This window comes from Trematomus bernacchii, unplaced genomic scaffold (genome assembly GCF_902827165.1).
Source record: "Trematomus bernacchii unplaced genomic scaffold, fTreBer1.1, whole genome shotgun sequence".
Lineage (NCBI taxonomy): Eukaryota > Metazoa > Chordata > Actinopteri > Perciformes > Nototheniidae > Trematomus > Trematomus bernacchii.
Window position 1 is genome coordinate 4,795,668 of NW_022987593.1, and position 72,089 is coordinate 4,867,756.

At 39.6% G+C, this 72,089-nt stretch overlaps 3 protein-coding genes and 1 pseudogene across 4 annotated transcripts in view; 2 read left to right on the forward strand and 2 right to left on the reverse strand.

Moving 5' to 3' along the window:
• The window catches only part of LOC117482293, a 6,915-nt pseudogene extending 2,160 nt beyond the window's left edge, over positions 1-4,755 (reverse strand).
• A 21,573-nt stretch (positions 4,756-26,328) lies between these two features.
• Positions 26,329-34,973, forward strand: LOC117482289 (arachidonate 8S-lipoxygenase-like). 2 transcript variants are annotated; one of them, XM_034130357.1, is made up of 15 exons: positions 26,329-26,430; positions 27,753-27,903; positions 28,328-28,526; positions 28,668-28,755; positions 29,007-29,129; positions 29,320-29,420; positions 29,590-29,756; positions 29,883-30,026; positions 30,758-30,961; positions 31,064-31,150; positions 31,230-31,399; positions 33,197-33,318; positions 33,438-33,538; positions 34,068-34,238; positions 34,333-34,972. In XM_034130357.1, the coding sequence occupies exons 2-15, from the start codon at positions 27,760-27,762 to the stop codon at positions 34,510-34,512; spliced, it is 2,001 nt and encodes a 666-aa protein (XP_033986248.1). In that variant the 5' UTR covers positions 26,329-26,430; positions 27,753-27,759; the 3' UTR covers positions 34,513-34,972. The 2 variants fall into 2 exon arrangements, with proteins under 2 accessions (XP_033986248.1, XP_033986249.1); XM_034130358.1 differs by lacking the exon at positions 26,329-26,430 and having other exon boundaries at positions 34,333-34,973.
• Positions 34,974-40,497: 5,524 nt separating this feature from the next.
• LOC117481940 (arachidonate 15-lipoxygenase-like) lies at positions 40,498-49,191 on the forward strand. The gene is given in 14 exon segments (XM_034129881.1): positions 40,498-40,581; positions 40,852-41,029; positions 41,245-41,446; positions 45,420-45,495; positions 45,706-45,828; positions 45,925-46,028; positions 46,253-46,302; positions 46,390-46,647; positions 46,866-46,952; positions 47,069-47,238; positions 47,561-47,682; positions 47,807-47,907; positions 48,494-48,664; positions 48,861-49,191. Coding segments are annotated over 14 exon segments (1,857 nt in total). The 5' UTR covers positions 40,498-40,546; the 3' UTR covers positions 49,041-49,191.
• Positions 49,192-71,243: 22,052 nt separating this feature from the next.
• Positions 71,244-72,089, reverse strand: part of LOC117481941 — a 1,397-nt gene continuing 551 nt past the window's right edge. Inside the window, exon 3 of the mRNA XM_034129882.1 lies at positions 71,244-72,089. This exon is cut by the window's right edge and continues 80 nt beyond it. Within this exon, the coding sequence (XP_033985773.1) occupies positions 71,375-72,089 (715 nt within the window). The 3' untranslated portion in view covers positions 71,244-71,374.

A 72,089-nucleotide genomic window follows, 5' to 3' on the forward strand; every position in this document is an offset into this window, starting at 1 on the left:
CGCCTGCAAACTAGGAAACAATGTAAAAAAATGTAAGGAATATAGTAAGAGACAAATACTGTACATTTAAAAAGTAAAACATTGCTTAGGTAATGGTTTACTGATGGTGTGATTTTTCTTTCATACCTCGGTGTAAGTTCCATTCTTAGATATTAGTTGATTTCGAGCTAAGTAGTTGATTTCCAAGGTGTCCCATGTGTGAGCCAACAGCAGCTGAAGGACAGAGTGAACTGTCTTTAGTGAAATTATAATTATTTCAAATTAAGAAACGTTGTTGCTACTATACCATTTAGCTGTGTGTAATGCTTGAAATATATAGACACTACATCAATGTAATGAATTAAATTAGGAAGACACAAAAGCTCATCAACTAAAAAACCTTCAACAACAAAAACTGGCAACAATAAGTTTAGTTTTCTCTCTTCAGCTACCTTGTGCAGTGGATGCACCATGGGAATGTTGCGCATCAGAGACACCGTGAAGACTTCAGCCAGCAGATGTGTGCGCAGCAGGTGAACATTGAGTTGATGCAGGTTGAAATCTGCACTTCTCACGAAAATCTTGGCCATCAACCAGTCGTACTCAGAATCAGTAGGCAGGAAGATGGGATTGTCTTCTCCTGGAGTCTGCTTCAGCTGCAGGAGAAGGAAGGGGGTGTGGTTCAGAGCAGCAGCCCTACGTTCCTTGGTATTTTATGTTGTGGAAAGGAATTTGACCTGACTTGTGTTGGATTTCTTATTTTATGCAGGAATAACATTTACATTTTAAGAATTTACTATAGGTTTAATCTGCTTTTCAGCTAGATGCTCTCTTTATTTTTCACGTGAAATTCACATTTGCATTGAATCCCAGGTAACAGTAACACTGTTCAGTTTGTCACTGTCTAGTTCACCTAAGTGAAACTGAATATGGCTTTAAGTGGGAATGTTGACATGCTTCAGGGTCAGGCAATAGTGAATTAATGGACTTTTCTTGAATAGGGAATTCATAGCTGTCATCCAGACACCAGCTTGGTTGCTACTTAGTTTAATTGATAACTACTTTACTCAATAAACCGAATCTTAACGATTGACTATACCTGAGTGCTAATCTCACCTGAATAGCAAGTGGCATCAGCTTGTCATCGGGTGTTTGTGGAGCAGGACGAGGGGCAGCCGTCATGTACTGCTGCTTTTCTTTGATGATGTTAGCTTTCAGTCATCAGAAGCTTTGAAGTCACACAGGAATATGTTGCCTTTCTGTTTTCGAGAGGATAATACAGGATGATATTACACATACTAAATCAACATGTTATTTTGACATGCAATTGTTAATTCAACATGTCATTGGGCTTAAACACGTTTCTAATACTGAGAGTATCAAGACCACTCACCTTCATTTCCTCTGCCAAGGTATACGGACCTCTGGAGAAGACCATCTCATCCGTGACAGGAAAGTTTTTTGGGGCAGAGTTGAACAACGTCGGATCAACATGGGGTTGACACCATTTAGGAACTGGTAGCCAAAGAAAGCATCCTCTTCCAATGTTCCTCGGCATAGTATGGAAAAATGAAAGAGTTTAACTTAGTTGAGTTTCTAATTTTCTTTCTACAAAATCTTACTCTTCAACTATTATCAGCCTAACTACTCTGCATTTGAAATGTGTTACACTAAATTCAAAATCAGAGACACTGTTTTCTGGTTGTTTCAAAGTCACAGCTTTTCAGGAGCAAAGCTTAAAATCTGGAAACTTCTTCATGCCTGTCACATTTATTTTCAGTAAAAAAACTAATCTATTAGACCCAGAAGGTTTTTCTCAGCAATAAACTACAATTACCACCTCCTGGTTGCATGCAAATCAAGTCACATTTGACATCCATGTCTGTCCAAAATGTCATCACTCCATCATTACCTTCAGCAACGCTGGTATTGTTTACACTTTTGAGTCCACTCAATGTGACTGTTCTCATTGGTAAATATGCTATTGGAAACACCTACGGTGGGAACTACCACGCTGTTTTGAGTAGTTTTCCCGGAGTATTATATGTCTGGCTTTAAGGCGGTCTGTGGACAGATTTTTACACAGGTGTGTAGTTGAGCCCCAAATAAAGGTCAATAAATGGACTATGTCTGGGAAAGGAGACAAAAGTAGGGGGAGCGGGAAGCCCCCCACGCTTCTTCACGTCCCGTTCCAGATTTGGTGTTGCGGTTGGTGTTTTCAAAGTCTCTAGATTTATCCGGTGTTACATTTGTTTAATGTTTGTCATAACTGCGGAAGGTCCAAAGGCCTGTTCATAACTGCTTGCTGCTTTAATTTTTATCTTGCTTTTTATTTTGTGATTTTGTTTTATTTTATTATTTGTTTAGATTTTAAGTGAAATTGAAAAGTGTAATGTTATTTTTTTATTTGTATTCATCCAATATAAGTCTATTAAACTACCATTAAGTACCGTAATTTGTGTTGATCTGCAAGGGAACACTGTTTGATATCATCAATCTTAGTCCAGTCATCCACGGAATCAGCCACTCCCTCAAGTTTGAGCTCAATTAGCCTAAACAAAAAGGAAAGAGTAACTTTATATGAATCTTAAAGTCCTTTCAATAAACAGGTACATAAAGGATGGATATCTAATTTGAGGACTTTACCCTGTCCCTAGAGTGAAGGCAAGCTCTATGTCCTTGGTGTAGAGAAGGCGAGCGCAGAAGGCAGGGAAAAAAGGCTATCCGCCTTCATGCAATGGGGTAACCCTCCTGCATGATCATGCCAACTGGGAATAGGAAATAGGAGAAGGTATGAACTTAGATAGTCTCTAATCTAGGGTATGCATGCTTAATATACCTCACTATGTATTCAATATTGCAATTATGAAACTTATGCAAATGTTAACGCATTTTACTGACTCTGGCGGTTGCAAAATGTCATATCATTGTTATATTTATATATATTATATTGTAAGGGGTCTGGGCGCTCACCAATAGTCACTCTCTCGCTGTTTTATCTCCTGCTCCCGTATTGTTCTTGGAATGTGGATCTTACAGGCTGTCAGAGCTTAAAGAAAGAGATTAAACAAGGTTCAAAATGTGTGATTTATACAGTGTGGGCATGAATGTAATGAAGCCTTAAAGAGCAGATTGCAAATGTCTTCAGACAGGATGTCTGTCATAGCACATGACTACATGACTGCTGCCTGCAATTCATAGATTTTGGCCCCATCTGGTTGTAAGATTTGTAATGACAGTAGGAACGTTTTCTCTCTGGTCTGTTCCGATCATGTGATTTCTAGTTTAGGGATCAATCATGATTAGACTATATCTCAAGAAAATCACCATGTGGTCGGACGAATAGCTTCTCTCCACGTTATGAGCCTTTGCTGGTAAATTGGTTATTTCTTCTGTGTTTTGTGCAAATCGGCCTTTAAATTATTTTGAATTTATACTACTACATTGTGGTAATTGAATGAGCTAAGGTAAAAAACCCATGAGCTAAATGTAGCTTCATGTTGTGTGCATAGAGGCTCCTTATTTAATGAAAAATCATGTGTGCATGTAATTTGACTCTGTAAAAAAAAGCTAATTGTGATTCTGTATTTGTTTCAGTTATCTTTTTTGAGGAAAGAGACAGAATATACAAAATAAATCAGCAAAACCACATTAACGTTAACTTTGTGTTCAAAGATCTCTGAATCCTGTTGTTAGGTAGTGTGTGCGTAGATGGGACATGCATAAGGGATAAAATAATGTCATACTAAGACATTTCCCACAAACCTGTTCCCTCTCTGAAGCAGTGCACCTCGCTGTCATTGATCCAGCGGTAGATAGATGGGGAAGTTGTAGGTGTCTCCCTCAGGGGATTTCACTTCCACCTTTTTAGGAAACCCAATTGTCTTCAAAGAACAGGAAGCGCGGTTTTGTCCAGCTTGATCTGGATCAGCTTTCCAATGGAGACAGGGCAAGGTACTGTAAACTAGGACACCTGGAGTAATGACAGAAATGATTTGAGAACATTAATTGTTTGGCAATTTCTTTATATTGGTGGAAGCAGGACAGGTATCACATAACATATATTCACAAACCACCAGATATGACTTTATAACATCATAATTCAAGAAGAAAACTAAACCCGACTTATCAGAGAGTTATAACAAAGCCCGTCTCTATTTAAACATTGATTGTGATATAACAGACTTACTGCTCCTCTTATAAAGTTCCAGGTCCGAAGATAGTCCATCAGCAACTCGCGTTCACTATTCCCATCTGTTCCCACCAGCTCAATGTAGACATTGTTTAAAGTCCCAGCATAGTCGATATTGGCAGTGAATACTGTCACTTCAAAATCAACCATTTTCCCACTGGAGAGAGGAAGAATCCTGTAAGGGAGACAATAATAAAGATGTTGCTCAGCCTAGTTGGGTTGACTGTGACTAGATAAACCTGAATGCAAAAATAATAACAATATTTACACTGGAAAGCAAAAGACAAACCTGACGGCAGAACATTTGGATTAATACTGGTAATACAATGAAAATGGCATTTGCAAAAAAGATAATATGACAATACTACTATTTTTTGTCAATTGTCACTTATTTATAAGTCTAATCTTTGCTAAAAGAAAAAGATCATATAGCATCTCTGTTACCTGTTAGACCAAGAATCCTTTGGTGAATGGCTCATGTCTGCCGATTCCTCTTTTTATATGTGTGTGTCCACTCCTTAGCGATAGAAATGGTTGGCTATGGTGGTGGAATGTTGGATACTTTCTACATACAAGGATGTAAGCCTACATTTTTCTCTTGGTTTTCTCTTTGTCCATGGGGGAGGGATCTACTTTACTTTCCAGAGCCAAAAGAATGAAGATATGTTTTGCATAAAGCCGACTTCCTGGTAGAAATCTGTTGTGTGCTCACCTGCTGTACACTTTGCCCTAACATCAAAGGTTACACACACACACACACACACACACACACACAGACACACACACAACACACACACACACACACACACACACACAGCACACACACACACACACACACACACACACACACACACAACACACACACCACACACACACACACACACAAAAGATATATATATACACATACACACACACAATATATATATATATATACAGTAAATATTCTAAAATGTTTTATATTATTATATTATAGATAGATAATATAACTTTCCAGCTTTTATCCCTAGCTTCTCATGTTCCTCTCTGCCTTCTGCTGTTTGTCAACCACAACGATACGTTTATTTTATCTTGACCATGTATTGTTGGATACTTTATACCTGTATGGGGAAAGTCCTGTTAGAAAAGTGCTTCCTCATTACGATCTCTATTTTATTAATGACTTTACGTATCTTGTGTATCACAAGATGTTTATTGGTCGTGGGTTCCTGCATATTTAACTTGACAAAAACGTGGTTTTAGCATCTAGGAGTTTAAGACCTCATTGTCCGTATATGTGTTATCTGTATGTCTAAGAAACTAAGGATATCCATACATATTTGACCTTGTACAACAATACCGGACATGGGTGAAAAGAAGGTTAAGTAGTAATGAAATTATTTGCTAAGATGCTACACAAAAGGAATGCCAGCTTGGCAAAGACAAAGCAACTATTCCAAAAAAAATACACAAATCATGCGACTGTGTCTCAGGAGGTAGATGGTCTTCCAATTTGAAAGACCTGTCGTTCCATGTCGATGTGTCTTGAGGCAAGATACTTCACCCCAGGTTGATCCCTGAGTGCATGTTAGTTTCCCCTTGAGCAGGTGGCACCTTGTATGGATGTGTATGAAGGGGTGAACGATGAGTTATGTAAAAGTGCTTTGAGGAGTCATAACGAACGGTAAAGCCCTATAGAAATGCAGTTCATTTACCATTTACCATCATTTGACCTTTTGCCAGATTGAAAAAATGTTTGATGATTTGATTAAATCAATTTGGCCACCCACAAGCCAGAAGAATGGGGAATAAGGAAGTCAACTTCTTACAAACAAATGTACATACAAGGATGTAAGCCTACATTTTTCTCTTGGTTTTCTCTTTGTCCATGGGGGAGGGATCTACTTTACTTTCCAGAGCCAAAAGAATGAAGATATGTTTTGCATAAAGCCGACTTCCTGGTAGAAATCTGTTGTGTGCTCACCTGCGGTACACTTTGCCCTACATCAAAGTTACACACACACCACACACACACACACACACCACACACACACACACACCACACACACAAACACACACACACACACACACACACACACACACACACACAACACACACACACACACACAAAATATATATATATACACACACACACACACACAATATATATATATATATATACAGTAAATATTCTAAAATGTTTTTATATTTATTATATTATATATATATATATATACTTTCCAGCTTTTTATCCCTAGCTTCTCATGTTCCTCTCTGCCTTCTGCTGTTTGTCAACCACAATGATACGTTTATTTTATCTTTGACCATGTATTGTTGGATACTTTATACCTGTATGGGGAAAGTCCTGTTAGAAAAAGTGCTTCCTCATTACGATCTCTATTTTATAATGACTTTACGTATCTTGTGTATTCACAAGATGTTTTATTGGTCATGGGTTCCTGCATATTTAACTTGACAAAAACGTGGGTTTTAGCATCTAGGAGTTTAAGACCTCATTGTCCGTATATGTGTTATCTGTATGTCCTAAGAAACTAAGGATATCCATACATATTTGACCCTTTGTACAACAATACCGGACATGGGTGAAAAGAAGGTTAAGTAGTAATGAAATTATTTGCTAATATGCTACACAAAAGGAATGCCAGCTTGGCAAAGACAAAGCAACTATTCCAAAAAAATACACAAATCATGCGACTGTGTCTCAGGAGGTAGATGGTCTTCCAATTTGAAAGACCTGTCGTTCCATGTCGATGTGTCCTTGGGCAAGATACTTCACCCCAGGTTGATCCCTGAGTGCATGTTAGTTCCCTTGAGCAGGGTGGCCACCTTGTATGGATGTGTATGAAGGGGTGAACGATGAGTTATGTAAAAGTGCTTTGAGGAGTCATAACGGCCTACTGCTGTTTGTCAACCACAACAATATGTTTATTTTATCTTTGACCATGTATTGTTGTTGAAAATGTGAAAAATCTTTGAAAATTAGGATTAATATCATTTGACCTCCAAGGAGCGACAGGGCTCCATAGCTGAGATTGGTGCATTGGCATCTTGGCATCATCTTGGCCCCCAACCTCATTTTCCTTTTTCAATGACCGTTGCCGAGAAGGATCAAGCGAGAGAAGGAAAGACAGAGCGTTGGACGTCAGATATGTCAACAGAAAAAGACAGACAGGCGGTAAACACTAACATGAACACGGTATGGGTTTCTCTGGCGTTGTTTAAGGACTTGTTAGTTGAAACCGTCCTCAATCGTAAGGCTTTACAGAGGGTGGTGAAAACTGCACAGAACATCACCAGGACGGAGCTGCCATCCATGGAGGACCTCTACCTCTACTCCCAGCGGCTCAGGAAGAAATCCCTCAGGATTATAAAAGACCCCCATCACCCCAGCCACAAACTGTTCTGTCTGCTGCCGTCTGGCAGGCGGTACCGCAGCATCCGGACTAAAACCACCGGACTCAGGGACAGTTTCATCCCACAGGCAATAAGACTATTAAACACCTGAACTGTTGAAGCCAAATCTGTTAAAGCTCCCATGTCATGCTTTTCCGGTTATTACCCGTCCCCTTGTGTGTTATGAAGGTTTTTATGCATGTAAACGGTGTGCAGAGTCAAAACCCTCAAAGTACACCCTGTAGCGAGTAAAACTCTAACACAGAAAATACCTCCCCAAAACGCCTCGTTGGAGATACGTCACTGCCCATTTGAGTCTTCCATTTAGTTCCGGGTACCGCCTGATGTCATGCGGTACCCGGAACGAAATGGACCAATCCCGAAGAGCTATGGCCACACCAGCAGCGGCGTGTTCCTCCAGAGGTTCGAAGAACCGGCATTTCACAGACGAAAGCTTCCAAAACATTGCCCAGTTTGAGGCCGGATATGCACAGCTTGTTTGGACCGTTTGGAGCAGGGGAAGATCCGGGTACACAACCTGTAAGTTTGCATTGTTATTTGTGTATTTATCAAACAAGACTGTTTAAATGTGTAAACTGTGTTGGACTGCTAAGCCATTGACACAGTGCTAACTGTGCTAACTAAGTTGCTAGTTTCCATATATCAACTCTAATATCAGCAGATGGCCTTGCATACATGTATCTCATAGCAGGAGAATGTCTGCATTCACACACAAAATACCTATTGACAGTATACTCCGGGTGATTTGCCGTGCGGTCAGTCGCGAAACGTAATTACATTATAGCTGGCGTAGCGTGTATGCAACCGATCTAACACACGGAGCTAGAGCTAGGTTTGGTCGGAAAAACATTTTTGTGATGCTACGTTGCTAGCGTTTAAATATATCAACTACAATGTCAGCAGATGGCCTTACATGTTTGTCATGGCAGGAGAATGTCTGCAGTCACACACACGGAATACTCATACAGTATACTCCGGGTGATTTACCGTACATTGTGACAGTACATATACTGCATGCATAGCTAACGAGGCTAGCTGTATGCTAGCGCAAAACAATGTATTCATGCAAGTTACATTGTATGACCGAACGTAGCAGAATACCCGTATACGATTGCAATTATAAACACGTTATTGCTAGCCTAATATGAACCACTAGCTTTTGTTCATAGTAGTTTTATTACACTGCATTATAGTTGCCTTTCCTCCAAGCTAACGTTCATATCGTGTTAGCTACCAAGGTAAACAAAGCTAGGTTAGCATATTAGCAGGCAAGCTGTTTCAGTACACTCCTACCACAACTACTACTAACGAATCTAAAAACAACTAAGTTTCTCTAATATTTTGTGATTTGCATTTGATTTCGTCCAGCCAGATCCTGGCGGACAATCCATGACGGGGACGGGACTTCTACTACTACTGAGGCCATCGTGCTAAAAGGCACCGGCTGTGCGCAGGCAAGATGCGAGGAGGAATGGATGATATACCGTGTGTATATATGTTATATTTATGTTCATTTTGTACATTTCTAAAAATAAAGTTGAATGGAAATACTTAATTACTTACTTAATTATTTGCTCCTATAACATATCATTCATATATAGCAAACCATGATTGATTTCTCATCAAACAGTAGTAGTTTATTACAGGTAAAAATAACTTACTCTTTGTTATGACCGCTCGTAGGCCACAACGGAAAGACAAGGAGACATACACGAGTTTACAAAACCACGGCACATTTATTGTGGTAAATGCAGAGATAGGTGGGTCGAGGGGGATAGAGGATCGCTGAGTTCGTCCTTCTGCAGCCGCTTTGGAGAGAGACTCCGGGCCGCTGGGATTAATAGCACCGGCTACGGAGGTGTCCGTGATCGCGCTGATTACCCTCTTCAGCTCCACCCCACCGTAAGCCCTGCAACACACCTGCACAAAGGCCCTGGGGCCGTCACACTCTTCTATAACAACAGTTGTAGGTTCAGTTCGGTTAGTTAGTATAAAATATCAGCTGTACCGACGCCATTATTACACTGATGTTCCCCGAAAAAAGCGGGCGGAGCCTCTCTGGTGGTTGACTAATCAGAACAGAGTGGCCGAGCTGACCAATCGGAGCACACTAGGCTCACAGGAGGGGGGGGCAAGAGCTCCAACGAGTCGTTTAGTGGAGAAAGTGAATACTGCTGAATACACATGCTTGACAGAGATGCTGTATGCGAAACCAATGTGAGTTTGGAAAATTGCACAGTATAAATCTATTTTAGTATACCTCAACAATGTAATTATGATCAGGTGGAAATGGCCATGACATGGGCCCTTTAAAGCGTTTATTGTTTTAATCTGGATGACTACAGTTTAACCTTTTTATAACCCAAAATTCAGTATCACATAATTAGAACATTTCACCTAGACACATTTCTAGACAAATTACTAGAAAGATCTTTGATTTGAATGTCAAATGTGAAGTTGTTCTGTTGCTCAAAAATGCACTTCTCGTAACTCAAGAATATGTGGAAGTTATTAAAAGGTTAAAATCCATTTATATCTAAAAGGGGTGTCCTATCTTGTAAAAGCTTCATATTTTGGTACTTACATGTACTTCACTTTTACCTCATCTCATCAACAAAGTTTACATACGTCCTGTTTAATAATTAATAATTCAATCTCTCTTCCATCAGGTTCAAACAACTATTGCAAAGTTATTTTGTTCAGAAAAGACTTGCCGTATTTTAAATAAATCACAAATGGATCCTGACTTCTGAGATTCTGAAATTACCCTTTAATCACTCATTTTAACATAAATCCTAATGCTCTTTTTTCTGATTCACAGACATCTGACATTGCACAGCACGAATGAGAATGTGTCTGGAAGGTCTGCCCTTATTTGTCCGTGACAGTGCACAGAAGCTTTTCCTGAAATGCCTGGTGTGTACAGTATGGTTGTCCATTAATCATAAGTCTACATTTAATGTCATACAAGTGCAGTTATTAAGTTTTCCTATAATCATAGATTAAAACTGTTTTGAGATGAAGCCCGATTCTCAGGATAAATACTAGACCTGCTACAATAACTACTAGGTGAACTAGTTGTAGAACAGAACAGTTAACATTTTCACAGTAATATTGTGTCATTGCTGAGCAATCAAACCAGTGTTTTATTTGCAGTTATATATTATCCTTATTTGGTAAATAATAATTGCTTATCTGCTTTCTACATGCAGGTCACTGATCCGGGAGAAAAGCAGACTGCTGGTGTCAAGATGGGTCCTCACTGTTCTCGTAGATGATGGGTGACCTACCCCGTCTCAAATGGTCCACAGTATTGCTGTTGTTTTGGAAAGAGACAATTGTACTCTCGGATCTACCAGACATCCCAACTGCATTTGTATACCTTTTTGGTCTACTCTATTGGCCGCGTTTTCCACTACACGGCCTCGCCGGTATGGCTAGGCCCTCGTTAGGCCTTGTTAGGACCGGCTCTATTTATGCTGCGTTTCCATTACAGTTTAGGAACTGGGGTAGTTTACTATAGTAACGCAGTGTAGGTGGAGGCCGCGACGTCCATCTTCAATGAGAACCCCAGAAAAACAACACAGCCGTTAGCTGTTAGCACTCAAGCTCACAGCTCCTTATATCTGTTCAGAAACTAGACAAAAGTTAAACAAGTACAAACCACAGAGTGTCTGTGTCATGGCGAATACAGTCCGCTGGTTTATTTATGTCTGTATAGGCTGTTTGTTGTGAGTGTGGACGGTCGGAGCATACACTGCGTTAGCTTAGGCCGATCTCCATTAGACAACACGCATTTTAAAAGGTTTTTCACCTGCCGTCTGTCTGCAGACTTGTCAAAGCATTAATTCATGTTTTTACTAACCGGTATCAGTATGTTGTTACTTCGGCATCATTTTGAAACGTGTATTACAATTAAATCACGGTCAAATATGTTCATTTTGTTTGTAGTTGTAGCCCCCTTGCCAGCGATTCTCTCCATAGTTTAGCATACTACTCAGCCCGACTCAGCCCTGTTTGTTGGCCCCGATAGAATCACGATTTTGTCGGGCCAGAAAAACTGTGAATTAGGACCCGCTAGCCGGTACTAGGCCTAGTGGAAACGCAACCAAAACGGGCCTCTGACGTCACAGCTCTCTTAAACGGGCTCTGCGTGTCAGGGTTGAGTGAAGCAGCAGGACCCCCAAATGCAGATTTCCAAGAATAATCCTTTAATCCAAGATACAAAGAAGACAATAGAACACTACCCTGTGACACACAGTCAAATACAAACAAGGAACCAACCATGACAGACAGAAAACCAGAACTAAAATACACACAAGACCAATCACACAAACAAGACACAGGTGAGGAGGGAGGAGAAAACACAGGGGCACCAGGTGAACACAATCGGGCAATCAGGCAGGAGGGAACACAGAGACAGGAAGCAACAGGCAAGACGGGGTGAACACTTTTCAAAACAAAACAGGAAACCAAAGACAGAAAAAGACAAGACAAAACACAACACAGACAGATCGTGACACTGCGCTGCAGTGGAACGCTCCATAAGCCCTGAACATTGAGTTTCCAAAAGAACACAAGTACACTTATGAGACTGTTCAGGACATCTTCAAGGGACTTTCCACCAATTGCTCACAGCGGGTCAGGAGTTTGAAAACAAAGCTCTTAATCTAAGTGAGCATTGGCAAATTGTCCTAACGGATTTACAAGATATCCCCATTTCATTTGCCTGCCTTCACCGCTGTTTGTGACTTTAACATTGAGTTCCCAAAACCACAAGTACTCTTTTGAAGCTGATACAAAATATTACAGAAACTTGAAAACCAAGTTCTCTCTCTAAGTCACAAGCTAATATTTTCTTTATTTTTATTTCTTAAGCTGGCTGGCTTACTTTGCGCATGTAACATTTCAAGGACTAAGTACTTTATCATATCCACTTTCTAGGCTGTGACCTTCGTTATTACACGATATATTGAAAACAAGGGAAATTTGAAAGGAGAATGCTCCATCAAATTCCCCCTAAAACATGTTGTTTGACTTAGAACAAAGACGGTTTACTTTGGAAACTGCTGAAAAGTGAGACTCAAGTTTAGCAAATTCTTTATCTTTACAGTTAAAATGTTATCTAGTGACATGAACAGCTTGCAACATTTTCAAAGACATGTTCTCACTCTTAGGGCACAAGCACATTTTTTCTCTAACATTTTTTCACATTTTTCTTAAACTGGCTTGCCTACTCGTTGTTGTAAGATTTCAAGGACTAGTTACTGCCACAATTGTTGTCTTGCAGCTTTTTTAAAGATGGAGCTGTTTTTTTTTTGTATAAAGGGCCATATGAGCTTTTACTAAGTAATGGAAGAGTTGGAAATGGTGTGATCCCTCACAGAGTTGTGTTGGGAGAAATCACTGGCTGTTTACATGCCTTTTGTCTTGCAAGATCTTTGGAAGCTTCTGTGATATGTACAAACTTTAAAAAAGATACGTTTTACAGATTGTTCCTTTTACAATATCGTTGTTGTTGTTGTTTGGTAACTGTTAGTGAAGATGGTTTTATAACTTGGATAACTTTGCCATTTGTTATTCCATAGCTGCTATTGTTTTGACAGCAGGCTTAAGGGTGGTTTGCACATTTATGGATTTCATCCACATTTGTTATGAACCCTAGCCTTATGGAAGAGTTTTAGTAATGGGGTATTTTCAATGTCTAGTTAATGTTACACATTAGCATATTCAGTATCATTCAAGTAGTAATCGTTTCAATCGAAACATAAAACTTTTGGCAGGAATTTCCAAAATGTACTTGTACATCTATTTAGAAGTTTAGAAGTCTCACAAAGATGACCTCTAAAATTACTTTATCTGAAATATATTTATTAAATATATTATATATATATTATTATATTATATTTATACATATTATATAATTATATTATATATTAAATATATTAATTTTCTGTAGTTTCTACACAATGCAAGCAAATTCAACACTTTCGAACTTGAAGTAAAAAGATATGATTCTATACTGTATTGAAGTAAACATGTATTATTTTGAATTGTATTTTAGTGAACATGTATTGTTTGAACTGTTTTAGGTAATCACAACTGTTTTAGGTAATCACATATATAGAAATGATATTCTCTCTTACAACTCACTGACCCAGGGATCCTGTTTCACACACACACCTCTCCTCTCCTCTACACCAGATGTTGTTTTTAAGGTCGTTAAAGACATCATTAAATATGTGGACAAAGGTTTAAATGTCGGAGAAGGAATAGTTTATGTGAAAAACTCCCATGGGAAAGGAATGGAGTTAAGATCGAGGCAGAGATAAGGATTGACTTTTGACCTTGTGAAACTTTGGAATTTCACGTTCTGGTCAGAACTATTGAACCCGACCAGAAGTGAATCCAGCCAGTAAAAACACTTGGGGGAGGTGAGCAGTTCATACAGCTCCTCCTCACGGACTCTCTCATTCGCTTTGGAGTAAAAGGGGAAGGGAAAAGTCAACCCATCTCCGCCCCAAAATATAGATATGAATACTGTTGGTGTTATGTCAAGTCTTGGACCTTCTCAATATAACTATAATTTAATTACAGTTTCCAGATATTGGAAGAGGCCCATGAGTCTCTTTGCTAATTATCAATGGTCTTTGCAATTAACAGCAGATGTACCCATGTTAAGTAAATTGGCAAAGGTCAGAGGAACTCCAAGAGAGGTCTTCCTCAGATATAATACAGTTAAAGTCTTGTTAGTTAGTGGTTCATATCCAGCATGCATTAGCTAAGAAACGATAAGGATGTTGGTGTGTTAGTTAATGTAAAGAAATGTATGTGCGCTCATGTGCAGACGATATATATAGTTTGTTAATTGGATAATTCCTATCCTGCAAGGCTCCTAAAGACTTCATGAGATAATGACCTTTTGACATCTGGAACTTACATGTTGCTCTGATGTTGTTGCGTCCAAGTTTAGGAGACCTGACAATGTGTGTGCGTTAAACATGATTAGGGAACATGTTTGTGTGTCATTTAGGAAACCTATATAAACCCTGGGTTTTCTTGTGTTCGTGGGACCATTTCTGCGATTGGTTGCTCTTGAAGCAAGGTAATGTTTCCCCATTGTTGTTTGGTAGTGCGCAACTAAATAATAATGATTAATCTCAACTATTTCTGTGTTTGTGTTTCATTGATTCCTCTCTGTTTCATTCTTTCATGTTGTGTGAGTAATGGATCGCCACAACATTGGTTTTCTATGTAAACATGCTTTTTGGTTTGGTGAGTGGCTGGTCCCGACACCTTTGACCGCATCGCATCACAAACCTGAAGTCCGGAGTACTCTGTATAACTTGTATATGTGTTTGGTTTCCTACCAGTAAACTCAGATAATTGTTATAACTTTTGATTCTGGTGTTTTCAATTCCTTTCTTTATTTAATAGAGATTTCAGCCTCATCCAACGAACGGCGCGTAGCAGAGGGGGTGGCTATCAGCCACCACAATAGGTGTTCTGCTCCAACAAACTGGAAATAATTTCAACTTGAATGATACACAAAATAGTTTACAGTTTTAAGAATGTCTAATATTTGAATAAGAATTTCAACAAATGTAGTATTTGTTTTTTACAGTATTTTTATAACAGAGAATTTGTTGGCAATTCTAAGTTTGTAATACAAATCTGAAGTTTGTATACATTTGATACATTTTCTGAAACAAAAATATTAACTTTGCACAACTTTCACTTAATGGAATTGTTAGTATGTAGTAATCAATAAGAAGTTTCTATACATATGAAAGGTACATTTTCTAGACCAAAAATAATAACTTGGCACAACTTTAACTTACAGTATTGGAATTCTTTGTATGTGAAACTCAAAGTTAGAAGTTTTTGAAAGATACATTTTCCAAACCAAAGATAATAAGTTTGCACAACCTTTACTTATTTAAAATGTTTAGTATGCAGAACTCCAAACTTGAAATTGTACAAAATTTGAATGAGTTATCTCGACAAAATATAATTAGTTGACTCAATTGAAAAGAGAAACTTACACATTTTAGTTAGCCTCAAAACTTAAAAATCTTGTGCAGCCTATTGCCTTGAAATTTTGAGTTGTCCTAACTTTTTTTTTTTTACAGTGTGGCATCTCAACAATGTGGCCAGACCGTGGCCCGTGACATGTCTTGTGAATTCTCCGGCCGAAGCTCCAAATAAACCATCAGTGTTTGCCATCAAAGCTCCAGCTCTCCTCGTGTCTCTCTGAGTCCTGTTTCCAATTGCTTCAGAAGTTTCCCCCACAAAGTTGATATTATGAGTACTTTTTTAAAGGAAGAGGACTTATCTCTGGGAGCCAGAATTCTTGTTGGTTGCAAGGGGATCAAATACTAATTTCACACAATTAAATGCAAATCCATTTATATCTCTTATATAATATATATCTCTGGATATTCTTTTTGATATTCTGTCTCTCATTTGTCAAATAAACCTACCATTAAAATAATAGACTGTTCATTTCTTTGCAAGTGGGTAAACTTGCAAAATCGGAGAAGAGAAATAAGCGGCTAATTGAACAATCTGAGCCGTGGTTGGCAGGACCAACCAGAAGAACCAGAGCCGGCAAGCCCAAGATGTTGCTATCAACATCTGCAGTGTAGAGAATAGCCCTTTGGCTCTGTTTGACCTGAAAGCAGAACGAAAGCCACTAATGGCGCATTTCCACTACACGGTCGGCCTCGGCCACGCTCGGTACGGCTCGGTACGGCTTGGCCGCGTTGGCCGCGTTGGGCCTTAACAGGGCCGACTCACTTCATGCTGCGCTTCCATTACAGTTTAGGAACTGGGGTAGTTACTATAGTAACGCAGTGTAGGCGGAGCCGTGACGTCATCTTCAATGAGAACTCCAGAAAAACAACACAGCCGTTAGCTGTTAGCACTCAGAGCTCACAGCTCCTTATATATGTTCAGAAACTCGACAAAAGTTAAACAAGTACACACCACAGACTGCCTGTGTCATGGTGAGTACAGTCGCTGCTTTATTTATGTCTGTATAGGCCGTTGTTGTGAGTGTGGACGGTCGGAGCATATACTGCGTTAGCTTAGCCAATCTCCATCTAGAAAAACACGCATTTTAAAAGGTTTTTCGCCTGCCGTCTGTCTGCAGACTTGACAAAGCATTAATTCATGGTTTTTACTAACCGGTATCAGTATGTTGTTACTTCGGCATCATTTTGAAACGTGTATTACAATTAAATCACGGTCAAATATGTCCATCTTGTTGTAGTTGTAGCCCCCTTGCCAGCTATCCTCTCTCTAGTTTAGCATACTCAGCCCGACTCAGCCCTGTTTGTTGGCCCCGATAGAACCACAATTTTGTCGGGCCAGAAAAGAGGTGAAAAAGTGGCCCCGGGCCGGGCCGGGCCGTCACTAGGCCTAGTGGAAGCGCAACCAAAAACGGGCACGACACGGCACGCTTAAAGCGAGCTCCGCGCTGTAGTGGAAATGCGCCATAATTGACCACTCTGAGCCAAACCAGAGCTGTCAAGCCCAAAATGTTGCTATCGATAACTGCAATGTAAGTAGCTTAATTCATATTTCTTTGTATCTAGGAAATGTCCCTGTCAGGCACTCAGTTGATAGCTATCGCTAACTGTGTTGATTCGTTTTAATATGGTAAACAATGCTCATTGATTCTCAGGAAATCTGGAACTTGTTTGAACAACCTTGGATATTGTCCAACAAAGCAACAGTGACAAAATATCCTTTTCATCGTCACCACATAACTGAAGGCGGTGCTGGCAGTGACAGTTCGTCAAATTTTATGAAACCACTTTAAGGATTGCTGAACAACTTGGTTTCGATGAAAGGCAAGTAAGTGCATGATTCAGGCAACATATTCCTTTTCAAGTATACAATTTCTCACGCATTGAGATCCATAGAATTGCCCTCTCACCTTGTCTTTTTTTCCTACAAAATGCCAGAGAAAAACGACTCTATAACTGATAAAACCTCAGGTTGCACAACGAGAACACTGACAGCAAACAACATACAAGCTTCGACTGGATTAGTTTGCATTTTGGTTTGCTGAGAATGTATGTAATATAAATTACAATACAAAATGTACTGTACATTTAAATGCTCTGATGAAATAAGATTGCACTTAGCTGACTCTTTAATCCAAGACGATTTACAATAAGGGCAGTAAGCCATAAGGATTCATGCTAAGGACAACAAGAACACTGCTGACACATTCACTTCAAACGAGCAAGACCATTGAAAGTGCTGATGCATAAGAAAGACTCATAAGTACCATTTTATTTTTTATCAGCCTCTCCTTTTGTTCCCAAAACACCAACCACACTCCATTCCCTCTCTGCCTCTAAAACTTTAGCCTTTAGTTTTTCTCTTTCCGCTTTAGATGTCACAATGTAACAAGATATGTATCTTCTTTTACTCCACAGTTTACACTAGTGCTACCCCAGATCCTGCTCCTTTTCTGTGCCCTGCTGTCCTCGACCACTTTGAGCCTGTATCCCTCTCTTCTCTCTCGGATGTAGTCAAGCACCTGCGGCCGACAAACTGCACCTCAGACAGCATTCCCTCTCGCCTTCTCAGAGATGTTTTTGATTCAGTTGGAGCAAGTATTTTATTACTTTTAAACACCTCTCTTACCTCAGGATGTGTCCCAGCTGCCTTCAAACATGCCGTGGTTAAGCCACTCCTTAAAAAGAAAAATCTCGACCCCTCCATTCTCGCAAATTTTAGGCCCATCTCCCAGCTACCTTTTTTATCAAAAGCCCTGGAGCGAGTAGTCTACGCCCAGCTGCAGTCTTTTTTAACCATCCATGGAATCCATGAAAAGTTTCAGTCTGGCTTTAAACCCATGCACAGCACTGAAACAGCCCTTTTAAGAGTTTTTAATGATCTGCTCCTAGCCGCCGACTCAGGTAGCCCAGCTGTCTTGGTGCTGTTAGACCTGACAGCTGCCTTTGACACTGTGGACCATAGCATCCTGCTGTCACAGCTTGAACAGTCCGCTGGCATCACAGGCTCTGCCCTTGCATGGTTCAGGTCCTACCTGACAGACCGTAGCTTCTCGGTACAGCTAGGTGCCTTCTCCTCTGCCAAAGCCCCTCTTACCTGTGGGGTTCCCCAAGGCTCGATTCTGGGCCCCATCCTTTTTCTACTGTACATACTGCCCCTAGGTTCAATACTCACAAAACATAACATTCCCTTCCACTGCTACGCCGACGATGTACAGATCTATCTGCCTCTCAAAGCAAATGTCACACACTCACTACAGCAGTTGATGGACTGCTTAGCAGAGATAAAATCCTGGCTGAGCAAAAACTTCCTCAACCTCAACGAGAGCAAGACCGAGGTCATCTTTTTTGGACCGCAACCTCCAGCCTCTCAGGTTGATATTCTGGGCTCTATCAAAAAAAAACATCCTCCCCTCGGTCATGAACCTTGGAGTGACCTTCACTAGCACTTTTAAATTCGACAAGCAGGTCAGCACCGTAGTAAAATCCTGCTTTTTTAAAATAAGACTATTGGCCAAAACCAAGTCGTATTTATCTTTTAATGACTTAGAAAGGGTTATTAACGCCTTTGTAACCTCGAGACTGGACTATTGTAACGCTCTGTATGTGGGTATGGACCAGGCCTCAATTAAACGCTTACAGCTAGTCCAAAACGCTGCTGCACGTTTGCTGACTGGCCACAAAAAGCGCGACCACATCACCCCTATTCTGGCCTCACTACACTGGCTTCCAGTTCGGTTCAGAATTGATTTTAAAATCCTTTTATTTGTTTTTAAAGCACTAAATGGGCTGGCTCCGGCCTATATAGCTGAACTCCTCCAGCGCTACACCCCAGCCAGAGCTTTAAGGTCTGCTGACCAGCTGCTGCTGGTAGTGCCCAAGACCAGGCTCAAAACCCGAGGGCACCGAGCCTTCGCAGCAGCTGGCCCTAGGCTCTGGAACACTCTGCCCCTCCATGTGAGGTCGGCCCAGACCCTAGGGGTTTTTAAATCTAAACTAAAAACACACTTCTTCTCTCTGGCTTTCTAGTTAGAGCGGAGTACGACTCCTGACTTTTCCGTGTGTTTTATTTTTATTTTGTTTTTAAGATATATCTGTTGTAATTTATTGTCGTTTATTGTGATTTGTAGTAATGTGTTTTTATTACATGTACAGCACTTTGGCTCGACCAAAAATCGCTTTTAAATGTGCTATATAAATAAAACCTGATTTGATTTGATTTGACAGTTCCCACACTTGTCACTCTCACTTTTCCCCATGATATAGCGTACCATTCAAAGCTGTGTGATTTATTCTGAGTCTAGCTATCATGATTTCCTCCCTTCTGTTTCTTTCTTTATAAATATTAATTGTGATTGTCTTTTGTACTTTATGATACTCTTTGCCTTTCTGGTCTTTCTCCCACCTTTTCTGCCAGATCTCCATCCCTTTTTTCTTAATTACTGCTTTTCCTTCTCCTTTTCCAAGTTGAACTGGTAATGTTATTTCCTTTTGTAGTGCACTTTTTGCTAATTTATCAGCACACTCGTTCCCTTTCACCCCCTCATGTGCAGGCACCCAGCAGAACTGCAGATCTATACCGCCTCTGTGCAGTCTTAACAGGCTATGATTCAGTTCTATGAGAATGTCTTGATGTCTTGATGTCTTGACAGTTGTTGTTGAATGTATGCTTTTTAATATGGACAATGAATCTGTGCATATCACCACCCTATCTGGTCTGACCTCTTCAACCCACTGTAATCCTATTATTACAGCCAGCATTTCTGCTGTATACACTGATAATTGATCAGACGCTCTTATTGAAATCGATATTTTAAAGTCTGGGATGTATACCAACTCCAACACACTCTTCCTTGTTCTTAGAACCATCTGTGAACATTTTTAGGTAATTGTAGCCTACTTTTCGTTCAGATACATACTTGTTTTAATTCCCACTTCATTTATTTGCCACTCTTTTTTCCTTTTTACAATACTCATATCTATTTTAGCTTCTGGGAAAAGTCATGGAGGAACACTACTAAATGGGGTTGCTTTGGCAAACGTGATGGTCTCCACTCCATATGCCCTCGTTCTCTCCTTACTCGTCCAGCCAAACCCACGTCCCTGGAACTTTGCATATTCCCAGCAATCCTGTAATATTCTGTTTGTAATATTTTCTTCTCCACTTCCTTGTAGCCTGACCCAGTATGACAGACTCTTCATTGTTACCACATAACTGAAGGCGGTGCTGGCAGTGACAGTTCGCCAAATTTGATTAAACCACGTTAAGGATTGCTGAACAACTTGGTTTCCGATGAAAGGCAAGTAAGTGCATGATTCAGGCAACATATTCCTTTTCAAGTATACAATTTCTCACGCATTGAGATCCATAGAATTGCCCTCTCACCTTGTCTTTTTTTCCTACAAAATGCCAGAGAAAAACGACTCTATAACTGATAAAACCTCAGGTTGCACAACGAGAACACTGACAGCAAACAACATACAAGCTTCGACTGGATTAGTTTGCATTTTGGTTTGCTGAGAATGTATGTAAAATTACAATACAAAATGTACTGTACATTTAAATGCTCTGATGAAATAAGATTGCATTTAGCTGACTCTTTAATCCAAGACGATTTACAATAAGGGCAGTAAGCCATAAGGATTCATGCTAAGGACAACAAGAACACTGCTGACACATTCACTTCAAACGAGCAAGACCATTGAAAGTGCTGATGCATAAGAAAGACTCATAAGTACCATTTTATTTTTTATCAGCCTCTCCTTTTGTTCCCAAAACACCAACCACACTCCATTCCCTCTCTGCCTCTAAAACTTTAGCCTTTAGTTTTTCTCTTTCCGCTTTAGATGTCACAATGTAACAAGATATGTATCTTCTTTTACTCCACAGTTTACACTAGTGCTACCCCAGATCCTGCTCCTTTTCTGTGCCCTGCTGTCCTCGACCACTTTGAGCTTGTATCCCTCTCTTCTCTCTCGGATGTAGTCAAGCACCTGCGGCCGACAAACTGCACCTCAGACAGCATTCCCTCTCGCCTTCTCAGAGATGTTTTTGATTCAGTTGGAGCAAGTATTTTATTACTTTTAAACACCTCTCTTACCTCAGGATGTGTCCCAGCTGCCTTCAAACATGCCGTGGTTAAGCCACTCCTTAAAAAGAAAAATCTCGACCCCTCCATTCTCGCAAATTTTAGGCCCATCTCCCAGCTACCTTTTTTATCAAAAGCCCTGGAGCGAGTAGTCTACGCCCAGCTGCAGTCTTTTTTAACCATCCATGGAATCCATGAAAAGTTTCAGTCTGGCTTTAAACCCATGCACAGCACTGAAACAGCCCTTTTAAGAGTTTTTAATGATCTGCTCCTAGCCGCCGACTCAGGTAGCCCAGCTGTCTTGGTGCTGTTAGACCTGACAGCTGCCTTTGACACTGTGGACCATAGCATCCTGCTGTCACAGCTTGAACAGTCCGCTGGCATCACAGGCTCTGCCCTTGCATGGTTCAGGTCCTACCTGACAGACCGTAGCTTCTCGGTACAGCTAGGTGCCTTCTCCTCTGCCAAAGCCCCTCTTACCTGTGGGGTTCCCCAAGGCTCGATTCTGGGCCCCATCCTTTTTCTACTGTACATACTGCCCCTAGGTTCAATACTCACAAAACATAACATTCCCTTCCACTGCTACGCCGACGATGTACAGATCTATCTGCCTCTCAAAGCAAATGTCACACACTCACTACAGCAGTTGATGGACTGCTTAGCAGAGATAAAATCCTGGCTGAGCAAAAACTTCCTCAACCTCAACGAGAGCAAGACCGAGGTCATCTTTTTTGGACCGCAACCTCCAGCCTCTCCGGTTGATATTCTGGGCTCTATCAAAAAAAACATCCTCCCCTCGGTCATGAACCTTGGAGTGACCTTCACTAGCACTTTTAAATTCGACAAGCAGGTCAGCACCGTAGTAAAATCCTGCTTTTTTAAAATAAGACTATTGGCCAAAACCAAGTCGTATTTATCTTTTAATGACTTAGAAAGGGTTATTAACGCCTTTGTAACCTCGAGACTGGACTATTGTAACGCTCTGTATGTGGGTATGGACCAGGCCTCAATTAAACGCTTACAGCTAGTCCAAAACGCTGCTGCACGTTTGCTGACTGGCCACAAAAAGCGCGACCACATCACCCCTATTCTGGCCTCACTACACTGGCTTCCAGTTCGGTTCAGAATTGATTTTAAAATCCTTTTATTTGTTTTTAAAGCACTAAATGGGCTGGCTCCGGCCTATATAGCTGAACTCCTCCAGCGCTACACCCCAGCCAGAGCTTTAAGGTCTGCTGACCAGCTGCTGCTGGTAGTGCCCAAGACCAGGCTCAAAATCCGAGGGCACCGAGCCTTCGCAGCAGCTGGCCCTAGGCTCTGGAACACTCTGCCCCTCCATGTGAGGTCGGCCCAGACCCTAGGGGTTTTTAAATCTAAACTAAAAACACACTTCTTCTCTCTGGCTTTCTAGTTAGAGCGGAGTACGACTCCTGACTTTTCCGTGTGTTTTATTTTTATTTTGTTTTTAAGATATATCTGTTGTAATTTATTGTCGTTTATTGTGATTTGTAGTAATGTGTTTTTATTACATGTACAGCACTTTGGCTCGACCAAAAATCGCTTTTAAATGTGCTATATAAATAAAACCTGATTTGATTTGATTTGACAGTTCCCACACTTGTCACTCTCACTTTTCCCCATGATATAGCGTACCATTCAAAGCTGTGTGATTTATTCTGAGTCTAGCTATCATGATTTCCTCCCTTCTGTTTCTTTCTTTATAAATATTAATTGTGATTGTCTTTTGTACTTTATGATACTCTTTGCCTTTCTGGTCTTTCTCCCACCTTTTCTGCCAGATCTCCATCCCTTTTTTCTTAATTACTGCTTTTCCTTCTCCTTTTCCAAGTTGAACTGGTAATGTTATTTCCTTTTGTAGTGCACTTTTTGCTAATTTATCAGCACACTCGTTCCCTTTCACCCCCTCATGTGCAGGCACCCAGCAGAACTGCAGATCTATACCGCCTCTGTGCAGTCTTAACAGGCTATGATTCAGTTCTATGAGAATGTCTTGATGTCTTGATGTCTTGACAGTTGTTGTTGAATGTATGCTTTTTAATATGGACAATGAATCTGTGCATATCACCACCCTATCTGGTCTGACCTCTTCAACCCACTGTAATCCTATTATTACAGCCAGCATTTCTGCTGTATACACTGATAATTGATCAGACGCTCTTATTGAAATCGATATTTTAAAGTCTGGGATGTATACCAACTCCAACACACTCTTCCTTGTTCTTAGAACCATCTGTGAACATTTTTAGGTAATTGTAGCCTACTTTTCGTTCAGATACATACTTGTTTTAATTCCCACTTCATTTATTTGCCACTCTTTTTTCCTTTTTACAATACTCATATCTATTTTAGCTTCTGGGAAAAGCCATGGAGGAACACTACTAAATGGGGTTGCTTTGGCAAACGTGATGGTCTCCACTCCATATGCCCTCGTTCTCTCCTTACTCGTCCAGCCAAACCCACGTCCCTGGAACTTTGCATATTCCCAGCAATCCTGTAATATTCTGTTTGTAATATTTTCTTCTCCACTTCCTTGTAGCCTGACCCAGTATGACAGACTCTTCATTGTTACCACATAACTGAAGGCGGTGCTGGCAGTGACAGTTCGCCAAATTTGATTAAACCACGTTAAGGATTGCTGAACAACTTGGTTTCCGATGAAAGGCAAGTAAGTGCATGATTCAGGCAACATATTCCTTTTCAAGTATACAAAATGCCAGAGAAAAACGACTCTATAACTGATAAACCTCAGGTTGCACAACGAGAACACTGACAGCAAACAACATACAAGCTTCGACTGGTTTAGTTTGCATTTTGGTTTGCTGAGAATGTATGTAATATAAATTACAATAAAAAATGTACTGTGCATTTAAATGCTCTGATTAAATAAGATTGCATTTAGCTGACTCTTTAATCCAAGACGATTTACAATAAGGGCAGTAAGCCATAAGGATTCATGCTAAGGACAACAAGAAAACTGCTGGCACATTCACTTCAAACGAGCCGGACCATTGAAAGTGCTGATGCATAAGTAAAACTCTTAATGACCTTTTTATTTTTTATCAGCCAAGGTAAAAGTGAAACAGGTGGGTTTTCAGTTTACAACGCAAGATGTGTAGACTCTCTGTTGTCTATACGTGAAGCAAAAATGCATGTCTTTTTCAGCTGTACCTGGGTCCACTTCCAAGTGATGGTTTTTTGTTATTATTATTATTAGTTAATATTTGTTTTTGTTTTGAATTCATGGGTAGAGAGAAAACACATATTTATCTTTTTCAGATCACATACCGTTGCCTTAAAAAACATTATTTGTTTATTTTCCTGTGGTTTCTCAGTTGCAGTAACTGTTCAGCTCAGCTGACTAAAGGGATGTTTCACTCAGACAAAATAACCTTGACTGTCCAGAAAAGGTTTTGAACATATCGCTTCATTATAAGATAATGTTCAACATGTTTTTTTTAATGTTTCATGTGAAAAGTGTTTTAGCCAGTACAAAATAAACTCACAGCAGCTTTTAAGTCAGAATTTACTTGAACACAGTGAGCTACACTGATATTTTGAATGAGCGAGGAAGCTTCTGTTGATGTGGCGTGCTGAATTTTATACACAATCATGTAAGTATTTTTCCTCATTGACTTCCATGTCAATAAATATAAGTACAAGACTGCCTAATGTCTGCACACTATGACAATGCATTTGTTGTTTTTTTGTCAGCATTCTCATATTATTTTCACATTTCCTGCTTGAAAAAAGCCTGGTCTTTATTGCAAGTAAGGACGTTTTTGCACATGAGTTTTGGTCTTAATATGCGCTGCTCAATATGGGCCTAATAAGGCAGTAGTACCACAAGAATAGTAATTCTCCCATAATAACACTTAATAAATATGATCTATTCTTATGTAACAAGACATGAAAATATAAGTGTTAATTAAGTCTAAATAACTCAAAATTAGGTATTTCTATCTAAGAATATGTTCCCTATTTTAAAGTGAAGTCTTGTTCATAACCAATAAGCTAGTAGTTTGACTCTAATTGACCTGAACAGGTTCCCTATTCTAAAGTTGCCTCCTCTTCACACTTTGTAAATACATTATAGCACACACCTACTGAAATTAACCTCAACAGTACATGAACAAAGTAGGCACAAGTTGAAATATCTGTTTTATTAATGAACCACTAAAGAGAGGTTCAGACACATGTACCAAAACATGTCAAGTTCAAAAGCAGTTAAAAATGATGTATTGAAGTCAATGGCGAGAGAAAAATTATCTTTCGATCCCGTTTGAAGTGTTTCATGAATTACACATATGATGTTTGTCAATTTAAAAGATAATTTTGCAAGTAAAAAATAAATAAATGGTCGTACAACTGTGAAGTAACACTTTTTTTTTTGTGTGAAACCGCTCAATGTACTACATCTCTGGTCTCGCACAATACACGTTACCAACACCAAGACGGCCGTCACATTAGCACATTTCACCTCTTTCTTTCAGAATGAGGCGAAAACGAGGAGAAAATCACTACAAGTCTGGGCATGTTGAGAGCTGTACATACACAAAAGGGGAGTTAGTCGGTTCCGTATGCATTTTCTAGTTCTACTACTTCTTTCTGGACACTCCCACAAACTGTTAGTATAAATAGCAGAATCAGTGGGGATTACCTTTATCGAAAGAGCCTTTCTTCAGAGAAACTTCTCGCTCATTAAAAGGTAAGAGAGATGCTTTGTGATTGTTGATCAGTTAAGCAATGACTGGACAGTAACACATTCAGTGGGACATTTTATATTAGTTGTATAATACTTTTTGCTTTTAATTATGATACCAGAATTTGAAGGGTTTCTTTGCACTGAGGTCGATGTAATCACAGTTACTCGCAGTGGCGACTGGTCATTAGGGGCAGGTGGGGCACAGCCCCACCTAGTGTCAGCAGAAAGTATTACAAATAATGATTACAAAATGCAAAAAAAAAAAAAAAAAAAATATATAAAATATATTTTAAGATCATGTTTAATCATCTGATTCGTCTGTACATTGCTGTTTTAGTCTGTGTTCTTCTAATTAGTGTGTCTACAGTCACAGTGTGTGCCTATTGAGCTGTTTAGAGCCATGTGGGACAAAACCTGATTATGCCCCTTCCTCTCGCTGTGAAGTGAACGGTGACTGTAAAAACTACACTGCGCATGCTCAGAGTATTTTGTAATGTAATGTGTGTGGCAAAAAAATAAGGACCAGAGGGGCACGGAGCTACCATCCCCACCATACGTCATCTCAAATCATTCAGAGCTGATTGGCTGTAAGTACGTGTGCCGCGAAAAGTGTGGTGCTTGAAGAGGAGACGAGAGAGCTGCAGTGGCGCGTCCTAAAACCAGGAAGTAAGCACAAAAAAGCAATGAGATTTCTCCAGAGCATTTTAGAAAATAGCTTGAAATAAGATCTGTGGGAAACGTACCTGTTAGATAAATGCACGTTTTGATTAGCCGGATAACATCCACATGTCTACCCTACTTTTATAATTTTTTTATCATAAATCTATGGATTAGATTTATGATAGACTTTTGAAACTACAAGAACATAAGGATGACTTTTACAAAAAAGTAATAGAAATGTTTGTCCAGAAGGATAGGCAAATGGACTTCATCTTCAAGTCAAGGTAAGACCGCCATTTTATTGAAAATGGGATCTTACTAAGAGAGAACAATTCAATATTTAAATGATAAAATGACATTTTTTGGGTATCCTTTTGTTGAACTGTCTGTTTAAAATTAATCGAAGCATCAGACAAAAAAAGCTTTTGAAAATAATATTATATTTTGGTTTAGGTCAAAATATAATATTTGTAAACCTGAAGAGTCAGTGCCAGTGCCTCACCAGCCATGAACCTCACTGCACGTCACTGCAGAAGCTTATATATAGACATCTAAGTTTTTTGTGCCCCACCACTTTTGTACATATAAAAACGCCACTGGTTACTCGTATTAGTACTGAATGGTTATTATAGTTCTCTCACAACCAGGATTCTTCTGCTTTTCAGAGTGAAAATGGTGGACTATAAAGTGACAGTATCCACTGGCTGCCGCGATGATGCCGGCACTTCAAGCAGGGTCCACATTAAGCTGAAGGGAACAGATGGGGAGAGCGAACGCATCTGGCTTGAGAGAGATTCCGCTTTCATCCCAGGAGCTGTAAGTCTTAAATATGCCTTTCTATTTTTAAATAAAGGCTTTAACATGCTTCCTCAAACGGAACAAGAGATAACACACACACTTGTTCTAATTTACAGAAACTCAAATAATAGAAACCTTTAATTATCCCTGTAGGGTAATTCAGGTGTTTATTAAGCAACATGAATAAGATTGAAATACAAGATAGCACAGGTAAGTGTTCATACAAGGAACACTCTGCAGCCTTGACATCTAGTTGCTGTCTGGGAAGAGGAAGCAAAGACAGTGAACATATCTTCTGTGTTGCGCACATTTTTATTATTTTCTCAACCCTTATACATTCAGTCATTTTGTGATAATCATTTGGATGTCAAAGCTTATTGGTTATCAAATACACTTTATCTCTTGTATCAATGTTTCCAAACAATTTCTGTCATTACACCAGGTGTCTTCTTTCACTGTTTCCTGCCCTGTCTCCATTGGAGAGCTGTTTTGGATAGAGCTAGACAAACAGCCACCAGAAACACAAGATGAATGGTTCCCTGTCAAGGTGGTAGTCAAATCCCCCGAGGGAGGCACCTACAAGTTTCCCATTTTCCGCTCCATCACTACCAGTGATGTACAAAACTTCAGAGAAGAAAATGGTTTGTGAAATGTTTGTTTGACATCCTGTACAATGTGCACTTTCCAGAAGATATGAAGTTATAACAAGTTATTCAAGCTGGTCTATAAGGAGTCCAGAGAAAATTCTGTATGTTAAATCTGTTTTTAATTCTTTTTTTAAGCTCCGGGGATGGTTTCTGCGTCTTACCCCGGTACTTTGGACAGGATATGGGAATTATTTGACCCGGATTGGCGAGAGAAATACTATCTGTAAGTGCTCAGAGCATATTCACATTTTAATTGTATGTATTCCAAAGATAACATGTATCTAAACCTCCTCCACCTTTGGGTAAATATATTCATGATATTTAATGACAAATTAATCACAGCGTGACATTGTTGCACCAGGGTTTATGATTACAAATAAAATAGCCTACTTGTAGGTGCACTTTCTCCCTTGTTAAGCATTAGAGTGGTAGTTTTAACAGCGCAGCCTCACCACCTTTTTCTATTTAACACAGCTGGCATTTGGATGGAGAAGGAATGCCCCATTGCATGAAGGCAGAAACGACCTCTTCTCTGCCCTCGGAGGTCCAGTTCTCCTGGACCAAGAAATGGGAGTTTTACTCCAATGTCATCGCTGGGTGAAGCCTTTAGAACACCTACCTACCTACCTACCTACCTACCTACCTACCTACCTACCTACCTACCTACCTACCTACCTACCTACCTACCTACCTACCTACCTACCTACCTACCTACCTACCTACCTACCTACCTACCTACCTACCTACAAATAAAGTTATTGTATTGTAATAAATGTTTTTTTTCTAGGCTGATTGAGCTGAAGCTGAAGGGACTTGCTGATTCCAAAGAGAACTGGACTGATCTTGATGATATCACGGGAATATTAAACACCAAGAACCACTTATCAGGTGTACTATCATAGAATCTCAAATTATTAATTTATTTTGTGAACGAAAATGTTAAATCAGGTGGAACCGAGAACAGAACCCTGAGAGACCCCACAAAAGACAGTTGTTTAAGATAAAGATTTTATAAAAGAAAATCATAAACTCAACTAAGTGCAGCTCTTTTGTCCAGTCTATGTCCAGCAACATTGGAAAGAGGATGCTTTCTTTGGCTACCAGTACCTAAATGGTGTCAACCCCATGTTGATCCGACGTTGTTCAGCTCTGCCCAACAACTTTCCTGTCACTGATGAGATGGTTTTCCCCAGAGGTCCGTATACCTTGGTAGAGGAAATGAAGGTGAGTGTCTTGATACTCTCGGTAGTGTTTTCCCCAATGACATGGTGAATTAAGATGTTCATTTAGTATGTGTAATATATACTGTGTTGATGTGATTCAAATTGTTACTCATCCTCTCTAAAACAGAAAGGCAACATATTCCTGTGTGACTACAAGCTTCTGGATGGACTGACACCAAACATCATTGATGGGAAGCAGCAGTACATGGCGGCTCCCCTCGTCCTGCTCCATAAAACACCTCATGATGAGCTGATGCCACTCGCTATTCAGGTGAGATTTGCACTCAAGTAGCTAACATAAAAGATCTATGCATTGATTAACTATCATTGATTCAACTATCATTCAAACTGCAGAAGAAGTCGGCCTATACGTTTATTTATTCCTGCTTGAGCCAGAGCCAGGCAGGAATAGTTGAGTCGGATCAACTTTTTTTTACAAGACACAAAAGCATTGATGTATAAAAGACAAAGGAACGTGGGGCTGCTGCTCTGAAGTGAACCCTTTGGTCTGACATGGGCTTCAATGAAAATGTATATTTCCCCTTAAAGGTTCTATATAAATGCAGTACATATATATATATATATATTATTTATATATATATATATATATATATATATATATATATAGCGCTTTTCCAGTCTCTGGCACCAATCAAAGCGCTTTACTCTCATGTCAGCATTGATCCATTCACACACTAATTAGGGGAGACTAATATACACCCCAATTGGCCATTCCATCGGGAACAATTTAGGGATCAGCTTCTTGTCCGAGGACACTATTGAAACCATTGACCCGGCAATTGGTGGACGCCGCTCTTCCTCCTGAGCAACATATTAAATAGTTGCTATGAAACTACTTTCTATGTAAAGATATAGGAGTAGTGATTACCTAAGCAGTGAATGAAGTCCCAGTCCGTGGATGCAGTCCCTCTGCTTTAACTTCCATATTTAAGCGTTTAAAAGATTGACTGAAAAGCACAGTCACCCTTCCTTCTCCTGCAGCTGAAGCAGACTCCAGCAGGAGACAATCCCATCTTCCTGCCTACTGATTCTGAGTATGACTGGTTGATGGCCAAGGTTTTCGTGAGAAGTGCAGATTTCAACCTGCATCAAATCAATTTTCACCTGCTGCGCACACATCTGCTGGCTGAAGTCTTCACAGTGTCACTGATGCGCAATATGCCAAGGGAAAATCTACTGCATAAGGTACCTGGAATAATAATACTTGAATTACTGTAGCTGTATTTTTTCAACTTGCTTACTTTGTTAGCATGTAATAGTGTTACTAACAGAGTTCCCTCCTTCCAGCTGCTCATACCTCACACTCGTTACACTCTGCATATCAACGTCCTAGCTCGAACAAACCTCATATCTGAGAACGGAGCTTTCTCACAGGTACGGAAAGACCAACTTTTTTAATATCATGTACAGTATTTGTCTCTAACTATATCCTGAAATATTGACTGTTCCCTAGTTTGTAGCTTCTGGTGGAGAGGCTTTGAAGACCATCATGAAGCGATCACTGTCCTCATTGACCTACAGCTCCCTCTGCATACCAGAGGACATCACTGAGCGTGGCCTGGAGGCTGTGCCCAACTTCTACTACAGGGATGATGGACTCAAGCTCTGGGATATCATCCAAAGGTATCATAGTGTAGGCAGTTTCTATTCTGCAATAATAATATGTGCTAGGGATGCAAATAATGTATATTGTAGTTGCCATGCGATAAAGACTCAGATGATGCTTAGGGTTAGGTTTGTTTGAAACAAACAAACAACTGAATCACATAAAACTAATTATGTCAATGAAGAAAGGATAGATCCGCTGGCACGCACAAAGGCTATGGATCTGTTTGAATGCAGTTATTGCCCCAGCAAAGAGCACTAGTCCTGCAGTAAAGCAACTTGAAAATACAAATGCAGAATTAGAGTTTATGTTCCATTCCCCATCTGCAGAAGTGTGCTCCATGTTTTGTTTCATGAGGCCTGGCTACAAAGACTTTAAGATGTCTTAAAGTGTCAAACGTACACCTATACAACCAATTCTCAAACTTATCTCTACCTTAGGTGAGGGATAATGTGCATTTTTCAATATTGAAAAATAAAGATATTGAAAAAGCCTTGCTGTACATTATCCTTAAAAAAACTCTGTTCCACGGCGTACCAATGGCTGGAACTGCAACAAAAACAACTTAATTTTAAATGAACGGCAGCACAGATCAATGTTTTCTTTTACTGTCCAAGTCTTTTCACAGTTTATTTTTCTTTCAAGTCCTTAAACAACGCCAGAGAAGCCCATACCGTGTTCATGTTAGTGTTTACCTCCTGTCTGTCTTCTTCTGTTGACATTTCTGACATCTAACGCTCTATCTTTCCTTCTCTCGCTTGATCCTTCTCGGCAACGGTCATTATTTAGCTTAGCAGCGGTCTGTTATCGAGTATTAATACCCTCTGATATCTGTAATGACCAATCAGAATCGAGTTTTCAACTCAGCCGTGTAATAATACATTTTATACATTTAGTTTGTTTTGAAATCCCAGTAAGGTTGCCAGGTAACCATTAGACTCTATATGGTTGTTGCTCATGGTCACTGTTTAACAACAAATGCATGCAGCATGATACTTCATATAAGACCACAAACTTAATTTGCTGGTAGCATAGGCATCATTTTCGCTGGGGACATGTCCCCTACAATTTTAGAAAGTATAGTTTGTTTAAAAATCGGAATAATAGTGTGCACAAATAAATGTTATAAATGAGACACCTTGAGAAGGTTTATCTACACAAGAGAACATCTACCATCTTGAGAACCGTTTATCCGTTTTCAGTTGATGGGTGTATTTCTGGGAACCCAGTGGTGTAGCTAGCTTGCAACAAGTACAATAATTGTCAACCCAGTATGACTATCCAGCGGTGTCCATGGTTACTCACATTACAATGGTCACATGACTGTTGTCAAACATGAAAACAAAATGGTGGGGCAGGAAAAACTAAATCAAAACGATATAAGTTTTACATATTTGTGTGTGTGTGTGTGTGTGTGTGTGTGTGTGTGTGTGTGTGTGTGTGTGTGTGTGTGTGTGTGTGTGTGTGTGATTAATATTAATTTGTTACAGTATGAATATGGTGTGCTTATTGAGTAACCCCACTGTAGGCTGAGGCACCAATTTTCATAACAAAGTGACACCCATTGGTGGTATGCATCATGGAAGCCAGGTTAAGCTGGGATAACACAGCAAAAAAGCTACATTGGCATGTCTTAAAAAATGTCAAACTATTCCTCAAAGTTAGGATCCTCTTTGTCAAATATTTCACCAAAATCTTCAAAAGCACAGACCTGATTCTTCTAAAGGAATGGGCCATTCAATGATGTCCCTACAGAGAGTCATACTAGTGCAGTGTGTATAATACACCAGCTAGAAATGTGTTTTACATTTCAGGTTTGTGCAGGGAATGCTCAGCTTCCACTACAAGAGTGATGCTGATGTTGAGGTTGACGAAAAGCTGCAGGATTGGATTTCAGAAATCTTTGAATATGGATTTCATTCCCGATCATCAACAGGTGGGCTAAAGAAAAGCTAAATGTTTTAGATAATAACTGTGCACAGTTATGTACCATTGTAATATGATTATTTAAAAAAAGGCATCTTAGTAAAGCATTTACTTCCCTCTGGTTCTCAGGGATCCCACAGAGATTCAACACTGTGGCAGAGTTGGTGAAGTTTGTCACCATGGTGATCTTCACCTGCTCAGGACAGCACTCAGCCGTGAACACTGGACAGGTGAAGCCTCTTAATATACCACAATTATTGTGTATTTGTGTGGAATGGGTAAATAAGGTTTTATTAGTATGTTTCTGTCCTGGAGAACGATGGATGAATTCTGTTAAAAAAAATTACATTAGACTTAGAGGATTGTAAGCAAGTCTTTAAAATAAATAGTATTTGAAAGCTATGTTAGCAAGTCAGCAAGGCTTTATAGGCACAGTGAGGCTTTAAGCCAAAATCAACAAACTATAACATGCTGTTAAACTCACAAGAGCAACTGGATTCAACAAACAATGCAAAACAATGAGAACAGAAACAGGAGTTGTATTACTTTAAAAAGGTTTTATTGCAAAACGGGCAGGTACTGTGAGTTTGTGGATGTAGTAGCAGAAAGAGCTGACACTAAAAATCCAGAAAAACATTGAACGTCAAGGAGGCACTACAGAAAACTCTGTCCTCTCCTCTCCTCATCCTCTCTTGCCCATTAATGTCTGCACATGCTTTGTTCTAAATGTAATGGCACAAAAATATTAATTCATTGCAGTATGACTATGGTGGCTGGATGCCCAACACTCCAACCACAATGCAACTTCCTCCACCAACCAGAAAGGGGAAAACAAGTAAAGAAACAATGCTGCAGACATTGCCTAACAAGGGTCAGACAGCTAACGCAATGTCCACCTTGTGGCTACTCAGCAACTCGATCTCTGACACCGTAAGTGCCCAAAACTTCCTGTGAAATAAATTACGTATCACCTCAAGATGTTCAGATCGAACATTTATTTTTTATGTATAATTGATTCTATCAGGCACATCTTGTCCACTACCCTGATGCTGACTTTGACGAGACGACCCACTGCGAACTGATAAGGGCCTATCAAGGAGATCTTCAAGCATTGAGTGCACGCATCCGTCTTAGAAACTTGACCGTGAACGTCCCATACACATACATGGATCCAGCGAAGGTAGAAAATAGTGTGGCTATCTGAATATCAGAAGGAATATGTTCCTGAGGTGCTGGCCAAATTCCCCTTCATATTAACCAAAGTAGAAACGGGGAAAAACTGCATGTTATTAAATAATGTTGGTGTGGTGGAAGGAAACTATACTGCGTTTGATCATTGAGTGATGATCTGGGAATTTTTTTAACAGCCTGATTGATAAAACGGAAAATGTACAGTTTTAAATCATAATCGACATGTTATTTCTTCTTATTAGCCAATTAATCAATACACAGGGTATCTTAACAAAATCAATAGCTCCTGGAAAAATATTATTTTGCATTACAATTGTAAGACTTAAATAAACTGTGCCTTATTACTTATGGTAATAATGAAAAGATAAATATTTGTAGAGGGAATTTTGTTTTGCCATATTCACTACAGGCCGTGTAACGTATCTGTATGTATAAAAAAACAGTTAGTGAGAAGTTTCTTATGATATCCATCTTTCATGGACGAATGGGACAATTCCAACGTGTTTGTTTTAAACTTGTTTGTGATATGGAAAATGTAATAAACATGGTGTGGGTCATCTGAATATAAAAGTCATGTGGTGGGTTTTTGGTTCCCCGAGAGACGCAACTTGGTTTAATTACTTATACTTATTTATATGATTAATAATTATATTAAATATATTAATTAACTTTTTTTTGTAATGATTATTAATTCCTTCTGATAGCCATTTTAGTTCCCTTATTGAGCAAATGACCCAACTTCTTTAAGTGACTCTTTATGTATGTCAAAGTTACAGATTCAATAGGATTAAGGAAATGTTATTAGTTATTAATTGTATTTAACTATTTCTGGACACAGGTATAGTTATGTTGACATGTTGACATTACAGGTCCAGCCTTTATTATTAAACTAAAATTAAAATCTCTAAAACTTGCTCTAGAGGAACCTGTGCACTTGAAGCACAGCTGAAGTAAGAAACAATGCAAAGTGTGCAAATACAAAAATATAAATAAGGTCGAAATCAGAAATATGTCAAAAGATATAAGCAGGCATGCAAGTAACATAACATTATTGCACATAATGCATGTCCCATATTATCCCGTAAAACTAAAAAGGAGTGTGAGTGACTGACGGTTATTGTCCACAACGCTCCACATGTTGTGCAGCATCCTCTTTTAAGACAACACACAAATATAATCAAGCTCCTCCCTTACGACTTCCTAGAGAACTTGTTAAATCTGTGGGTGTGGGCTGCCCTCACCCTGCCGCCCCAGCACATTACAACAAAGACTACAGCAACTGGCTTAAGTACAATTTTGAGAGACTTGTACTGTATTTGAGTATTTCAATTTTGTGCTATTTTGTACTTCTACTCAACTATTATTCAGAGGTAAATTGTGTACTTTTACTCCACTACATTTATTTAATACATTTAGTTGCTTTACAGATTTGGATTAATAATGTGAAATATAATCAACACTTAAATAAGACTTTAGTTACACCTGGAATACATTCAAAATCTACCCTGCAGTATACAAAGTCATTAAAACTAGCATCACCTTTACCAGCTTTGATAACACTGAAATGCATCAATAATCATAATCAGAACATATCATATATTATTCTGAAATGGGCCAATCTGCACAATGAGTACTTTTACTTTTGGTATTGTAAATATATTTAGATGCTAAAACCTTTTTACTTTCACTTCAAGTAACATTTTGATTGCATGACTTTTACTTGTAACAATGGTGTATTACACTCTGGTACTTCTTCAGCCAGGATTTGATCTCTGTTAAGCAGTCCATCAACTGCTGTAGTGAGTTGACATTTTGATTGAGAGGCAGATAGATCTGTACATCATCAGCGTAACAATGGAAGGGGATATTGTGTTTTGTGAGAATTGAACCTAGGGGCAGTATGTACAGTAGAAAAAGGATGGGGCCCAGGATCGAGCCTTGGGGAACCCCACAGGTAAGAGGAGCTTTAGCAGAGGAGAAGGTACCCAGCTGCACTGAGAAGCTACGGTCTGTCAGGTAAGACCTGAACCATGCAAGGGCAGAGCCTGTGATGCCTGCGGACTGTTCAAGCCGTGACAACAGGATGCTATGGTCCACAGTGTCAAAGGCAGCAGTCAGGTCTAACAGCACCAAGACAGCTGGGCTACATGAGTCGGCGGCTAAATCAATCCAATATGCCAGTACAAGCTCTAGCAAATCAAACCGCGTGCTTGTGTGTCCGGGGCGGGAGATTCATGTGATTGGCTGTTGGTCGAGCTTCAGACACGCCCGCCGGCAAGCTTCAACGCACGCCACCGTGTGGACGCTGTGTTAGGGTTAGGTTTGTTGGAACCAAATAAACAACCGAATCACATAAAACCAATTATGTCAATGAATAAATGATAGATCTGCTGGCACGCACAAAGGCTATGGATCTGTTTTAATGCAGTTATTGCCCCAGCAAAGAGCACTAGTCCTGCAGTAAATCGACTTGAAAATACAAATGCAGAATTAGAGTTGATTGTTTTCCAATCCTCATCTGCAGAAGTGTGCTCCATGCTTTGTTTCATGAGACCTGGCTACAAAGACTTTAAGATTTCTTAAAATGTAAAACAAACACCTGTACAACCAATTCTCCAACTAATGATTAGGTTCAAGGTTCAAGGTTCAAGGTTCTTTATTTAGTCATACGAACATAGCTACAGTGTAGTTATGTCGATGAAAATCTTAGGTCACAGGGTACTCCAACAGTGCAACACAAAACACAGATAAACATAAAAATATAGTGCAAGTAAATAGTAAATAGTAATACAAAAAGAAAAACAGTTTTAAAAAGTGAAATAGTGAAATAGTGCAATAAGAGTCTATATGAAAGTTATTGGAATATGATATATTAGTTAAATAGATAAATAATGTCTAAGTAGCAGCCAGATGAATATTAGGGATGTTATTTCAACTGTTCAGGTGTTTAACAGATTTGGCTTCAACAGTTCAGGTGTTTAACAGTCTTATTGCCTGTGGGATGAAACTGTCCCTGAGTCCGGTGGTTTTAGTCCGGATGCTGCAGTACCGCCTGCCAGACGGCAGCAGACAGAACAGTTTGTGGCTGGGGTGATGGGGGTCTTTTATAATCCTGAGGGCTTTCTTCCTGAGCCGCTGGGAGTAGAGGTCCTCCATGGATGGCAGCTCCGTCCTGGTGATGTTCTGTGCAGTTTTCACCACCCTCTGTAAAGCCTTACGATTGAGGGTGTTGCAGCTGCCGTACCAGGCCGTGAGGCAGCCAGTCAGGATACTCTCTATGGTGCATCTGTAGAAGTTGCAGAGTATCCTCCGGGAGTCCATGTTGAACCTCCTCAGCCTGCGGAGGAAGAAGAGCCGCTGTCGAGCTTTTTTGGTGATGGTGGTGACGAGTCCATGTCAAGTAAGGGATAATGTAAATTTTTCAATATTGAAAAGTAAAAATATTGAAAAAGCCTCGCTGCACATTATCCCTTAAAAAAACTCTGTTCCACGGCGTACCAATGGCTGGAACTGCAACAAAAACTTTTAAATTAACGGCAGCACAGATCAATGTTTTCTGTTACTGTCCAAGTCTGTTCACAGTTTGTTTTCAACTAACAAGTCCTTAAACAACGCCAGAGAAACCCATACCGTGTTCATGTTAGTGTTTACCGCCTGTCTGTCTTTTTCTGTTGACATATCTGACGTCCAACGCTCTGTCTTTCCTTCTCTCGCTTGATCCTTCTCGGCAACGGTCATTATTTTGCTTAGCAAAAGGATAAAGGTGATGTGGTTGGAGGGATGAGTGGAGGTGTTTCGAGCATATTGAAGTTTTATCAGAATGTAGGCAGGTGAACCATAACGAATGCTGTTGCAGTAATCAAGTTTTAAATGTAATGGATGAATGGATCAAAGTTCCAGCACCGGTGAAGGAAAAAAAAGGACGGATACAGGCGATGTACTTTAAAAAGAGGTAGTTTTCATTATCTGGTTTACGTGAAAAAGGAAAATGAGGTTGGGGGCCAAGATGATGCCAAGATGCCAATGCACCAATCTCAGCTATGGAGCCCTGTCGCTCCTTGGAGGTCAAATGATATTAATCCTAATTTTCACAGATTTTTCACATTTTCAACAACAATACATGGTCAAAGATAAAATAAACATATTGTTGTGGTTGACAAACAGCAGTAGGCCGTTATGACTCCTCAAAGCACTTTTACATAACTCATCGTTCACCCCTTCATACACATCCATACAAGGTGCCACCTGCTCAAGGGAACTAACATGCACTCAGGGATCAACCTGAGGTGAAGTATCTTGCCCAAGGACACATCGACATGGAACGACAGGTCTTTCAAATTGGAAGACCATCTACCTCCTGAGACACAGTCGCATGATTTGTGTATTTTTTTGGAATAGTTGCTTTGTCTTTGCCAAGCTGGCATTCCTTTTGTGTAGCATCTTAGCAAATCATTTAATTCCTACTACTTAACCTTCTTTTCACCCATGTCCGGTATTGTTGTACAAAGGGTCAAATATGTATGGATATCCTTAGTTTCTTAGGACATACAGATAACACATATACGGACAATGAGGTCTTAAACTCCTAGATGCTAAAACCACGTTCTTGTCAAGTTAAATATGCAGGAACCCACGACCAATAAACATCTTGTGAATACACAAGATACGTAAAGTCATTATAAAATAGAGATCGTAATGAGGAAGCACTTTTCTAACAGGACTTTCCCCATACAGGTAGAAAGTATCCAACAATACATGGTCAAAGATAAAATAAACGTATCGTTGTGGTTGACAAACAGCAGAAGGCAGAGAGGAACATGAGAAGCTAGGGATACAAAGCTGGAAAGTATATATATATATATATAAATATAATAAATATAAAACATTTTAGAATATTTACTGTATATATATATATATATTGTGTGTGTGTGTGTGTGTATATATATATATTTTGTGTGTGTGTGTGTGTGTGTGTGTGTGTGTGTGTGTGTGTGTGTGTGTGTGTGTGTGTGTGTGTGTGTGTGTGTGTGTGTGTGTGTGTGTGTGTGTGTGTGTGTAACTTTGATGTAGGGCAAAGTGTACAGCAGGTGAGCACACAACAGATTTCTACCAGGAAGTCGGCTTTATGCTAAACATATCTTCGTTCTTTTGGCTCTGGAAAGTAAAGTAGATCCCTCCCCCATGGACAAAGAGAAAACCAAGAGAAAAATGTAGGCTTACATCCTTGTATGTACATTTGTTTGTACGAGTTGACTTCCTTATTCCCCATTCTTCTGGCTGTGGGTGGCCAAATTGATTTAATCAAATCATCAAACATTTTTTCAATCTGGCAAAAGGTCAAATGATGGTAAATGGTAAATTAACTGCATTTCTATAGGGCTTTACCGTTCGTTATGACTCCTCAAAGCACTTTTACATAACTCATCGTTCACCCCTTCATACACATCCATACAAGGTGCCACCTGATCAAGGGAACTAACATGCACTCAGGGATCAACCTGGGGTGAAGTATCTTGCCCAAGGACACATCGACATGGAACGACAGGTCTTTCAAATTGGAAGACCATCTACCTCCTGAGACACAGTCGCATGATTTGTGTATTTTTTTGGAATAGTTGCATTGTCTTTGCCAAGCTGGCATTCCTTTTGTGTAGCATCTTAGCAAATCATTTCATTCCTACCACTTAACCTTCTTTTCACCCATGTCCGGTAATGTTGTACAAAGAGTCAAATATGTATGGATATCCTTAGTTTCTTAGGACATACAGATAACACATATACGGACAATGAGGTCTTAAACTCCTAGATGCTAAAACCACGTTTTTGTCAAGTTAAATATGCAGGAACCCACGACCAATAAACATCTTGTGAATACACAAGATACGTAAAGTCATTATAAAATAGAGATCGTAATGAGGAAGCACTTTTCTAACAGGACTTTCCACATACAGGTAGAAAGTATCCAACATTCCACCACCATAGCCAACCATTTCTATCGCTAAGGAGTGGACACACCCATACACATATAAAAAGAGGAATCAGCAGACATGAGCCATTCACCAAAGGATTCTTGGTCTAACAGGTAACAGAGATGCTTTATGATCTTTTTCTTTTAGCAAAGATTAGACTTATAAATAAGTGACAATTGACAAAAATAGTAGTATTTGTCATATTATCTTTTTTGCAAATGCCATTTTCATTGTATTACCAGTATTAATCCCAAATGTTCTGCCGTCAGGTTTGTCTTTTGCTTTCCAGTGTAAATATTGTTATATTTTGCATTCAGGTTTATCTAGTCACAGTCAACCCAAACTAGTGCTGAGCAACATCTTTATTATTGTCTCCCTTACAGGATTCTTCCTCTCTCCAGTGGGAAAATGGTTGATTATGAAGTGACAGTATTCACTGCCAATATCGACTATGCTGGGACTTTAAACAATGTCTACATTAAGCTGGTGGGAACAGATGGGAATAGTGAACGCGAGTTGCTGATGGACTATCTTCGGACCTGGAACTTTATAAGAGGAGCAGTAAGTCTGTTATATCACAATCAATGTTTAAATAGAGACGGGCTTGTTATAACTCTCTGATAAGTCGGGTTTAGTTTTCTTCTTGAATTATGATGTTATAAAGTCATATCTGGTGGTTTGTGAATATATGTTAATGTGATACCTGTCCTGCTTCCACCAATATAAGAAATTGCCAAACAATTAATGTTCTCAAATCATTTCTGTCATTACTCCAGGTGTCTAGTTTTACAGTGCCTTGCCCTGTCTCCATTGGAAAGCTGATCCAGATCAAGCTGGACAAACCGCGCTTCCTGTTCTTTGAAGACAATTGGTTTCCTAAAAAGGTGGAAGTGAAATCCCCTGAGGGAGACACCTACAACTTCCCCATCTACCGCTGGATCAATGACAGCGAGGTGCACTGCTTCAGAGAGGGAACAGGTTTGTAGAAATGTCTTAGTATGACATTATTGTATCCCTTATGCATGTCCCATCTACGCACACACTACCTAACAACAGGATTCAGAGATCTTTGAACACAAAGTTAACGTTAATGTGTTTTGCTGATTTATTTGTATATTCTGTCTCTTTCCTCAAAAAAGATAACTGAAACAAATACAGAATCACAATCACAAGTGAACTGATGCGCCGGTGAAGATGGCCGCATCGTCTTCGTGCTCCTCTCCAACTTTGCCCATTTTCGTATTTTGTACATATTTCTTTTACTTTTGCCGTTTTACTTTTAACATGGTTCGCAACATGCTAGCCGACCGCACCTACTCTGCCATACAATATAGCAGAGAGGAACTTTTCCAATTGCGAAACTTCGTGGACAATATTAACCCTCCGACAGACAATGGAGATTCACCATGGCTACCTGTTGCTGTTCTACCTGAGAGACGCAAGAAGAAGACAAAGCGGGGATGCCGGGCCGGGTTGCTGGTCAAACTGAGAAAACGTGAGAATCGGCCCCCTCTTCCGAGTATTCTTCTGGCTAATGTTCAATCCATTGAAAATAAGCTAGATGAACTCAGAAGCCGGATTGCTTTTCAACGGGACATTAAGAACTGTAACGTGTTAATTCTCACTGAGACTTGGCTCAACCCCGCTATCCCGGACTCCGCTATTGTCCCTGACGGATTCTCTATTTTTCGTCAGGACCGGACTGCAAACTCGGGGAAAAGTAAGGGAGGCGGTGTGTGTGTAATGACTAACAACAACTGGTGCTCAGATGTGAAGATTATTTCATCGGACTGTTCCGCACAGCTAGAGCACCTCATGATCTCATGTCGGGCCTTCCATCTGCCGAGGGAATTCACATCTGTTGTGATAACAGCAGTGTATATCCCGCCGCAGCCACTCGCCGACAACAACACGGCACTCGATCAGCTGTTTGGGTTTATTGATAAAACCGAGACTTCACGGCCAGATGCGGCGTTCGTTGTGGCCGGAGATTTCAACACCGCCAACATGAAGAAGGTTTTGCCAAAATATTACCAACACATCAACTTCCCGACGCGCGGGGGAAACATACTGGACCATGTTTATTCCCCTTTCCGGAATGGATATAAGGCTCTCCCTCGCCCTCCCTTCGGCAAATCAGACCATATCTCACTACTGTTGTTGCCTGCTTACAAGCAGAAACTTAAAAGGGACAGACCGATAACAAGGACAGTACAACGATGGAGCGAGGAGTCAGATTCAGCACTGCAGGATTGCTTTGCATCCACGGATTGGAGTGTGTTTGAGGACAATAACATCAACACACACACGGACACTGTCATCTGCTACATTGGGAAATGCATCGATGACGTGGTACCGAAGGTTTCTGTACGGACATTCCCAAATCAAAAGCCCTGGGTAAACGGTGAGGTGCGCGGCAAACTGAAAGCGCGCACTCTCGCGCACACAGCGGGAGATTTGGAGGAGTACAGGAAGTCTAGGTATGATCTCCGGAGAGCAATAAAAAATGCAAAGAGACAGTACAAAGAGAAGGTGGAATCTGACTTCAAAGGCTGTAACACTAGGAATATGTGGGCGGGACTAAGGACAATGACTGACTACAAAGGAGCAGCGGGGGGTGCTGCGGGAGTGTCTGCGTGCGCATCTCTCCCAGATGAGCTAAACAGTTTTTTTTGCACGCTTTGAGAGCAGCCAGGCTGTGGAGGTACAGAGGGACCAGGAGCTACACTGCCCTTTTGTTTTAAATAGGGCAGATGTGTGTAAATCCTTTAAAAGGGTTAACCCACACAAGGCTCCTGGACCTGATGGCATCCCTGGCCGTGTTCTCAGGGTGTGTGCAGTTCAGCTGGCAGAGGTGTTCACAGACATCTTCAACAGGTCCCTGCTGCAGTCTGTAGTCCCCACATGTCTTAAACACTCCACCATCATTCCTGTCCCCAAAAAGACAATCATCACCTGCCCCAATGACTACCGCCCAGTAGCACTCACCTCCATCATAATGAAGTGCTTTGAGCGGTTAGTCAAATTATTCATCACCTCCTCCCTCCCTGAATCTCTGGACCCCCTGCAGTTTGCCTACAGAGCAAACAGGTCCACAGACGACGCCATAGCCCTCACCCTCCACACTGCCCTCTCACACCTGGACCCGAAGAAGAGGAACACATATGTGAGAATGCTGTTCATTGACTACAGTTCAGCATTCAACACCATTGTGCCCTCCAAGCTGGCCATCAAGCTCAGAGACCTCGGACTCAACAGCGCCCTCTGCGACTGGATCCTGAACTTCCTGACGGGCAGACCCCAGGCAGTGCGGGTGGGAAATATCACATCCTCCACCCTGATTCTCAACACCGGTGCCCCTCAAGGCTGCGTGCTCAGCCCTCTCCTCTACTCCCTGTTCACCCACGACTGCGTGGCCACACACAGCTCCAACACCATCGTGAAGTTTGCTGATGACACGACCGTCATCGGCCAGATCACAGACGATGACGAGACGGCATACAGAGAGGAGGTCGAAAACCTGACATCTTGGTGCCAGGAGAACAACCTCCATCTCAACATCAGCAAAACAAAGGAGCTGATTGTGGACTACAGGAAGCAGCAGGGAGAGGGACACGCCCCCATCGCCATCAATGGGACTACGGTGGAGAGAGTCAAAAGCTTCAGGTTCCTTGGGGTCCACATCACTGAGGACCTGACATGGTCTCTTCACACCACCACCATCACTAAGAAAGCTCGACAGCGGCTCTTCTTCCTCCGCAGGTTGAGGAGGTTCAAAATGGATTCCAGGATACTCTGCAACTTCTACAGGTGCACGATAGAGAGTATCCTCACTGGCAGCATGACGGCCTGGTACGGCAGCTGCACCGACCTCGATCGTAAGGCTTTACAGAGGGTGGTGAAAACTGCACAGCACATCACCAGGACGGAGCTGCCATCCATGGAGGACCTTTACTCCCAGCGGCTCAGGAAGAAATCACTACGGATTATCAAAGACCCCCATCACCCCAGCCACAAACTGTTCTTTCTGTTGCCGTCTGGCAGACGTTACCGCAGCATCCTGGCAAGGACAAGAAGATTCGGAGACAGTTTCTTCCCGCGGGCAGTGAGACTGTTAAAAAATTGAACTGTTGAAACAACTTCAAACATTCAACTGCTACTCAGTAGTATGTATCTAATACCTAATATATATATATCATTCCAATAACTTGTATATAGACTCATACTGCACTATTCCACATCATAACTTTATTTCATTTTTATAACTATTATTATTTTTGTATTGCTCTTGCTCTTATTGTTATTATGTTATGTTATTATGTTGCATTGTTGGAGAAGCCTGTGACATAAGATTTTCAACTGCATAATTACTCTGTAGCTATGTCAGATTGACAATAAAGAACCTTGAACCTTGAACCTTGAACAATTAGCTTTTTTTTACAGAGTCAAATTACAGCACACATGATTTTTCATTAAATAAGGAGCCTCTATGCACACAACATGAAGCTACATTTAGCTCATGGTTTTTTTACCTTAGCTCATTCAATTACCACAATGTAGTAGTATAAATTCAAAATAATTTAAAGGCCGATTTGCACAAAACACAGAAGAAATAACCAATTTACCAGCAAAGGCTCATAACGTGGAGAGAAGCTATTCGTCCGACCACATGGTGATTTTCTTGAGATATAGTCTAATCATGATTGATCCCTAAACTAGAAATCACATGATCGGAACAGACCAGAGAGAAAACGTTCCTACTGTCATTACAAAATCTTACACCAGATGGGGCCAAAATCTATGAATTTGCAGGCAGCAGTCATGTAGTCATGTGCTATGACAGACATCCTGTCTGAAGACATTTGCAATCTGCTCTTTAAGGCTTCATTACATTCATGCCCACACTGTATAAATCACACATTTTGAACCTTGTTTAATCTCTTTCTTTAAGCTCTGACAGCCTGTAAAGATCCACATTCCAAGAGAATACGGGAGCAGGAGATAAAACAGCGAGAGAGTGACTATTGGTGAGCGCCCAGACCCCTTACAATATAATATATATAAATATAACCATGATATGACATTTTTGCACCCGCCAGAGATCGGTAAAATGCGTTATACATTTGCATAAGTTTCATAATTGCAATATTGAATACATATGAGGTATATTAAGCATGCATACCCTAGATTAGAGACTATCTAAAGTTCATAACCTTCTCCTATTTCCTATTTCCCAGTTGGCATGATCATGCAGAGGGGTTACCCCATTGCATGAAGGCAGATAGCCTTTTTTCCCTACCTTCTGCGCTCCGCTTCTCCTACACCAAGGACATAGAGCTTGCCTTCACTCTAGGGACAGGGTAAAGTCCTCAAATTAGATAGCCATCCTTTTATGTACCTGTTTATTGAAAGGACTTTAAGATTCATAATAAAGTTACTCTTTCCTTTTTGTTTAGGCTAATTGAGCTCAAACTTGAGGGAGTGGCTGATTCCGTGGATGACTGGACTAAGATTGATGATATCAAAACAGTGTTCCCTTGCAGATCAACACACATTTACGGTACTTAATGGTAGTTTAATAGACTTATATTGGATGAATACAAAATAAAAAAATAACATTACACTTTTCAATTTCACTTAAAATCTAAACAAATAATAAAATAAAACAAAATCACAAAATAAAAAGCAAGATAAAAATTAAAGCAGCAAGCAGTTATGAACAGGCCTTTGGACCTTCCCGCAGTTATGACAACATTAAACAAATGTAACACCGGATAAATCTAGAGACTTTGAAAGAGAGAGAGCATCTAGCTGAAAAGCAGATTAAACCTATAGTAAATTCTTAAAATGTAAATGTTATTCCTGCATAAAATAAGAAATCCAACACAAGTCAGGTCAACTTCCTTTCCACAACATAAAAGACCAAGGAACGTAGGGCTGCTGCTCTGAACCACACCCCCTTCCTTCTCCTGCAGCTGAAGCAGACTCCAGGAGAAGACAATCCCATCTTCCTGCCTACTGATTCTGAGTACGACTGGTTGATGGCCAAGATTTTCGTGAGAAGTGCAGATTTCAACCTGCATCAACTCAATGTTCACCTGCTGCGCACACATCTGCTGGCTGAAGTCTTCACGGTGTCTCTGATGCGCAGCATTCCCATGGTGCATCCACTGCACAAGGTAGCTGAAGAGAGAAAACTAAACTTATTGTTGCCAGTTTTTGTTGTTGAAGGTTTTTTAGTTGATGAGCTTTTGCGTCTTCCTAATTTAATTCATTACATTGATGTAGTGTCTATATATTTCAAGCATTACACACAGCTAAATGGTATAGTAGCAACAACGTTTCTTAATTTGAAATAATTATAATTTCACTAAAGACAGTTCACTCTGTCCTTCAGCTGCTGTTGGCTCACACATGGGACACCTTGGAAATCAACTACTTAGCTCGAAATCAACTAATATCTTAGAATGGAACTTACACCGAGGTATGAAAGAAAAATCACACCTTCAGTAAACCATTACCTAAGCAATGTTTTACTTTTTAAATGTACAGTATTTGTCTCTTACTATATTCCTTACATTTTTTTACATTGTTTCCTAGTTTGCAGCGGCTGGTGGGGAGGATATGATGAAACTCCTGAAGCGATCACTGTCCTCATTGACCTACAGCTCCCTCTGCATACCAGAGGACATCACTGAGCGTGGCCTGGAGACTGTGCCCAACTTCTACTACAGGGATGATGGACTCGAGCTCTGGGGTATCATCCAAAGGTAGAGTCTTAATATTAGAAATATCAAAACCAAAATCCTGCTGTCGGTTCTTTTGTTATAATCTTCATCATTACCACTTCAATCAAGAAAAAGTCACAGAACGTAAAACCATGAATTGCCCTTTTTAAATGTCTGTTTATGTATTGCTTGAAAGAAAGAGATAAATTGTGTTAGTGCGATTCAAGAGGGGCTGGTAGGCATATACATTTATATAAACTCATGATACTAAATAGGTTGGCATTAGTTGTCTTTCAACTACAGTGTGTAAAGAAGTAGAATTCTCAAGGCAGGTGTTATAAAAACATGTCTACATTTTCCAAAGGTTTGTGGAAAGAATGCTCAAGTTCTACTACAACAATGATGCCGAGGTCAAGAAAGACTCTGAACTGCAGAAATGGATTTCGGACATTTTTGAGCCTGGATTTCTTTCCAAAGTATCCAGTGGTGAGCTTTACGAATAGCAGAATATACATCATCATCAATGTGCACATTTATGTGCCATTATGTTATGATTGTTTAAACTGTTAGGCATCTTTTAGTAAAGCATTTACTTCCCTCTGGTTCTCAGGGATCCCACAGAGATTCAACACCGTGGAAGAGTTGGTGAAGTTTGTCACCATGGTGATCTTCACCTGCTCAGGACAGCACTCAGCTGTGAACTCTGGACAGGTGAAGCCTCTTAATATACCACAATTATTATGTATTTGTGTGGAATGGGTCAATGAGGTTTTGTAGTTTCTTTACTGAAAAGAGAGTTACATGACATTAAAAAGAGTAAACGACCATGTTAGCAGGTCTGGGAGGCTGCACGTTGGTTCAAATATGCTTCAGATGCTAACATACATAAGGTATAATTTTTACTAAGATATAAATCTTAGTTTTTAATGTAAGCTTATAGGCACAGATACAGAGTAAAGCTGAGACTGATGGGAATATCATTAGGTCTGCAGGTCATGAATCAAAGTATTTGACAACTAAAACATTTTATATAATGGTGGTGCTGGATATGAAAGGTATCACGTCCATCCTGAGGTCAACATGAATATATGAACTTAATTGAATCGCAACAGAAGTCAATAAGATCCTTTGGGCTGTGCAGATGTTGGTTCCAATCAAAATGTCATGGCAATACATCGAATAGCTGTTGAAGTAGTTTAGTTGGCTCAAAGTAGTGGACACACTGGCCAACAAAGTGGGATGGTGTGGCTTCAAAAAGTATTATTCAGTCTTCATGCCAATCTTTTATTTATTGCAGTATGACTATGGTGGCTGGATGCCCAACAGTCCCTCCACAATGCAACTTCCTCCACCAACCAGAAAGGGGAAAACAAATCAGGACACGATGCTGCAGACGTTACCCAACAAGGGTGTAACAGCTAACGCAATGGCCGCCTTGTGGCTACTCAGCAAATCATCGTCTGACTACGTAAGATTAAGATCATGATTTGTGTACATTTTGTTCAAATGTGATTAAACCAAAATATCGTCTTTTAGCTACTGAAAATCTTGTACACTTTCCACCACAGCAGTATATCTTACCCATAGTCTTTGATTGATAAACATTTGAATGTTAGTGGGAAAAAGTGTACTTGTGTATAACAATGTGTCATTGATGTCATCAGGTCCCTCTTGGCCAGTACCCAGAGGCCCATTTCAACGAGACGTTTCCCTGCGAGCTGATAAAACACTTTCAAGGAATGCTTCAAGCGTTAAGTGCAAACATCAAAATCAGAAACTTGCCCCTGAAGGTCCCATACACATACATGGATCCAGAAAAGGTAGAAAATAGTGTGGCTATTTGAATATCAGAAGGTGTATGTTCCCGAGGTGCTGGCCAAATTCACCTTCATATTAACCAAAGTAGAAAAGGGGAAAAACTGCATGTTATTAAAGGGGACCTATCATGCAAAATGCACTTTTGTACGTCTTTTATACATGAATATATGTCCCCGGTGTTCCAGGGAACTCACCAAGTGTCAGAAAACACAACCCTCTCTCTTTTCCTCCACACCCAAATCTCTAAAAACGGGGCTGCAACGGATCTGATACAGACTGATACAGATTTGAACATTTCTCTGATGTCAGGACGGAGGAGCTCCGCCTATATGGCCAACTCTCCACCTATCAGGGGAATGAGAGGTTGCCGTGGCATGGTAACAGCATGGTAACAGCATGGTAACAGCATGGTAACAGCATGGTAACATGACGCTCGTAACTCGGCCCCCTCCTTTGCAGAGGGGCGTGGTCAGCTGCAGCGCATGCAAAGACAGGGGTGGAGGAGAGCAAAATAGAGCGAAATGAGGCATGGCTAAAATGCATGATCTGTTTGGTATTTTGAAAAAGAAAACGTATAATATACCTTATATAGGTATGGCCCTACAATATATTATTCAAATATAGCATGATAAAGACTCAGATGATGCTTAGGGGTAGGTTTGTTTGAACCTAACAAACAACTGAATCACATAAAGCTAATTATGTCAATGAAGAAAGGATAGATCCGCTGGCACGCACAAAGGCTATGGATCTGTTTGAATGCAGTTATTGCCCCAGCAAAGAGCACTAGTCCTGCAGTAAAGCAACTTGAAAATACAAATGCAGAATTAGAGTTTATGTTCCATTCCCCATCTGCAGAAGTGTGCTCCATGTTTTGTTTCATGAGGCCTGGCTACAAAGACTTTAAGATGTCTTAAAGTGTCAAACGTACACCTATACAACCAATTCTCAAACTTATCTTTTACCTTAGGTGAGGGATAATGTGCATTTTTCAATATTGAAAAATAAAGATATTGAAAAAGCCTTGCTGTACATTATCCTTAAAAAAACTCTGTTCCACGGCGTACCAATGGCTGGAACTGCAACAAAAACAACTTAATTTTAAATGAACGGCAGCACAGATCAATGTTTTCTTTTACTGTCCAAGTCTTTTCACAGTTTATTTTTCTTTTAAGTCCTTAAACAACGCCAGAGAAGCCCATACCGTGTTCATGTTAGTGTTTACCTCCTGTCTGTCTTCTTCTGTTGACATTTCTGACATCTAACGCTCTATCTGTCCTTCTCTCGCTTGATCCTTCTCGGCAACGGTCATTATTTAGCTTAGCAGCGGTCTGTTATCGAGTATTAATACCCTCTGATATCTGTAATGACCAATCAGAATCGAGTTTTCAACTCAGCCGTGTAATAATACATTTTATACATTTAGTTTGTTTTGAAATCCCAGTAAGGTTGCCAGGTAACCATTAGACTCTATATGGTTGTTGCTCATGGTCACTGTTTAACAACAAATGCATGCAGCATGATACTTCATATAAGACCACAAACTTAATTTGCTGGTAGCATAGGCATCATTTTCGCTGGGGACATGTCCCCTACAATTTTAGAAAGTATAGTTTGTTTAAAAATCGGAATAATAGTGTGCACAAATAAATGTTATAAATGAGACACCTTGAGAAGGTTTATCTACACAAGAGAACATCTACCATCTTGAGAACCGTTTATCCGTTTTCAGTTGATGGGTGTATTTCTGGGAACCCAGTAGTGTAGCTAGCTTGCAACAAGTACAATAATTGTCAACCCAGTATGACTATCCAGCGGTGTCCATGGTTACTCACATTACAATGGTCACATCACTGTTGTCAAACATGAAAACAAAATGGTGGGGCAGGAAAAACTAAATCAAAACGATATAAGTTTAGTGTGTGTGTGTGTGTGTGTGTGTGTGTGTGTGTGTGTGTGTGTGTGTGTGTGTGTGTGTGTGTGTGTGTGTGTGTGTGTGTGTGTGTGTGTGTGTGTGTGTGTGTGTGTGTGTGTGTGTGTGTGTGTGATTAATATTAATTTGTTACAGTATGAATATGGTGTGCTTATTGAGTAACCCCACTGTAGGCTGAGGCACCAATTTTCATAACAAAGTGACACCCATTGGTGGTATGCATCATGGAAGCCAGGTTAAGCTGGGATAACACAGCAAAAAAGCTACATTGGCATGTCTTAAAAAATGTCAAACTATTCCTCAAAGTTAGGATCCTCTTTGTCAAATATTTCACCAAAATCTTCAAAAGCACAGACCTGATTCTTCTAAAGGAATGGGCCATTCAATTATGTCCCTACAGAGAGTCATACTAGTGCAGTGTGTATAATACACCAGCTAGAAATGTGTTTTACATTTCAGGTTTGTGCAGGGAATGCTCAGCTTCCACTACAAGAGTGATGCTGATGTTGAGGTTGACGAAAAACTGCAGGATTGGATTTCAGAAATCTTTGAATATGGATTTCATTCCCGATCATCAACAGGTGGGCTAAAGAAAAGCTAAATGTTTTAGATAATAACTGTGCACAGTTATGTACCATTGTAATATGATTATTTAAAAAAAGGCATCTTAGTAAAGCATTTACTTCCCTCTGGTTCTCAGGGATCCCACAGAGATTCAACACTGTGGCAGAGTTGGTGAAGTTTGTCACCATGGTGATCTTCACCTGCTCAGGACAGCACTCAGCCGTGAACACTGGACAGGTGAAGCATCCTAATATACCACAATTATTGTGTATTTGTGTGGAATGGGTAAATAAGGTTTTATTAGTATGTTTCTGTCCTGGAGAACGATGGATGAATTCTGTTAAAGAAAATTACATTAGACTTAGAGGATTGTAAGCAAGTCTTTAAAATAAATAGTATTTGAAAGCTATGTTAGCAAGTCAGCAAGGCTTTATAGGCACAGTGAGGCTTTAAGCCAAAATCAACAAACTATAACATGCTGTTAAACTCACAAGAGCAACTGGATTCAACCCACAATGCAAAACAATGAGAACAGAAACAGGAGTTGTATTACTTTAAAAAGGTTTTATTGCAAAACGGGCAGGTACTGTGAGTTTGTGGATGTAGTAGCAGAAAGAGCTGACACTAAAAATCCAGAAAAACATTGAACGTCAAGGAGGCACTACAGACAACTCTGTCCTCTCCTCTCCTCATCCTCTCTTGCCCATTAATGTCTGCACATATTTTGTTCTAAATGTAATGGCACAAAAATATTAATTTGTTGCAGTATGACTATGGTGGCTGGATGCCCAACACTCCAACCACAATGCAACTTCCTCCACCAACCAGAAAGGGGAAAACAAGTGAGGAAACGATGCTGCAGACATTGCCTAACAAGGGTCAGACAGCTAACGCAATGTCCACCTTGTGGCTACTCAGCAACTCGATCTCTGACACCGTAAGTGCCCAAAACTTCCTGTGAAATAAATTACATATCACCTCAAGATGTTCAGATCGAACATTTATTTTTTATGTATAATTGATTCTATCAGGCACATCTTGTCCACTACCCTGATGCCGACTTTGACGAGACGACCCACTGCGAACTGATAAGGGCCTATCAAGGAGATCTTCAAGCATTGAGTGCACGCATCCGTCTTAGAAACTTGACCGTGAACGTCCCATACACATACATGGATCCAGCGAAGGTAGAAAATAGTGTGGCTATCTGAATATCAGAAGGAATATGTTCCTGAGGTGCTGGCCAAATTCCCCTTCATATTAACCAAAGTAGAAACGGGGAAAAACTATATACTACATGTTGACATTACAGGTCCGGCCTTTATTATTAAACAAAAATAAAAATCTCTAAAACTTGCTTAGAGGAACCTGTGCACTTGAAGCCCAGCTGAAGTAAGAAACAATGCAAGGAGTGCAAATACAAAATATATAAATAAATAAGGTACCCTTATTGCACATAATGCATGTCCCATATTATCCCGTATAATAAAATAATAAAATAAAAGTGTGAGTGACTAGCAAATGATGGAGAGGGTGACGGTTATTGTCACATGCTGCAACATGTTGTGCAGCATCCTCTTTTAAGACAACACAAACATATAATCAGGCTCCTCCCTCAGGAGCCCAACATCCTAGAGAACTTGTTAAATCTGTGGGTGTGGGCTGCCCTCACCCTGCCGCCCCAGCACATTACAAAGAAGACTACAGCAACTGGCTTAAACAAAAGGGTAGAACATCCTCCACACTCTGTAGACATTGAAAGTAGACTCAGCAGTGATTTACAACAACAACAAATGCACTTATTCATAAGTATTTTTCTAAAAACAATCCGATAAATAATCCGAGGGTTTATTTGCAATTTAAAGATTTTAATCAATGGCTTTTTGGTCAACATGTTTATTAACAGGTTATGTGTTTAACTGTCTTTTGAACACATGAAGACAACATATAAACAAGAAGATACTCTTTTACTCTTAACCATTTTATGTTGTTCCATTTTTGTTTTATGTGAACGTTTTTCTGTTGCCTATAGTGTTGCTAATTGTTGTTGCTGGTCTTCAGCTTGTGTGTAAACTTGATCAACAAAGACAGTAGGTGGAAGAGAGTTTGTGCAGAATCTGTTGCTATCAAGAAGAGGTAGAAAAGTGAGACGTGTGGTGTGACGTAGCGGGAGAAGTTGGGAGTGCGAGATTGAGAGCAGCTGGTGGAATGGCGTCTTTGAGTCCTGGGGAGGAGGATATGGAAAGTGCATCTGAAGGAGAAGGAGGATGGAATGAAGTAATAACAAAGAGTTCAAGAAAGAAGATAGACATGTCAAGTGACAGTCTCAGTGAGTCTGATTCGCAGAATGAAATAAAAAGAGTAAAGCAAAGGATTGAGAATGAAGAGTGGAAAGTGATTGTGGAGTTTGGTGAGCAATCCGCAGTTAAGCTACATCCAGTGGCCCTGACTAAAGCCATTCACAAAGAAATTGGATCGATAAAGCAAGCAAGATTTCTGAGCAAAGGACGGATGTTGGTAGAAATGATAAATGCAAAACAACAGGAAAAGTTGCTGAAAATGAAGACCCTGAATGAAGTTTGAATTAAATGCCATGTTCCTGGAGCAAATCGGAAAACACTTGGAGTGATCAGTGGAGTTCCGATAGAAATCAGCATGGAAGAACTCAAGAAAGAAATTAAAGGGGGCAAAGTGTCTGTAGTTAAAATAAAATTATAAAATGCAATAACGTGCTTTAACCAGTTGGTGTCCCTTTCTATCAGCTGTGCACCGTTATGGCGTAAATACAGCCTATCTACCAATTGGATCAAATATAAAAGTCAGCCGAATTAGTGTTGATATTGCAAGGAGACGTATTGTGTGAAAAGAAATGTAAGATGTTGTTTAATTGCTTATATATTTAAGATCCACGTCAAGTTTTCAGTTTTGGCGGCAGTTCCTGTTTGTCTAGAAGTCTTGTCATCAGGGCTCTATAAATAGAGTTAACTACGGCAGATATGTAATATTTAATGCAGCCGAAACGTGTATTACAATGCCGTTATGTGATGACTTTCAAAGAGAAAAGCAAGCACACTCGAAATAATGTATTATTTAATTTTTTTATACAGTCTATGGTTGCTACAGAGGATTGTGGGTAATGTCCGTCAAACTTCCGGGTTCCTCCATGGGATCTTATTTCGGAAAAAGTATGCATTGAAGTCAATGGAGAGAGAAAGATTATCTTTCGATCCCGTTTGAATTGTGCCACGAATTACACATATGATGTTTATGTTTGTCAATCTTAAATAATAATTTCCATGTCAAAAAAGTCAGTTTATCGTAAAACTGTTGAAATATAAGACTATGAAATGTGTGTGTATGTACAGCTCTCAACATGCCCAGACTTGTAGTGATTTTCACCTCTTTTAATACTTTTAAAAGTATTAATAAAAATATGGGGAATACGGATCTCGGGGTCTCCCTGCTCCCTGTGCGCAGATGCGACGCGTCATATGACGTCACATGTTTGGCATGTCTCGATTGAATATGCTTTATTTAAAACTAAAACAAGGACAATAAACAAAGCAGTCTTCACAACGGCCGGACAAAATACTTTGAGCCGCCCTATAGCCAAAGCCCGAGACACTGTTTAAAGCATAATAAAGACAATATATAGAGAGCATAATGGAAAATAACGTATCTATGCCACAATTTTAGATGCAGATTTTGTTAAACTAATACGTTTGTGCTGTGGACCAACACTATAAATTGAGGGGGAAGGGGGTAGCAATAAAGATAACACCATTAAACAGTTACACAACATAACAGACATAATATCGATAGCAGCGTCCCTAGCAACCACCTTGGTAACAATGAAAACGTTGTATTTACACAATTTCCTGAAGTATTCTTCGTAATAACTAGCAAACTAAAGATCATGTACATACACTGCACACATAATCTGAAATAACAACTCATATTTCTCGCATCAAATGACATCAAAACGCATTTTAATGGCCAAACTAACCTTAAAATAGGCATTTTCTACCGAGAATAAAACGAAGGTCGGCCATGTTTTTTTATTTCTGCGGAGAGAAAGTTGAAGATCAAGTGACATAGACGCCATTGGAAATGAATGGTGAAAAAAAACGTAGGGATTCTACAATTTCAGAGGCGTTTTTGTAGAAATACTACGTCCCAAGTTGTGGACCAACGTAGTTATTACACGTTTAGATGTGAGACTTGGTTGGTTCGCCACTAGTGTTATGTTGGCTCATATAGGCCGTTTTTTTATTGATTTTAATTTTATAAAAGATTAGACACAAAATGAATTATTTAAAGCGTTTATTTGTTTTAATCTGGATGACTACAGTTTACACCTTTTTATAACCCAAAATTCAGTATCACATAATTAGAACATTTCACTAGACACATTTCTAGACAAATTACTAGAAAAATCTTTGATTTTGAATGTCAAATGTGAAGTTTTCTGTTGCCTCAAAAATGCACTTCTCGTAACTCAAGAATATGTGAAAGTTATTAAAAAGGTTAAAATCCATTTATATCTAAAAGGGGTGTCCTATCTTGTAAAAGCTTCATATTTTGGTACTTACTTCACTTTTACCTCATCTCATCAACAAAGTTTACATACGTCCTGTTTAATAATTAATAATTCAATCTCTCTTCCATCAGGTTCAAACAACTATTGCAAAGTTATTTTGTTCAGAAAAGACTTCACAAATCACAAATGGATCCTGACTTCTGAGATTCTGAAATTACCCTTTAATCACTCATTTTAACCATAAATCCTAATGCTCTTTTTTTCTGATTTACAGACATCTGACATTGCACAGCAACGAATGAGAATGTGTCTGGAAGGTCTGCCCTTATTTGTCCGTGACAGTGCACAGAAGCTTTTCCTGAAATGCCTGGTGTGTACAGTATGGTTGTCCATTAATCATAAGTCTACATTTAATGTCATACAAGTGCAGTTATTAAGTTTTCCTATAATCATAGATAAAACTGTTTTGAAGATGAAGCCCGATTCTCAGGATAAATACTAGACCTACATAACTACTAGAGAACTAGTTGTAGAACAGAACAGTTAACATTTTCACAGTAATTATTGTGTCATTGCTGAGCAATCAAACCAGTGTTTTATTTGCAGTTATATATTATCCTTATTTGGTAAATAATAATTGCTTATCTGCTTTCTACATGCAGGACACTGATCCGGGAGAAAAGCAGACTGCTGGTGTCAAGATGGGTCTTCACTGTTCTCGTAGATGATGGTGGACCCACCCCGTCTCAAATGGTCCATAGTATTGCTGTTGTTTTGGAAGAGACAATTGTACTCTCGGATCTACCAGACATCCCAACTGCATTTGTATAACTTTTTGGTCTACTCTATTGGCGCGTTTCCACTACACGGCCTCGCTCGGTATGGCTAGGCCTCGTTAGGCCTTGTTAGGACCGGCTCACTTTATGCTGCGTTTCCATTACAGTTTAGGAACTGTAATACTATAGTAACGCAGTGTAGGTGGAGCTGCGACGTCATCTTCAATGAGAACCCCAGAAAAACAACACAGCCGTTAGCTGTTAGCACTCAAGCTCACAGCTCCTCAAATCTGTTCAGAAACTAGACAAAAGTTAAACAAGTACAAACCACAGAGTGTCTGTGTCATGGCGAATACAGTCGCTGGTTTATTTATGTCTGTATAGGCTGTTGTTGTGAGTGTGGACGGTCGGAGCATACACTGCGTTAGCTTAGCCGATCTCCATTAGACAACACGCATTTTAAAAGGTTTTTCGCCTGCCGTCTGTCTGCAGACTTGTCAAAGCATTAATTCATGGTTTTTACTAACCGGTATCAGTATGTTGTTACTTCGGCATCATTTTGAAACGTGTATTACAATTAAATCACGGTCAAATATGTTCATCTTGTTGTAGTTGTAGCCCCCTTGCCAGCGATTCTCTCTCTAGTTTAGCATACTCAGCCCGACTCAGCCTGGTTGTTCCTGGCCCTAGAACCACGATTTTATGGGGCCAGAAAAACTGTGAATTAGGACCCGCTAGCCGGTACTAGGCCTAGTGGAAACGCAACCAAAAACGGGACGCTGACGTCACAGCTCTCTTAAACGGGGCTCCGCGCTGCAGTGGAAACGCTCCATAAGCCGTGAACATTGAGTTTCCAAAAGAACACAAGTACACTTTTGAGACTGTTCAGGACATCTTCATGGGACTTTCCACCAATTGCTCACAGCGGGTCAGGAGTTTGAAAACAAAGCTCTTAATCTAAGTGAGCATTGGCAAATTGTCATAACGGATTTACAAGATATCCCCATTTCATTTGCCTGCCTTCACCGCTGTTTGTGACTTTAACATTGAGTTCCCAAAACCACAAGTACTCTTTTGAAGCTGATACAAAATATTACAGAAACTTGAAAACCAAGTTCTCTCTCTAAGTCACAAGCTAATATTTTCTTTATTTGTATTTCTTAAGCTGGCTGGCTTAGTTTGCGCTTGTAACATTTCAAGGACTAAGTACTTAATCATATCCACTTCTAGGCTGTGACCTTTGTTATTACACGATATATTGAAAACAAGGGAAATTTGAAAGGAGAATGCTCCATCAAATTCCCCCTAAAACATGTTGTTTGACTTAGAACAAAGACGGTTTACTTTGGAAACTGCTGAAAAGTGAGTCTCAAGTTTAGCAAATTATTTATCTTTACAGTTCAAATGTTATCTAGTGACATGAACAGCTTGCAACATTTTCAAAGACATGTTCTCACTCTTAGGGCACAAGCACATTTTTTCTCTAACATTTTTTCACATTTTTCTTAAACTGGCTTGCCTACTCGTTGTTGTAAGATTTCAACGACTAGTTACTGCCACAATTGTTGTCTTGCAGCTTTTTTAAAGATGGAGCTGTTTTTTTTTGTATAAAGGGCCATATGAGCTTTTACTAAGTAATGGAAGAGTTGGAAATGGTGTGATCCCTCACAGAGTTGTGTTGGGAGAAATCACTGGCTGTTTACATGCCTTTTGTCTTGCAAGATCTTTGGAAGCTTCTGTGATATGTACAAACTTTAAAAAAGATACGTTTTACAGATTGTTCCTTTTACAATATCGTTGTTGTTGTTGTTTGGTAACTGTTAGTGAAGATGGTTTTATAACTTGGATAACTTTGCCATTTGTTATTCCATAGCTGCTATTGTTTTGACAGCAGGCTTAAGGGTGGTTTGCACATTTATGGATTTCATCCACATTTGTTATGAACCCTAGCCTTATGGAAGAGTTTTAGTAATGGGGTATTTTCAATGTCTAGTTAATGTTACACATAAGCATATTCAGTATCATTCAAGTAGTAATCGTTTCAATCGGAACATAACACTTTTGGCAGGAATTTCCAAAATGTACTTGTACATCTATTTAGAAGTTTAGAAGTCTCACAAAGATGACCTCTAAAATTACTTTATCTGAAATATATTTATTAAATATATTATATATATATTATTATATTATATTTATACATATTATATAATTATATTATATATTAAATATATTAATTTTCTGTAGTTTCTACACAATGCAAGCAAATTCAACACTTTCGAACTGGAAATAATTTCAACTTGAATGATACACAAAATAGTTTACAGTTTTAAGAATGTCTAATATTTGAATAAGAATTTCAACAAATGTAGTATTTGTTTTTTACAGTATTTTTATAACAGAGAATTTGTTGGCAATTCTAAGTTTGTAATACAAATCTGAAGTTTGTATACATTTGATACATTTTCTGAAACAAAAATATTAACTTTGCACAACTTTCACTTAATGGAATTGTTAGTATGTAGTACTCAATAAGAAGTTTCTATACATATGAAAGATACATTTTCTAGACCAAAAATAATAACTTGGCACAACTTTAACTTACAGTATTGGAATTCTTTGTATGTGAAACTCAAAGTTAGAAGTTTTTGAAAGATACATTTTCCAAACCAAAGATAATAAGTTTGCACAACCTTTACTTATTTAAAATGTTTAGTATGCAGAACTCCAAACTTGAAGTTGTACAAAATTTGAATGAGTTATCTCGACAAAATATAATTAGTTGACTCAATTGAAAAGAGAAACTTACACATTTTAGTTAGCCTCAAAACTTAAAAATCTTGTGCAGCCTATTGCCTTGAAATTTTGAGTTGTCCTAACTTTTTTTTTTTTACAGTGTGGCATCTCAACAATGTGGCCAGACCGTGGCCCGTGACTTGTCTTGTGAATTCTCCGGCGGAAGCTCCAAATAAACCATCAGTGTTTGCCATCAAAGCTCCAGCTCTCCTCGTGTCTCTCTGAGTCCTGTTTCCAATTGCTTCAGAAGTTTCCCCCACAAAGTTGATATTCTGAGTACTTTTTTAAAGGAAGAGGACTTATCTCTGGGAGCCAGAATTCTTGTTGGTTGCAAGGGGATCAAATACTTATTTTACACAATTAAATGCAAATTCATTTATATCTCTTATATAATATATATCTCTGGATATTCTTTTTGATATTCTGTCTCTCATTTGTCAAATAAACCTACCATTAAAATAATAGACTGTTCATTTCTTTGCAAGTGGGTAAACTTGCAAAATCGGAGAAGAGAAATAAGCGGCTAATTGAACAATCTGAGCCGTGGTTGGCAGGACCAACCAAAAGATCCAGAGACGACAAGCCCAAGATGTTGCTATCAACATCTGCAGTGTAGAGAATAGCCCTTTGGCTCTGTTTGACCTGAAAGCAGAATGAAAGCCACTTATTGACCACTCTGAGCCAAACCAGAGCTGTCAAGCCCAAAATGTTGCTATCGATAACTGCAATGTAAGTAGCTTAATTCATATTTCTTTGTATCTAGGAAATGTCCCTGTCAGGCACTCAGTTGATAGCTATCGCTAACTGTGTTGATTCGTTTAAATATGGTAAACAATGCTCAATGATTCTCAGGAAATCTGGAACTTGTTTGAACAACCTTGGATATTGTCCAACAAAGCAACAGTGACAAATTATATTTTTCATCGTTACCACATAACTGAAAGAGGTGCTGGCAGTTACAGTAAGCCAAATTTTATGAAACCACTTTCAGGATCGTTAATCAACTTGGTTTCCGATGAAAGGCATGTAAGTGCATGATTGAGGCAACATATTCCTTTTCAAGTATACAAATTCTCACGCATTGAGATCCACAAAATTGCCCTCTCACCTTGTCTTTTATTCCTACAAAATGCCAGAGAAAAACAACTCTATAACTGATAAAACCTCAGGTTGCACAACGAGAACACTGACAGCAAACAACATACAAGCTTCGACTGGTTTAGTTTGCATTTTGGTTTGCTGAGAATGTATGTAATATAAATTACAATACAAAATGTACTGTACATTTAAATGCTCTGATTAAATAAGATTGCATTTAGCTGACTCTTTAATCCAAGACGATTTACAATAAGGGCAGTAAGCCATAAGGATTCATGCTAAGGACACCAAGAAAACTGCTGACACATTCACTTCAAACGAGCCGGACCATTGAAAGTGCTGATGCATAAGTAAAACTCTTAAGTACCTTTTTATTTTTTATCAGCCAAGGTACAAGTGAAACAGGTGGGTTTTCAGTTTACAACGCAAGATGTGTAGACTCTCTGCTGTCTATACGTGAAGCAAACATGCATGTATTTTTCAGCTGTACCTGGGTCCACTTCGAAGTGATTATCTTTTGTTATTATTATTAGTTCATATTTGTTTTTGTTTTGAATTCATGGGTAGAGAGAAAACACATATTTATCTTTTTCAGATCACATACCGTTGCCTTAAAAAACATTATTTGTTTATTTTCCTGTGGTTTCTCAGTTGCAGTAACTGTTCAGCTCAGCTGACTAAAGGGATGTTTCACTCAGACAAAATAACCTTGACTGTCCAGAAAAGGTTTTGAACATATCGCTTCATTATAAGATAATGTCCAACATGTATTTTTTAATGTTTCATGTGAAAAGTGTTTTAGCCAGTACAAAATAAACTCAAGGCAGCTTTTAAGTCAGAATTTACTTGAACACACTGAGCTACACTGATATTTTTAATGAGCGAGGAAGCATGAGTTGATCTGGCGTGCTGAATTTTATACACAATTCTTTGTATGTGAAACTCAAAGTTAGAAGTTTTTGAAAGATACATTTTCCAAACCAAAGATAATAAGTTTGCACAACCTTTACTTATTTAAAATGTTTAGTATGCAGAACTCCAAACTTGAAGTTGTACAAAATTTCAATGAGTTATCTCGACAAAATATAATTAGTTGACTCAATTGAAAAGAGAAACTTACACATTTTAGTTAGCCTCAAAACTTAAAAATCTTGTGCAGCCTATTGCCTTGAAATTTTGAGTTGTCCTAAAATTTTTTTTTTTACAGTGTGGCATCTCAACAATGTGGTCAGACCGTGGCCCGTGACATGTTTTGTGAATTCTCAGGCCGAAGCTCCAAATAAACCATCAGTGTTTGCCATCAAAGCTCCAGCTCTCCTCGTGTCTCTCTGAGTCCTGTTTCCAATTGCTTCAGAAGTTTCCCCCACAAAGTTGATATTCTGAGTACTTTTTTAAAGGAAGAGGACTTATCTCTGGGAGCCAGAATTCTTGTTGGTTGCAAGGGGATCAAATACTTATTTTACACAATTAAATGCAAATCCATTTATATCTCTTATATAATATATATCTCTGGATATTTGTTTTGATATTCTGTCTCTCATTAGTAAAATAAAAATACCATTAAAATAATAGACTGTTCATTTCTTTGTAAGTGGGTAAACTTACTAAATCGGAGCAGAGAAGTAAGCGGCTAATTGAACAATCTGAGCCGTGGTTGGCAGGACCAACCAAAAGATCCAGAGCCGACAAGCCCAAGATGTTGCTATCAACATCTGCAGTGTAGAGAATAGCCCTTTGGCTCTGTTTGACCTGAAAGCAGAAAGAAAGCCACTAATTGACCACTCTGAGCCAAACCAGAGCTGTCAAGCCCAAAATGTTGCTATCAATAACTGCAATGTACAGTAGCTTAATTCATATTTCTTTGTATCTAGGAAATGTCCCTGTCAGGCACTCAACTGATAGCTATCGCTAACTGTGTTGATTCGTTTAATATGGTAAACAATGCTCAATGATTCTCAGGAAATCTGGAACTTGTTTGAACAACCTTGGATATTGTCCAACAAAGCAAAAGTCACAAGTAATCCTTTCCATTGTCCCCACATAACTGAAAGAGGTGCTGGCAGTTACAGTTCGCCAAATTTTATGAAACCACGTTAAGGATCGCTGAACAACTTGGTTTCGATGAAAGGCAAGTAAGTGCATGATTCAGGCAACATATTCCTTTTCAAGTATACAAATTCTCACGCGTTGAGATCCACAAAATTGCCCTCCCACCTTGTCTTTTATTCCTACAAAATGCCAGAGAAAAACGACTCTATAACTGATAAAACCTCAGGTTGCACAACGAGAACACTGACAGCAAACAACATACAAGCTTCGACTGGTTTAGTTTGCATTTTGGTTTGCTGAGAATGTATGTAATATAAATTACAATACAAAATGTACTGTGCATTTAAATGCTCTGATTAAATAAGATTGCATTTAGCTGACTCTTTAATCCAAGACGATTTACAATAAGGGCAGTAAGCCATAAGGATTCATGCTAAGGACACCAAGAAAACTGCTGACACATTCACTTCAAACGAGCCGGACCATTGAAAGTGCTGATGCATAAGTAAAACTCTTAAGTACCTTTTTATTTTTTATCAGCCAAGGTACAAGTGAAACAGGTGGGTTTTCAGTTTACAACGCAAGATGTGTAGACTCTCTGCTGTCTATACGTGAAGCAAACATGCATGTATTTTTCAGCTGTCCCTGGGTCCACTTCCAAGTGATTATCTTTTGTTATTATTATTAGTTCATATTTGTTTTTGTTTTGAATTCATGGGTAGAGAGAAAACACATATTTATCTTTTTCAGATCACATACCGTTGCCTTAAAAAACATTATTTGTTTATTTTCCTGTGGTTTCTCAGTTGCAGTAACTGTTCAGCTCAGCTGACTAAAGGGATGTTTCACTCAGACAAAATAACCTTGACTGTCCAGAAAAGGTTTTGAACATATCGCTTCATTATAAGATAATGTCCAACATATTTTTTTTAATGTTTCATGTGAAAAGTGTTTTAGCCAGTACAAAATAAACTCACAGCAGCTTTTAAGTCATCATTTACTTGAACACAGTGAGCTACACTGATATTTTGAATGAGCGAGGAAGCTTCTGTTGATCTGGCGTGCTGAATTTTATACACAATCATGTACTGTAAGTATTTTTCCTCATTGACTTCCATGTCAATAAATATAAGTACAAGACTGTCTAATGTCTGCACACTATGACAATGCATTTGTTGTTTTTTTGCCGGAAAAAAGTGTCAGCATTCTATTATTATTATCACAATTCCTGCTTAAAAAAAGCCTGGTCTTCTGCAAATGATAGACTTGCTCACCATTGAAGAGCTGCAGTGTTCAGCCCACTGAAGCCATGCCTCTGGCTCAGAGCTTGAGATTAGAGATTTAGTTTTCATAAAAGACTTGTTTCCTAGTTTTAAAGAAACAACTATATCAAACCTGATACTTATGTTTCTGTCTTGCTTGTGTCATTTTACAATGATTACTTATCCAAATTGCATTATGCAAATAATATTTAGTAATTCTCTGAAAACCCATATTACAATTTTCTCCATCTTCATCTGATCTCTCATCCCGTATTTCTAGTAGTCTCAATAGCCTCTGGCGCTGTGTGACCTTAAAGCAGAGAAGTAAGCGACTAATTGAACAATCTGAGCCGTGGTTGGCAGGACCAACTGGCAAGCCCAAAATGTTGTTATCCACAACCGGAGTATAGAGATCTTATTATTTATATTTCTGTGTAGCTAGGATATTTACTCAACTGATACCACCTATCCCTATTGTGTTCATGATTAAATAAATTGGTCAATGATTCTCAGGAACTTGTTCAAACAATCTTGGTTAGTGTCCAATGAAAGGAAGGGCAGATTGCCGTAAGGTATTCCACTTTCAACAAATACCACAACTGATATCATGCCAGGTTGCATAAAGAGATCACTGACAGCACACAACATACAAGCCTCGCCTGATATTTGCATATTTGGTTTGCTGAGAACATATGTAATGTAAATGGCAATAACATTTTTTTACTGTACATTACTGTATTGGGTAGGTCAGCTCAAAGGACATTGTAACACTTTGGACCCGTCCTCCTTTTTAAACACTCACAAATTAAATAAAACAATGTCTGACAGTGACAACTAAACTTGAACATTACACACTTTGCAATGGCAGAATTCATGACAGTGCTTACATGATATTGTACAGGTAAATTAAATAAAGTGTCCATTTAAATGCTCTCATTAAATTACATAGCATATAGCTTCCACTCCTCTTTGAGGCTGATGCTTGGCATCTCGAAGCTTCACCTCCCTCCACAGATTGTGTATGGGATTAAGGTCCGGAGACTGGTTAGACCCCTCCCTCACCTAAATGTGCTTCTTCTTTAGCCCCTCCTGTGTTGCCTTGGCCGTATGTTCAGGTTTATTGTACTGCTGGAAGACCCATCCATGACCCATTTTCAGTGTCCTGGCTGAGGGAAGGAGGCTATCGGCCAATATTTGACGGTACATGGACCCGTACATCCTCTCCTCGATGCAGGGAAGTGGTCCTGTCCCCTTAGCAGAGAAACATGCAGGTAACAAGTTTGTCATGGAATAATTTCCATAGATGTTTACCTTTTGCCCTCTGACGCAGATGCCCAACCTTTGGCAGCCGTTGTCTCCCTTAAGGAGGGGCTGCCCTAGCATTTTGTTATTGTTACCAGTTTATGACCGGGCAACTCTCGGTCAGAGATAGTTATTGTTGTGGGACACCTAGAACACATTCTTCTCGGGGTGTAGATGACCCCGAGCCATAAGCGACAACAAATGTGATTCAGTGTCCTCAGCTGTTTAGTCTAACTAATGAAGAATGTTGATTACCCTTAGCGAAACTAGTTAAAACATCATACGAGAGGAAGGTTTCTTCAGAATTGATTGTGGCATCTCAACCGTGTGGTCAGACCGTGGCCCGTGACATGTCTTGTGAATTCTCCGGCCGAAGCTCCAAATAAACCATCAGTGTTTGCCATCAAAGCTCCAGCTCTCCTCGTGTCTCTCTGAGTCCTGTTTCCAATTGCTTCAGAAGTTTCCCCCACAAAGTTGATATTCTGAGTACTTTTTTAAAGGAAGAGGACTTATCTCTGGGAGCCAGAATTCTTGTTGGTTGCAAGCAGTGGCGGCGCCAGGGTATGGCTGGGGTAGGCTACAGCCATACCAAGAAATGGCTTAGCCCCACCTTAGCCCCACCATGAAAAGTGATGCAAATTCAATTAAATAATAAGCGAAATGCTAAATGTTGAGAACACGGATTGCGAAAATATACGGGTCGTGTCCACAGCACACAAACTGATCCTGCTGTAACAACAAGTGCACGTTACTGATGCAATATGGTTGAGACCATTCGGGCTTATGCTATAAGAGGGGTGCAAGGAATAGTCTAAGTAGTGGGGGAGTTTTATACACTAAAGGTGTGGAAATTCTCTGGCGTTATAATATCAGCGCGGCCGCGGTCAGATCAAAATGCCTCCGAATGCAATTTGAATAGACCTACAGCCAATCAGAGCAACGCAACATTGGATCTGCGTCATGCCTTATTGATTGAGATCAATCGAAACCGCCATTCAGTATCCCCATTAGATCTTCAACGTGTACTATCATACGTCACGTTCACAGTGATCCCTTTTTATTTACTACAAGACAAATGTGCCGTTTTATTTCATACAGTTCCATTTTGATTGAGACAGGGAAATAATCTAAACCTCACGCGTGGCGTTTCACTGTCAAGGGGGCGATATAGCGTGTATGTAATTACATTGCAAATACTGACTTGAGCACCACCACTGTATGGGTTAGCCCTACCATAGATTACCCAACAAAAATGCTCTGGCGCCGCCACTGGTTGCAAGGGGATCAAATACTAATTTTACACAATTAAATGCAAATCCATTTATATCTCTTATATAATATATATCTCTGGATATTTGTTTTGATATTCTGTCTCTCATTAGTAAAATAAAAATACCATTAAAATAATAGACTGTTCATTTCTTTGTAAGTGGATAAACTTACAAAATCGGAGCAGAGAAGTAAGCGGCTAATTGAACAATCTGAGCCATGGTTGGCAGGACCAACCAGAAGAACCAGAGCCGGCAAGCCCATGTTGCTATCCACATCTGCAGTGTAGAGAATAGCCCTTTGGCTCTGTTTGACCTGAAAGGAGAACGAAGGCCACTAATTGACCACTCTGAGCCAAACCAGAGCTGTCAAGCCCAAAATGTTGCTATCGATAACTGCAATGTACAGTAGCTTAATTCATATGTCTTTGTATCTAGGAAATGTCCCTGTCAGGCACTCAGTTGATAGCTATCGCTAACTGTGTTGATTCGTTTTAATATGGTAAACAATGCTCAATGATTCTCAGGAAATCTGGAACTTGTTGAACAACCTTGGATATTGTCCAACAAAGCAAAAGTGACAAATTATCCTTTTCATCGTTACCACATAACTGAAGGCGGTGCTGGCAGTTACAGTTCGCCAAATTTAATTAAACCACTTTAAGGATCGCTGAACAACTTGGTTTCCGATGAAAGGCAAGTAAGTGCATGATTCAGGAAACATATTCCTTTTCAAGTATACAAATTCTCACGCATTGAGATCCACAAAATTGCCCTCTCACCTTGTCTTTTATTCCTACAAAATGCCAAAGGTTTGGTCTACATTTAATGTCATACAAGTGCAGTTATTAAGTTTTCCTATAATCATAGATAAAACTGTTTTGAAGATGAAGCCCGATTCTCAGGATAAATACTAGACCTGCTACATAACTACTAGTGAACTAGTTGTAGAACAGAACAGTTAACATTTTCACAGTAATTATTGTGTCATTGCTGAGCAATCAAACCAGTGTTTTATTTGCAGTTATATATTATCCTTATTTGGTAAATAATAATTGCTTATCTGCTTTCTACATGCAGGACACTGATCCGGGAGAAAAGCAGACTGCTGGTGTCAAGATAGGAGTCCTCACTGTTCTCGTAGATGATGGTGGACCTACCCCGTCTCAAATGGTCCACAGTATTGCTGTTGTTTTGGAAGAGACAATTGTACTCTCGGATCTACCAGACATCCCAACTGCATTTGTATACCTTTTTGGTCTACTCTATTGGCGCGTTTCCACTACACGGCCTCGCTCGGTATGGCTAGGCCTCGTTAGGCCTTGTTAGGACCGGCTCACTTTATGCTGCGTTTCCATTACAGTTTAGGAACTGGGGTAGTTACTATAGTAACGCAGTGTAGGTGGAGCCGCGACGTCATCTTCAATGAGAACCCCAGAAAAACAACACAGCCGTTAGCTGTTAGCACTCAAGCTCACAGCTCCTTATATCTGTTCAGAAACTAGACAAAAGTTAAACAAGTACAAACCACAGACTGTCTGTGTCATGGTGAATACAGTCGCTGGTTTATTTATGTCTGTATAGGCTGTTGTTGTGAGTGTGGACGGTCGGAGCATACACTGCGTTAGCTTAGCCGATCTCCATTAGACAACACGCATTTTAAAAGGTTTTTCGCCTGCCGTCTGTCTGCAGACTTGTCAAAGCATTAATTCATGGTTTTTACTAACCGGTATCAGTATGTTGTTACTTCGGCATCATTTTGAAACGTGTATTACAATTAAATCACGGTCAAATATGTTCATTTTGTTGTAGTTGTAGCCCCCTTGCCAGCGATTCTCTCCATAGTTTAGCATACTCAGCCCGACTCAGCCCTGTTTGTTGGCACCGATAGAATCACGATTTTGTCGGGCCAGAAAAACTGTGAATTAGGACCCGCTAGCCGGTACTAGGCCTAGTGGAAACGCAACCGAAAACGGGCCGCTGACGTCACAGCTCTCTTAAACGGGGCTCTGCGCTGCAGTGGAAACGCTCCATAAGCCCTGAACATTGAGTTTCCAAAAGAACACAAGTACACTTTTGAGACTGTTCAGGACATCTTCAAGGGACTTTCCACCAATTGCTCACAGCGGGTCAGGAGTTTGAAAACAAAGCTCTTAATCTAAGTGAGCATTGGCAAATTGTCCTAACGGATTTACAAGATATCCCCATTTCATTTGCCTGCCTTCACCGCTGTTTGTGATTTGAACATTGAGTTCCCAAAACCACAAGTACTCTTTTGAAGCTGATACAAAATATTACAGAAACTTGAAAACCAAGTTCTCTCTCTAAGTCACAAGCTAATATTTTCTTTATTTTTATTTCTTAACCTGGCTGGCTTACAGATGAAGCGTCTTATTTTGGACAGTTTAAAGTGCGAGGGTCGTGATCGGTTCGTGCACGTTCCGTGATGGCCGGCCGGCCCCCAGTCTGACTTGATACCGCCCCCATGATAAATACATTTAATTATTGTGAAGCCAGCTGCAATGGATCATTGATCCACCAGGGGGTGCAGTGGGGTTCCACACTGGAGTCATGTGAAATCAACTTCTTTGTTGTTAATAATGTTGTTTAGTCGGAAAAAACGAACGAGCCGGCTCTCCCGATTTTTAATCCTAATTTAATCATCATCATTGATGTTTATGTTCGCCGAATTGACATGAAATCACTGACAAATATGAATATTCTGTATTCAACTTCATTGAAACGATCAGGATGGGTGTTATTTTTCCCCACAATGACCAAGTCGCTGAAAATGATATGTACAGTAAGGCATAGTAATCATAGATAACACGGCAGGGTCCGTTACAGTTTGTTTTCATCTGATTTCAAATATTTCAAATGTCTGAAGTTAATAAATACATTCTCAGTGTTCAAGTCAATAATAGTCATATAAGAAAAGTACTGATCTAATAACAGAGATTTTATAAGGACTTTTCAATGTTCGACATCGCTCATGTGAAATACAGTAAACTGGATGTTGTGGTGCCGAGAGGCGGGGTATCAAAAGTACAAGCTAAACTTTTATTTAGCATCTGAACACACTTGTAAACAACGTGATGCCCGGGAAGCGAAGACCCGGCGGAAACAGCTGGTCTGGTTCACTAAAATGTCCGTGTACAGTATATCTGGTACTAATGTATAGCGGATCTTTGTTAAGATCCATATGTCACAGATAGATATTATATATAGAGATGGGATGGCAGAAGGTGCTATATATATATATATAATTCCAAAGCTGGTAAAGACCTTTCAAATTTAGCAATAATAGTCATATAAGAAAAGTACTGATTTGTTCTTGAATCAACTTTTTTATGGAAAATGTTTTATGTAATTTTATTTCATTTTAAATCAAATGAAAGACATTCACAGTTAATGTAATTAGATATACATTATTAATGCCATACGTTTTTAAATGTAATTAGATATACATTATTAATGCCATACATTTTTGCATAAATATTTATTCAGTATGATAGCTGTCTAACAGAAGTTAAATCCATTTCTCACTTATTCTGACAATGTACTTAACCCCAAATAAAAGAACCCAATAAAAATAGTTGTTAAATAATAGTGAAGTCACGTTGTAATAACAATAACTCATCTCTCTCGGTTTTTTTTGTTTTCTTTGTGTGCTTTGCCAAAAGCCACTGTGTCAAGTGTCCTAGTTGGGTTGCCGTACGGAGTTGAGCAATATGCACATGCGCAGTACCGATCGGGCAGGTGGACGGATCGGGTAGTGACAACTGCAACCCAACTAGGACACTTGACGTCTCGACCGTCTAGGCGGCTGGCCAATATGCGAATATGCATTGCGCATGCGCGAGTCTTATGATCTTATTAGGTGAGTTAGGTGAGTTAATTATTAGTTGTTAGTTAATTAGGTGAGTCTTATTAGGATATTAATGCCATATATTTTTGCATACATATGTATTCAGTATGATAGCTGTCTAACAGAAGTTAAATCCATTTCTCACTTATTCTGACAATGTACTTAACCCCAAATAAAAGAACCCAATTGGCGGACCATCTCGCACATGCGCAGTACCGATCGGGCAGGCGAACGGATCGGGTAGTGACAGCTGTCATAGTTCGTTTAGAAATCCTAGAAACACTTTATGAACAGGGTTGGGAGGGTTACTTTGTAAATGTAATCAGTTACTGATTACTGAATACATGGCTCTGAAAGCATCCGAATACAGTTACAGTTACGTGTTTTAAAAAAGTAACGTAATCAGATTACTTTCTTTATCCATCACAGATGAGAAAATAATAAAACAAATACAAAGAGGAAACAATTTGATATGTCTACCATTTATTTTAGGAGTATTAATATTTTTTCAGATAGGATCATACATTTACAAAACATCACCATGTTTTTATTTAACAAATTAATCTACAATAAATCCTAATCTTATATTATAAAACATCACCATGTTTTTATTTAACAAATCAATCTACAATAAATCCTAATCTTATATTATAAAACATCACCATGCTTTTATTTAACTAGATAATCTACAATAAATCCTAATTTTATATTATAAAACATCACCATGTTTTTATTTAACAAATTAATCTACAATAAATCCTAATCTTATATTATAAAACATCACCATGCTTTTATTTAACTAAATAATCTACAATAAATCCTAATCTTATGGTCCTATATTGAACAAACTATGCCTATCTGCGGCCTATCTACAGTATGCCTATTTTTGGCCTATCTACAGTTGAATCTATCTGTGGTTGTAACCAGGGCGAGGTGTTTCTGGATCCGTTTTTCTTGGGCTCCTCAGTCTCTCGTTTACCCGGTTCCTAATTTTATGCCACTGGTCCGTGGTCAGGCCTGGGAACCGACGGGAGACACTGGACTCAAGTGTCTGCCTCACATTGAGGGGAAGAGGCATTTTCCCTTTGCTCCCACTCCAGTTTGTGATTTTGGCCATGTTCTCATATGAGTGAAATGGCAACATGGCCATGAACATATCACCCGCAAATTTCTCTGGGCGATGCTGTCCACTGCGAAAGCAGTCCTCGAAGAACTTGTCCTCGCGAGCCGCGGAAACTGCTCTGAGGAGGGTGGGCGCATCAGGTGTGTGCGACGGTCGTGGTATTGCTTCCGACCGGAAGTGACCGCTTCCAGTGACCGCTGGAATTGGCACCTCTGGCTGTAGAGGCTGTGGGTCTGCGTCTCCCACAGGTAACTCAAACAGCCGTCGCCTGGATTGGACCTGTGTGTCCAGGTGCTGCTGCAGTTCCAACCTCATGGCAACCTGTGCCAACGTCATGGCAACCCGCTCCGACTCTGCAGTGTGCTGTGCCACCGTCATGGCAGCGCGCTCCGACTCTGCAGTCTGCTGTGCCAACCTCATGGCAGCGCGCTCCAACCTCATGGCAGCACGCTCTTCAGTCAGCTCCAACACTTGTGCCTCCGTGGCGGTTAACCGGATT

What these genes read in the sequence shown, in the direction of transcription:
- LOC117482289 (XM_034130357.1), top strand. Translation starts at nt 27,760, where the DNA reads ATGGTGGACTATAAAGTGACAGTATCCACTGGCTGCCGCGATGATGCC. An exon ending in CCGCTTTCATCCCAGGAGCT is followed by an intron (nt 27,904 to 28,327) that starts GTAAGTCTTAAA and finishes TCATTACACCAG; the next exon opens with GTGTCTTCTTTCACTGTTTC. An exon ending in TCATTCCCGATCATCAACAG is followed by an intron (nt 33,319 to 33,437) that starts GTGGGCTAAAGA and finishes TCTGGTTCTCAG; the next exon opens with GGATCCCACAGAGATTCAAC.